Genomic DNA, 63,144 nt, shown 5'->3' with positions numbered 1-63,144 from the left:
GAAGAAGAAGAAGAAGAAGAAGAAGAAGAAGAAGAAGAAGAAGAAGAGGAAGAAGAAGAGGAAGAAGAAGAGGAAGAAGAAGAAGAAGAAGAAGAAGAAGAAGAAGAAGAAGAAGAAGCCATTGGATCCAGAGTCTGAATCAGCTGCTTAAAAAAAAGTTTGTAAATAAATTCAGTATTTATGTGCAAGGCTTTATGTCAGGTATTAGGCAAACAAAAATTAAATGGATCCTGTTTTCCAGGAGGTTATAGTCAACTGAAGAGATACCACAGGTACACAAGTGTAAGGTTGTAGGACAAAGTCCCTTTCAGACTCTGGGAGGACCTTTTTCAGTTTTTAGGGTTTTTAGACTTTGAGTGGCCATTCTCACAAAAGAAAGGGTCAGAAAACCTGGATGATGTTGGTAGAGATAATGAACTTGATACTTCTTGATCAAGGATGCCCGAGTGCATTTTTTTCCAACCATTCATTTATGTGGGCAATCAAGAGAGAGAGCTTAAATAAAAATCAGGTAATTGACCCTGGTAGGTCAATATAAATATCGACCTGGTAGAGAGACTGAAAAAGAGACATCTTAGTTCTCAGACTTGGCTTCCTGCCACTTAGGAGAGGGCAGGACCCAGAGCTGGGACTTAACATGAACAGAACTGGGGACACATTTCAGTTGCCATAGGGCAAAGGTTCTGTTTTTATTTTCTGGAAGAGCTTAGCAGTGCCCTTGCCAAGGATTCCAGCTTAGCCAAAGGTGGTGTCAGCAGAGACTACTAGAGCAGTCCAAACAAACTCCATAGAGTAACCAGCCTAGTGAAGACTCTCACCTGGTGAGAAGCAAGACAAGGAGTGGGGTCATCATGAGAGGGCACCAGAGACCTGGTAGCATTGAAGGTATGAGTTATTTATCCTCATATATTCCCTATATGTGGACTTCTCATGCAGGACCTCTATACTCGTTCACTATACATGCTGATGGCATGTAAGTTTGCAAGAGAATGAACCCTAAGATTATGGGAGGATTGTTCTATTGTAAACCTTCTTCTTATCTTACTATTCCAGTTAAGTGCTTTTGTGTTGGGGACATGTGTTCCTTGGCTGACTATTAAAAATTAAACACATAGTTTGAGAGATTGCAGAACCACAGAGTACCCAAAACCTGGAGAAGCCTCCTCTGGAGTACGTTACGAGTGAATTCAAGTTGGGGAGATGTCCCTGGGAAATTATATAAGCAAATAAAAAATATCTGCCAAGTAATTTCAAGAAGAAAGGATCAGGAAAGGCCTAGTGTGAGAGCTGGTAACTGGAGGATCTACAATGGGAGGAGATAATGGGAGAGGAGAGGGAAAGGAGAAGGAAAACAAAGGAGAGACAGAAAAGAGGAAAAAGCACAGGATGTTGAGCTGAGATAGTTAACAGCAGGAAGAAATACAGCCAAGCTCTAAGTCACGACACCTCCAAACAGACATGGAAAATGCAGCACACTGAGTACTGAAAAGGATATATCCAAGGAAAAACACAGTTTTTCAGCCCAGATCAACATAGGTAAACAGGCAGAGAGGTCAGCAGACACTGGAGATGCATGGAGCATTCTAGCTGTGGGGTCAGTGACTTTATCCTTGATCAGACCATTTTAAGAATAGGTCAAAAAGCTACAAGCTTGCAGTTCCCCAGCCTGAGCTGTTCCAGAGAGCTTGGAAAAAAACATAAACTGGGAAAAAAGAACAAAGTAAAAAGCGTATAGCAGAAAACAAAAGAAAACCTATAAGGAAGTAAAGAAAAGATGGACAACTCTCAACACAATGCATAGTATTTAATATATAGGCTTTCTTGAAATGGAAATTTATTGCTATATATTTTGAATCCTTTCTTATGTTCTGCTGTGCACATGACATGTTTTTTTTCTTTTCTTATTTTATATTTGTTTTGATGTATAAATTTATAATAAAAAAAGGAAAAACACAAACCTCAGTAACCCTAAGAAAGCAATAGTAGGAACCTAGAGATCACAAGGTGAGATATCCCCTCAAGAAATTTGCAAAGCTTGGCCCTACCATCAAGTCAGAAATCAGGAAGTAGGCTGGAATAACGAGAAAAAAAAAATCCCACCATAAAAAGTTATTATAGTTACAGGGACACTCAGGACAAAAACCCAGAAGGGAATAACTCCACATCTATAAGGAAAGCCTAGAAGAAAAACACAGCTTAGGGACTAGATCAACTAGAGTTTCTAGAAGAGAAGAAACTAGAGAGTTTTTTAAGAGTTTTAATATTTCTATAAGTGAAATGAGAGCTCCAAAAGAAAAATTAGGCAAGAAATGAGAATTACGGAAGAAAGAACTGAAAAGGGAATTAACAGCTTACCATAAGAGGTACAAACCTTATCCAACCTACAATTCCCTGAAAATTAGAATTAAAAAGCTAAATAGAAGTTAATGATTCCATGAAACAACAGGAAATATTAAATCAAAAAAAATCAAAAGACTGAAAAAAAAATGTGAGGTATCTTATAGAACTGACTTGGACAATAAATCGAAGAGAGATAATTTAAGAATCTTTGAACTACCTAATAGCTATATGACCAAAAAGAGAGTAGACTTCATATTTCAAGAATATGTAAAAAAAAAAACTACTCAGATCTCTTCAAATCATAGGGCAAAGTAGAAATGGAAGGAATTCACCAGTCACCTCCTGAAAGAAATCTCAAAAGAAAAACCTCCAGGAACATCATAGCCAAAATCCAGGGCTTCCAGGTCAATAGTAAAATACTGCAAGTAGCCAAAAGGAATTCAAGTACTAAGGAACAATAATCAGGATCACATGAGACTTGGAAGCCATCACATTAAAATAGAAAACTTGGAATATCATCTTCCAAAAACCAAAGAATATAGACTTTCAACGAAAATTAATTTAGCCAGCAAAACTAAAAATGATTCTATAGGAGAGGAAATGGACCTTTAATAAAATAGAGGACTTTTAAGCATTCCTGATTAAAAAAAAGAGTCAGAGCTGTGTAGAGACCCTGAAGTGCAAACACAAGAGTCAAGAGAAACATAAAAAGGTAAACAATCATTAGTGAGTAAACAAGGATAAACTGTTTACATTCTAATATTGGCAGATGTTTCCCCTCAAAACCTTATCATTGGGGATCATAGAGAGAGTCTAATGAGGGCCAGGGAGTGATTCTGTTATATATTGATGATCATAAAAGAATGAAAAGGGAGGAAAAGAAAAATACAATGGAGGGAAAAGGAAGAATGGAGAAAATTCTCTCACACAATTGGGGTACACAAGTAGATGCTTATACAAACAAGGTGGAAGGAGTAGAAAAAGGAGCGTTCCTCAAGACTGAAATAAAAGGGATCAGGCAGTGTTTAACCCTCATGTTCATCTGAACTGGTCAAAGGAGGGAAGAATATACATACACAGAGTTGGGTACAGAAATGCATTTTATTCAACAGGAAAGGAGAAAAAAGGAAAGAAGAGATTAATAAGGAAGGAGAGAATAGTAATAAGCAAAACTCTCTTTTTGTTGAAGCAAAGAATGGGAAACTGAAGGAGTATCCATCCTTTGGGGAATAGCTGAACAACTTGTGATATATAACTGTGATGGAGTACTATCTTGCTGTAAGAAATGAAGAGGACACTAGGGTCAGAGGAAGTAGGGGGCTCTCACTGGCCTCACTCTCAGGTAGTCAAAGATGTTGCAGATGAAGGTGACATAGCAAACCAAGCTCTGCAGTGATCTGGCTCAGAGATGCTCCCAGGTCTAGTACTCTTTCTATAGCAGATTGAGGAGGCCTTGATGAATGATGTTGTGGCTGGCTTGTTTGCTCTCTGCCTGTGATTCAGAGAAGATAAGGTAAGCACAGAGGTGGATGTACACAGGGGCTTCTTCCATGATGTCTACAGGAAAAATTCTACCTTTCCTGTTCCCTCCTCTGCTGAACCCACCTGCCCCTACCCTGACAGTTGAGTTGGAAGCCACATGGTTTCAGGGCAAAAAGGTTTCCCTAAGGGGTTTTTTTGAGGTTTCTTTCCTTTCCTCCTTTAGCTAGACTAGAAGCATCTACCTATTCCCAAAGCCTTTGAGGGGTATTTCCCCTCGAAGCAAAAAACTGTCCCAGATCCCCTCCTATACCCCAAGACCAGAATGATGGTGTAGCATATAAGTCCGGTTTCCTTGCTGAAGATATAGTCTTTCAGCAATTTGGTCCACAATCATACTGGCCATTTTCTCCAAATCTACATCATCAGGTTCCAGGGATGATGAAGGTAAAAGAGAGGTAGTTCATACATATATATACTCTTCATACCCATGTGGTGCCCCTTCCCACCTCTGCCTAAGAACCTTGGCATGAAACAGATGCTAGATGGTGCAATGCAGAGAGTACTGGATTTGGAGTTCAAATTCTGCCTCAGAAACTTACTAGCTGTGCAACCTTGGACAAGTCGTTTAACCTCTCTGTGCCTTAGTTTCCTCATCTGTAACATAAGGATAATAAATAGCACCTACCTCACAGGGTTATTGTAAGGATCAAATAAGGTAACATGTTAAGCACTTTGCAAACCTTAAAGTGTTATGAATGCTAGTTATTGTACACGTTAGCAATATACCACCTCTTTGATATATGAGGCACTAGACATTTTCTCATATTGAAAATCTGTTTTAGGGAACAAATATGGAGAGTGTATCTGGGGAGAATTGAGTTCATTACAGCAAAAGCCAAAAGTAAAATTGTAAATGCTTTAAGAGCAGGGACTCTCCTCTGTTTTACCTACCAGGGTTCTGAGTCATTTAATAAGTCAGTAAAAACATTAACTTTGGGGGGAAAAAAAGAAATGAAGGTTTCTAATGGTTTCAAGAAAAACCTTGAAAGATGAATTTGAACTGATTCAGAGTAAGAACCAGGAGAACAATTTATATAACAATACTGTAAAGACAAACAAATTGGAAAGACTTGGCAACTCAGATCAATGCAATGACTAACCAGAATTCCAGAGGACTCACAATGAAATATGTACCTCCAGATAGAGAGGTATTGGACTCAAAATGCAGATCAAGATATATTTTTCTGAACAAGGTCAATATGGGAATCTGGTTTGCTCAACTATATACGTTTGTAACAAGGGTTATGTTTCTCTTCCTTTCTCAATTGGAGTGGAGGCTGGGAAAGAATAAAGACAGATTTTTATTCATTGAAAAAAATTAATTTAAAAAACAAAAACAAAGAGAGGAGAGGAGAGGAAATGTCCTAAAAGTGACAGGAAGAGATAAGATCAAGATCACGAGTAGAGAGGTTGATCTTGGTAAAGACAACAACACCTACCTCTTCCTCAAAGACTGAAACAAAAGAGACTGAAAAACAATGCAGAAAGGGCTTTGTAGTCTGGAGTGGGAAGAAGAAGCTGATGGCAGGTCTCTGTTTTTTTGTAAATTAGGAGGTGAAGTGTTCTGCTGAAAAGGGAAGAGATACATGAGAGAAGGTAGCAAAGAGTAGGGGGAAAATTATGGCCAAGGATATATAAGGAGGGAGGGAACTCTCTGAGTCTACCAAAAGAGAGAAGGAGCACTAGAGAAAGAGGTCTACAATGAAGAGGTTTGTTAGTTATGTAATTTTGTTAATTTTCCATAGGGAAGAGTGGAAGGGATGGATGAAGTTGGAATAAGAGATTAGGAGGATAGGATTGGAGAGGAAGATGGTTTATCCTTAAGCCATGGGAGATAAAGTGGGAGACCAAGCTGGTTGAGGCGACATTGTGATGCATACTGAATGTGTATTTTGATCCTTAAGTGTGTCAACTTTTTTTATCTGCTGAACATTTTAATAAAGCATTATTTTAATATAAAAACATGTACTGTATGTAGTTTAAAGGTAAAATCACAGATTTAGAGCTGAAAGGAATCTTTGAGATCATAAAGTCTACTCCTCTCATTTTGTAGATGGAGGAGATGAGGCAGGCAGGGTTTAAGGGAATCACCTTAGGTCACACAGGTAGCAAGTAGAAGACGCAAACTTCAAAGCCAGGTTCCCTAAATCCAGTGCCAGAACCCTTTCTACTGCACCATAGAATGTCCTCTTCATATCTTAAAATAATCTATAGGCCTAGTCTATACCTTCATTACTTCAATGAGTCGAGTATATCAAAAGATCTATGGTTTTATCAGAGTAGGTCTTCTTTCCATCATAGTCTTATCCTACCTCAGTATGGGATAGTATGAGTTGTTGTGGCCAAAACATATAAAAGATGCCCTAATGGTTAAATTTCTGGTGATTAGCCTTTTTAAACTGAGCTTAGCTGGTCCTTGGGTGAGTCAGTTGTTGGGCTGGTATTTGGAGCCTTTCCATCTTGGTAAGACCTGGTAGAGATTTTATTTTTCTGGAATAGCCCTCAAGAACTCAGGGCCACTTCCAAGTCATGATGACTTGAATGTGTCAAAGAACAATTTTAAGGAAGATTCATCACTTCCTAACTGTATTACAGCAATAACCTTGGAATTAGTTTTCCTGATTCTAGTCTCTTTCTGTTTTTTTTTCTACTCCCACTCAATAAATTCTAGTGGCTCCCTATTTCTAATTCATTCTATACTTCACCTTGTCACCAGATAAATAATCATAAATCACTTCTTTCTTCATGTTATTTCCTTATTCAAAAACCTCCAGTATTTCCTTCATTGCCCATTGAATCAAGTAAAACCTCTAGCGTTTTCCATTCAAAGCCCTCTATAATTTGTGCACTGCCTATCCGAATATCTTCTAATCCCAACAGGAACCCTGCATTCCTGTTCTCTGGAAGAATCATGCTAATTTCTATCTCCTTAAATTTTGCTTTTCCCCTCACCTGAAATTCTATCTCCTTCCTGTATACATCCAAATCCTACTCATCCTTTCAGTCAGTCAATCAACAGGCATTTATTAAGCGCTTACTATGTGTCAGGTGCTGTGCTAATAGGTAGTGATACAAAGAAAAACAGAAAAAAAAAAGAAAAACAAAATAGTCACTACCCTCTCCCTCAATCTAATGAAGAAGATAATGTACAAAAAAAAAATTGTGCTACAAGATATGTGATGACACCAACCTGCATTGGTAGAGGGAGTTTCCTTTCCTGGCTTTTGTCCTATACTACTGAAATAATAGGTCCAGTTGCTATACCTATATCTATATTCAGGTTATATAGAACATAGCCTGGTGAGGTGGATGGAATACTTCACTTTTAGGAAAGACAACAGACTACATTATGAATATAGATAGCAGTTGGCCATGGTAAAAAAAAAAAATACAAACATTGCATAGTAAATGTATGTCACTGCAAAATTCTGCCTGTTTTCCTTATTTGTTAAAAGTAATCTTTAGAAATAAACTTTATCTACTTGTACTCACCAGGCAACTTTCCACAAACCACTGCATTATTTCGATTCTTTGGAGATTTTGGTATTCCAAGAATTGTTGTAATACAACTTTACTGGGAGAATATGTGCTTTGAAGAGATAGATTTTTGTGCTGAGGAATAGGTTAGGATCATTAAAAAACCTTGTGGTTTCCCAAACTCATTGTATAACTAAATGCCAAAATGAACATCATAAGGCAGAGAATGGAGAGATTAGTTTGCGCCAGATAAATCAAGAAATGCTCATTGGAGGAAATGATAGTTGAGTTACCTCCAGGCTCAAATATAAAATCCTCTGTTTAGCTTTTAAAACCTTTCACAACCTGGCCTCTTCTTACCTTTCTGGTCTTTCTGCAATTAATTCCTTCCACATACTCTACCATCCATGCTGGCTGTCTAGCTATTCCTCACAGAGGACACTCTCTCCCTTGTCACCAGCTGTTCCATGGCCGGAATGCTCTCCCTTCTCACCTCCACTTCCTAGTTCCCTGGTTTCTTTCAAGACTCAGCTCAAATCCCATCTTTTCTAAGGGGCCTTTCCTAGTCTTCATCACGCGCGCGCGCGCACACACACACACACACACACACACACACACAGAGTTAATGTCTTCATTATCAACAAGTATTAAGCACTTACTATGTGTTAGGAACTGAACTAAGCACTAAGGACACAAAGAAAGGCAAAAACATAGTCCCTGCCCTCAAGGAGTATATATTCTAACGGGAGAGACAACATGCAAATAGTTATGTGCATACATGAGGTATACAATCAAAATTAAAGTTAATCTCAGAGGAAAGGGGCTGGGAAGGAGGGGGACAGAGAAAGCCCTATAGAAGGTAAGATTTCAGCTCTTTTGAAGGAATCAGAGAAGCTAAGAAGTAGATGTGAGAAGGGAAAGCATTTAAAGGCTTGGGGGAGAGTCATTGCAAAGGTGTGCTGTTGGGAGAAGCAGCAGAAGTAGAGCAGGGTAGCTGGATCATAGAGTAGGTGGGAAGGGAGTAAAGTTTGAGAAGCCTGGAAAGGCAGGAAGAGGCTAGGTTTTGAAGGACTTTAAATGAAAGAATATTTTATGTTAGATCTTAAAGGTAATAGGGAGCCACTAGAATTTATTGAGTGGGAATGGGGGTAGGCTGCTAGATTTGCCCTTTAGGAAAATCACTTCGGTTGTTGAGTAGAGAATAGATTGGAGTAGGGAGAGACTTGAAGCAGGTGATTAGGGCTTGTACTAGGGTCATGGCTCTGTGAGAGAAAGGGACATATACAAGAGATGTTAAGAAGGTAGAAATAACAAGGGACAATAGATTGTGTATGTGAAGTGTGAGATGGGATATGAGAGTAATGATTAAAGGGTGAGAGCAAAGCTGTGGGCCTGGGTGACTAGGAGGATGGTGGTTCCCATATAGTAAAGTTGGGAATTAGAAAGAGGTCAAGGAAGAGGATGGAAGAGAAGGAAATAGCAAACCACTCCAGTATCTTTGCCAAGAAAACTCCAAATGTGGTCAGAAAAAGTCAGACACCACTGAAACCACTGAACAAATAAACACTGAACAAGAGAAAATGGGACAATGAATTCTGTTGGGACTTGTTGAGTTTGAAATGCCTTAGGAACATCCAATTTGAGATATCCAAAAGGCAGTTGTTGATGAGGGGAGTGGACATCAGGAGAATGAGTCAATCTTTTGTTGTTGTTGAGTCCTTTTTGTGACTCTCAGTGACCCCATTTGGGGTTTTCTTGGCAAAGATACTGGAATGGTTGGCCATTCCTTCTCATTTTATAGATGAGGAAACTGAGACAGAGTTAAGTGACTTGTGCAGGGTCACAAAGCTATGAGTGTCTGAGGCCAGATTTGAACTCAGAAGGATGAGTCTTCCTGACTTACGGCTGACACTCTATCCACTGCATCACCTAACTGTCTGAGTCAGCCTTCAAGAACTTAATAAGCCACTGTGCTAGGTTCTGGGGATACAAAAAAAAAAAACCAAAAACCATAAAAACAAGGCCAGACTCAGGGAGCTTACGTTCTAAAAGGAGAAACAAACACACAAGTAATCATGTACATAAAAGATATCTAAATATCAAGTAATCTCAGAGGGAAGGCATCAGGCATGGAAGGAGGGCCTTTGGGGCATAGAGGACAGCCAGAGAAAAAGGCACAGTCAAGAGACATTGTGTCCTATGCAAGGAATAACAAATACCAAGTTTAATCACCCTAACTGGGTCGTAGAGTAAACTTTTAAGTCTGAAAAGGTAGGAGAGGACCAGGTTGCCAAGGGGAGTTAGGGTTGGATGCAGATCTGAAAATCGCCTGCAGAGTTAAGAATCGAACCCTTGAGACCTAATGAGATGGCCAAGCAGCGCATTACTGACGGAAAAGAGAAGAGGACTCGAGGTGCTTTGACCTCCAACGTCCCTTCCAGCTCTACATTTTTGAGTAAATGAATGAAAAGCAAAGCAAGGAAACTGATTCGGTGGGAAGAACTGGAGTCAGAGGACCTGGGTGGGAACGACCTATGTGACCTTAGGCAAGTCAACACTCCCCTTAGCCTCAGTTTCCTCATTTGTATACGGAGGAAGTGGGGGTAAACTAGGGTTCCGAGGTCGGCTTCCTTTTATATCCATCCTACGACTCCTGGAAAAGAAGCAGAGGGAGTGGGCGGGACACAGAGAAGCCACGACTCTCAGGACCTCGCAGACGGGAAGGGACCACGAGCTGAGCGCCTGCGCAACTCAGCCTTGGCTTTGTGGCGTTCCCTTCCACGCTCCGCCTCCCACGGCGCCTGACGCCGAGTCCGTGGGGGCGGGGCCCGGAGCGGGAGCCAGAACCAGACCTGGGCTGGTGAGCTGCGACTCCGCGCTCTGCGCCCGGAGTCGGGGCCTCGGAGCTGCACGAGTTGGGGGAGGAGCGAGCTGCCCTCGCCGTTGGATGGAGGTATTCCCAGCAGCGCGGCCGGCGGGCGGAGGGTGAGTGAGGGCAGGAGGGAAGGAAGGCTGGGCGGGGGCAGCTGCGGCTTCCAGTAGCTCAGTATAACCTGTGCTGCGCGGCCCCGGGTAGTCCTGGGAAACGTTTGTGGCGCCCCTCTTGGGAGCACCGGCCGCAGGAGGCGCACCCTCCAGTGCCTACGTCCCCGGGTTTTCCACCTGGAGCTGTCTGGAGGTGGGACCCAATGAGGGCATCCCATGCCTTTAAAGCCAGCCTAACCTCTCAAAGCCCGGCAATAGTAATAGTAGCTTATATGTATTTACTGTTTTAATGTTTGCAAAACGCTTTAGTAATTTGACTTGGTCCTCATAATCCTGGGAGGAAGATGCTCTTATTAACTCCATTTTAGAGATGGGGAAACCGAGGCTGGGAGGGAGAATACGTCTGGTAAGTGTCTTAGGCAGGCTATGAATTCAGGTTTTCCTGCCTCCCAAGTCCAGCATTCCATCCACTTGTGCCATCTAGTTGATGCTCAGGCCTCTGTTGCCACGGAGCATGTTGTATTGCACCCCCCCCTCCACACCTCATAATTCAAGCTCTTTTACCAGGACTGTTTTTTCCTTTTTTTCTGTGTATCTCCCAAGAACCTGTAGCTTGTAGTAGGTGCTCTTTAAAATGTTTGTTGGATTGAATTGGAGCGGGTTTGAAATTCAATTTGTTTCAATTTCAGCAACCATTTATTAAAATCCAGCCATGTGCAAAGTAGTAGGCTAAGTCCAGGGGATACAAAAGCAAATGAAAAACAGCCCCTGCCCTCCAGAGAGTTGCGATCTACTTGGTTGTGTCTGTCCTCTTATCTCCGGCATTTCAGGAAAACGAATGTATGCTTACCCCACCCCTAGTGTACACCGCCACCTCAGAGCCCTACCCTGATGAGGCTGCTTGGGACAAGAGGTTGTTCCACATAGGTGGAAAGCCCAGGGTTTTATGGGTTGTTTGTACTGAGCATTGTCACTGTGCCAGCTATTTTAAAGCCACCTGTGCTTGGGAATGCCATGCTGGTAGCAGAATTCACTACTGGAGATTTCTACTACGCAAATGAAACTTTTTGAGTGAATTTTTCAGATTGTGGATTTGTCCTTCTCTTTGGGCTCCCCATTGCATGTAGGATATAAATTCCTCGACGTTATGTTTGAGGCCCTCTATGTTCCGGCTGCAGCCTACCTTTCTGCTTTAAATCTTCCTTTGCACAACCTGTTCCTGCCAGACCGGACTTCTCAGTTCCCAGATTGCAACCTGCCCCTTACCTCCTCTGTGCGTTCATGGAATCCATCCCCCATGCCTGGGACACCTACTTCCATGTCACTTGCCTATCAAAATTCTCTTCAGAGCCCATCTCAAATGCCACCTTCATAAAGCCTTTACTCCCTCCCTGAAGCTGAAAGATTTCTTTGTCTGGTCCCTTCCTTTTTACCTAGCACATTTCACCCTGCATGATACTTGTGTCCCCCTTCCCATCTCCCCCATTCCATTGTAAACTTTTTGAGGCCAAAGAATGTGCTGGTTTTTACCATTTTTTCCCCAGGTCCTTGCATATAAAAGGCATTTAATAAATATTTCATTAATTGAGTTTGTTCAGAGAGAGACTCCCTTGTTAATAATAGATAATATTATATGTTCCCTGTATAGCAAAATATGAAAAAGAAAAAAACTATGGCCTGATCCCTTAAGTTAACAGTTCAGATAATGACAAATCAAGAAATATTTCCCTTTCCCCATTCCCCAAAAGGAATAATTTGAGAAGGACTTAACTGTCCTTTTTTTTCCCTCCACATTATGCTTTCATGGAAGACTGGGAGGAAGAGAACAGTACTGTAGGTGGAGAAATCCTAAGAGTATTCCACATTGAGCCTACCAGGAATTTGAAACAGCAGGTAGGGCTAAAGGATCCTATTTTGGTTAAGTAAGATTTTGCTGTAATTGCTTCTCTTCTATAACACCAGAATGGACATTTTGTGGAAAGGGGAGGAAAAGACACAATGAAGGGTGTTAGAGAATTACTAGTGGTTTTTGGAGTATGTCTCTAATGTACTTCAAACATGTTCACTAAGTTTTCAATGTACATTGTGGTCATTTTTCTTCACAACCTTTTCCTTTTCTTTAACAGAAATCCTTATTATATACTTAATTAACAGATAGGCTTCTTCTTATTTCTACTTACAGAGTAGGTTGGGTAGTGGAAGGTTTATTCTCAAGTCAAATACTGTTTAATGTTTCAGGAAATTTATTAGGAACCTAATTCCTGGAAAGTTGGCTGGAGAACAATATCCATCACTCTTTTAAGACCGGATTCAAAATGCACTTCCTCTAGTGAATTCTGATTAATCTCATTTCACCTTTTATGAAAGGCACAAACAAAAAAAGTTCTTGGTTGCCTTTTTCTCCTTTAGAGCATCATTTATCCCTCTCACAGAACCTTTCCTTAGGTACCCAATGCCCTTTTGCAGCTGCTCCCAGCTGACTTTTTCCTCCTATCCTAGACCTAGTACTGTATTCTACCCCTCTTATCAAAGTCCATAAAATGTTTGGTAGAAGTTTTAAGAAATTAATTCATACTACAGTGTTAATGACTGATAATGGCTACATGTATTACTCTTCCCAGAAATATCTGTGTTTTAAAAGGGTCTAAATCTTAACCCAAATGAGTAAAACATTAATGGTAGAATTTTACAATTAATGATAAGTAGGTAAATCAGCATTTTCAGGCGATTCCTCTTTCTTACCTCCCTCCAAAACTCATTTAAAAGTATAATTATCTTAAAAAGTTTACTGGGCCACTGTAATAGTTTACATCTAACTGGCAGAGCCTTAAAGACTTCTTATTAGATATATTTTAATGGTGATTCTTTTTGGGGTGGTATGAGTTGAACTAGATGGCCAATGGGGTCCCTTCCAACTCTAAAATTCTGTGATTCCTTTTTATTCTCTTAATAACCCCCAAGGCACCAAGCTCAGTACTTCTGAAATAGATACTCCATAAGATGTTTCTTAACTAAATGTATTCAATATACACAAAAATCTAACCTCCATCTAAGCATTTTTTTTTTGGAAGTTGAACTGTTTTCTAGTATTTTCAACACTTTCCACCTGGAAAGGGGGCACTAGATATAACTGCTAAATCCGTTTTTATCTCCAGTGACCTATTAAAAAATCTGATATGTAAATTGTATGGTCCATTAAAGCCACATATATAGAGAAAATATTAATATAAGATAATATTGGCTGCAGCTTACACATTGATATGAAAATAACAAACCAGAAGCAACACTGTCACACAGGACACTGTTTAAAGGGAGCTAGGTTTTTTCTTCTTTTGTTATTGATATGCCTGTCAAGTCTAACCTTGCCTGACCTTGCCCAAAGACATAGGTAAAAAACCAGTATGTGAGTACCGGGCCTCTGAGGCATTCTTCTGTCTTTCCAAGTCTCTCTGGGCTCAGGGCTCTCTGGAAATGTGTTTTCTAGTCCCCATGGTTTTTAGTCTTCTGGGATTTCAGAAGCCACCGCACAGAGGGAGTATTTGAGTGAAAGCCTCAACTCTTCTCTTGTTTTTAAAATCACTAAGCAGCCTTTCCCAAACCAAAGTCATGGAACCAGAAGACATCTTTGCTACATTTGTAAGTGTTTATAAAACCCAGCTGAAGGCCTACTTCATGTCTTTCCTGTATAAATTCAGTTAAGTCCAGCTGTTTATGCTTCCCAAGTGAGTTATTGTCTTCTGATGTGTATAGTTACTTAGATGCAGTTAGATGGCACAGTAAGTAAGTAAGATACAACGCTACACTCCCAGTCAGGAAGAACAGAATTCAAATCCAACCTCATATACTTGCTAGGTGTGTGATGCTAGATAAGTCACTTAATCTCTCTTTGCCTCAGTTCCCTCACCTGTAAAATGGGTATAATAATACCCATTTCAAGGATAAAATGAGATAGTATTCATCAATCTCTTTGTAAACCTTAAAGTGCTATATAAATGCTAGCTATCATTGTTATCACTACAAAGCAATACTGCTCATTATTTTCCAACATCCTCTTTAAGATTTTACAAATGTATTTCTGTTCTAAACCAATATTGTTCTTTTTCTGCTGGCAGAAATCAGGTGTTTGATAAGGTCATTTTTAGGCTCTTCTTCATGTCTTTAAAACATGTCTTCAAAACCATGGTAATCTGTATTGATGTCCTTTTCCTTTATCCATTTTGCATTTCTGATATCAGTAACTTCTCTCAGCAGGTCAGGTTAGAGTTGTTTTAACTGCTTGCATAGTGACCATCTAATCCAACTCATACCTGAAAAGGAATCACCACTATACCATACCTGCAAGTGGTCATTCAGCCTCTTCTTGAAAACTTCTGATGAGGGGGAGCCCATAGCAGTCCTTTCTACTTTTAGATAGTTCTGATTTTTAGGAAGTCTTTCCTTATATCAAGCCTAAATCTACCCCTTTGTAACTCCCATCCTTTGCTTCTGGTTCTGGGGCAAAACAGAAAATCTAATCATTCCACATGGTTGCCCTTCCAATACTGGAACACATCTCCCATATTCCCCACCAAACTTTCTCTTGTTCATTCCTGTCTCCTTCATCCAATCCTCATATGCACATATCCCACTGCAGATTCACCACCCTAGATGCCCTCTACTGAACAGCTTATCAATGCCCTTCTTAAACTGCTATCCTTAACCATAGCCTAGGTGGGGTTTGACTAGGGCAGACAAGTACTGCCTTATTCCCGGAAGTTTTGCTTCTCATGCAACCCAGGAGCTTTTTTGGTTACCAAGTCACACGAGTATACAATCCATGAAAACCACCAGATCTTTTTACAGACAAATTGCTATCTAACTGTGCCATCCCAGCTTGTTATTTGTAAGGTCAGTTTTTTGAACCTGAGGGTAAGACTTTACATTTATGCCTGTTATATTTCATCCTCTTAAGTTTAATCCAATGTTCTATCTAGTTTATTAAGATATTTTTGAACCCCGTCATCCAACTTGCCTCCTCATTTCTACTCAACTGCAAATTTGATGAGCATTTCATCTATGCTTTTATCTAAGTCACTATCCATGATGCATAGTTGTGAAGCTCTTGTGTGGTCCATCTTTCATCACTAGAGTAAGCTTTATGAAACACCTTTTTCATCATGTTACTTCTCCATTCAAAAATTATCAGACATACCTTATTGCCCACGGGATAAAGTCCAAACTTACTAGGTTGGGTTCAAAGTACTCTACAGTCTGACTTACCTTGCCTGCCTATTATTATTTCTCTACAGGAACCCTTAATTTCTGCCAAAATAGTTTCCTTTCCTACCCTTGAATATGCTTGGAAATTTCTTGCCTCTCTGAATTTTGTACTTGGAATTCCCTTACCACTCCTTTCTACCTGCCTATCTGTTCTCACCAAACTTACATTTTACCTCTGGATCCATCTTCTCTACTTACCATCCCTTCAGGGATGAAAACCTCCCTTCAATTGAAAGTAATTACTCCTTTTTCTAAGTCTTATACCACTGACTGGCCACACCACTTATATGGCACTTAGCATATATTGCCCTGTAGTGGTAATTATCTTTAACACATATTATAGCCCCATGTAGATAATAAGTTCCTAGAGGGTCGAGGACTTTGTTGTATATTTCTTTATATTGCCAAAATATCTTGCATGTAGGCACTCAAATATTTATTGACTAAAATAGTCATTTGTTTAGAGTTAGTAATGATTTTTGATTAGGCAAATAATAAAGCATGCTAAATTAATTTTATTATGTAAAATATCTTATAGAATTATTTTATAGAATTAGTGTGGTCTGTTTTAGTGGTGTGTTGTTTCAGCTTAACAGAGAGGGGCCTGTCTTGTTTAGTCATCATTAGCATTAGATGTTCACTGAATAGAATCACTGAAAAATTGTAAGAGACCTCAGATGCCATGTAATCCAACCTGTACTTGAACTAGAAAGCACCCCTGCTGCCTAACAGTGGGTCACCTAGCCTTTGCTTAAAGGCCTAAAGTTAAAGAGCCTCTACCTCCTGAGACATCTCTCTCCACTTGGGCTAGTTTTAATTTTTGGGAAACTTTACTTTCCATAAAGCCTTAATTTGCCCTTTTGCAGTTTCCACTCATTGTTCTTTGTGATCTAGGGATAAAAGACAGGACAAGATAAAATAAAGATAAGTTTTGTATGCTGTCTTTTTCAGGCTTCTTCCATTCCGTCAAATAATAATAATCATCTCCTGGCATAAATACAAGGCCCTTTACCATCCTAGTTGTCTTCCTCTGCCCATGTTTCAGCTTATCAATGTGTTTCCTAAAATCTAGTGCCCAGAACTGAACATAATATTCTAGATTTGATCTGACCAGGGCAGGGTACAGCAAGACTGTCACTTCCTATTCCTAGTACTCTGTCTTTCCTAATGCAACCAGAAATCAAATTCATCTTCTTAGCTAACATAATACATTGATTAATAGCATGGTGTCTATTAATAACACCCCCCCCCAAGGGGCAGCTAGTTGGCGCAGTGGATAGAACACTGGCCCTGAACTCAGGAGGACCTGAGTTCAAATCCAGCCTCAGACACATAACACTAACTAGCTGTGTGACCTGGGCAAGTCACTTAACCCCATTGCCTAGCCAAAAAAAAAAAAACAAAACATTTTTTCATACAGACTGCCCTCTACCTTTCTCCATCTTGTACTTGAGAAGCTCATTTTATGAGCCCAAGTATAAAGCTTTACATTTTTCACTATCAAATTTTATCTTTGCATTCTTTTCTTTAATCCATTATGTTAGCTGTCCCCCCCAGCATTGCATCATCTGCAAATCTGATATGCATGCCATCTCTCCCCTCATTCAAGTTAACATTAAAAATGTTAAACAGTATAGGGCCAAGTACACATCTGCCAAGGGTGCGCCACTTGGCCCCTTCTTCCTCAGTGATAGCCATAAGAAACCCTAAGGATACAAAGAACTATAAGATACAATCTCTGCTCTCAATTCATTGTGTATTAGTAAGGACTAATGTGCTAGTCACTGGAGATAGAAAGGAAAAAAAATGAAACTGTGCTCTTGAGGAGTTTGTTTATATTTTATTCTATATGCATTTTTTTTTACTCTAAAATCTCAAGATTGAAGGTCGTCTAGACCAGTCCCCTACCAGATACGATAATCTCCTCTACAACATTTTTTTCAAATAGGCAGCAGAGAAAAAGCAGACCTGCCCAATTCTTATTTTTCTTTTGTTTCTGCCAAGAAGAATGATCTTTTACTGGAAAGAACAAAACAAAAACAGCTACTAGGGAGGCAAATAGTAAGAAAGTATTTGGTTGTACTTGATGGATTCAACTTATCTGACCCAAATGAACTACATTTGCCGATTCTGAAAATTGGTGGAAACAATATCTGAGTCATTGGTGTTATTGTAAAGATCATGGAGAACAGTAGAGGTGCTATAGAACTGGAGAAAGGTACTAATGTCCTGATTTAAAAAAGAAATAAAGAAGAGAATGGAACCTGCCTCCCATAGTCCAGTGAACTTGTCTTTATTTGCTGGCAGAATTTTAGTACAGAGTTTTAAAACCTTGTGATGATTTAAAGATGTGATGATTGTGGAACAAGGCAGATATTCAGGTTGTACCAGACTAATCCATGTCTTTCCCTGACAGATTTACTAAACTAGCCCAAGAGGATGCTGTAGATACAGTTTAGTGGAGCATTTAGTAAAGTATTTCATGCTATTCTTATGGAGAGGATAAGGAAATGTGGGCTATAAGATAGTTAAATTAGATAATTTGGAACTGGTTTTATGACTAGTCTCAGAGTAGTTTTGAAATGGTTCTTTTGAATCTTGGTCCAGAAGTCCCCACTGGAGTACCTCAGGGATCTGTGCTTGGCTCTGTGATATTTAATATTTATCAGTGATTTGGATAAAGGCATAGGAAACATCCTCATAAAATTTGCAAGTGACGCAAAGCTAGCAAGCATATAACATGTTGATCCTGTGAGAGTCACTTTTCATAAAGATCTTGATAAAGTAGGCCATTGAGCTGAATGTAATAGGATGACATTTGTTAAAGGAAAATATGAAGTCTTACATTTGGTTTCGAGAAATCAGCTTCACAAGTACAGCACAGGGAAGACATGATTGAATTTCTGTTTGTCTGGTAGAGATCTGGGGGTTTTGTGGAGTGTCAATTCATTAGCAATCAGCAATGTGATAAATCCAAAAAATGCAATGCAGTCTGGAGCTACATTAAGAGAAGAATCAATTCCAGGAATAAAGAAGTGATTATCCTCCTATACTCTGCCATGGTCAGACCACATCTGAAGGATTGTGTTCAGTTCTGGTGAGTCCCCAGAGGAGGGAGGGCAACCAAAATGGTGCTGGGCCTTATGCCATAACGAAAGAAAAATGAATGAAGCAACCAAAATTTAGTCTGGAAAATAGAATACTGGGGTGGGTGATGAGAAGGGAGCTTAAGATTATAGTCTTCAAGTGTTTGATAGGCTGTTGTGTGGAAATGGGATTAGACTTGTTCTGCCCCAAGAGGAATGAACCAGGAGCATTTGGTAGAATTATCTAAAAGGGACACTTGGGCTTGATATAAGAAAAAACTGCTCGACAATAAGAGCTATCTAAAAGTGGAGTGGTCTTCCTCTGGGAGGTCGTTGGTTCCCCCTCATGGGAAATCTCCAGCCAAAGGTTGTATGAACGCTTGGATGATATACTGGCAAGTCTCTGTATACTAGACTAGAGTCATCTTTTAACTCTGAAATGTTGCGATTCTGTGATCTCTCTTGTACTTGAACTGCCCCAGTGGTAGAGAGCTCTCAAACTTATGATTCATTCATTCAGCAAATATTTAGTTAAGTTCCAGCACTCTGCTAGCTAACCTATTCCAATTTTGGAAATCTTTAGTGGTTAGAAAGTGCTTCCTATGACTGCCTAGATGCCATGCTTCTGAAGCTGCAATTACTAGTTATGCTATCTCCTGTTCTTACAGACCCTTCAATCTATTTCAGGTCTAAGTGATTTGTAATTGTTTTGTAACAGCATTATGATAATAACTGAATAATTGGACATTGCTTTAATCGATCATTGAATTCCCTTAACCAAAATAAGTAAATGTATAGAAGTTATTCTGTCTTTAAAAAGATTCTTATATGAAAACAAATTAATGTTTTATAGACCTGCAGGGAAAAGAATTTTCAGCACAGTATAAAAATTGAAAGCATTCCTTTCTTTAATTTTGTAATTCTTTACTGTGGAAAAGCTCAGAATATCACCACTGTTTTAGATAACAGAATTGATAGCTGAGCAAGGAAACGTAATTTGGATTATAAAAATTCCTTAAACAGTGGGAAAAAAAAGAAGGTTCTGTAAATTTAATAAATCATTTGTTTCATCTGGAATGCTCTTAAGTAACATTTTTTTTTTAGCCCTTAACTAGAATTTAATAGGATTTTCAAGAATTAGCAGTCTCTCCCATCCTCAAAAAAAATCCCTTACTTGATCCATCCATCTTTGCTAGCTATAATCCCATATACCTCCTCCCTTTTGTGACTAAATTCCTTGAGAAGACTATCTCTAATTGGTGCCTCCACTTTGTTTCTTCTCATTCTCTTCTTAATACTCCAGTCTAGCTTCTGACCCTGTCAATTGCTCTCTTCAAACTTATTGATGGCCTTTTATTTGCCACATCTAATGTCCTCTCAATCCTCATCCTTCTTGACTTCTATTAAGATAGCCTTTGACATTGTTAGTAGTTTTCTTTTTCCCTCATACACTCTTCTATCTATGTTTTTGTGACACTACCCTATCCTGGTTCTCTTCCTACCTGTATAATCTGAGTCTTCTCAGTCTCCTTTGCTAGATCTTCATCTAGGTCACCCCTGCTAATCATGAGTATTTCCAACACTGTCCTGGGCTCTCTCCTTTTCTCGCTTTATACTGTTTTGCTTGATGATCCCATTAGTTTTCATGGATTAAAATTATTATCTCTTATGCTAATGATTTGCAGATCTACTTACATAGCTCAAATTTCTCTTGCATCTTCAACTACCTGTTGGACATGTCAAACTGGATGTCCTGCAAACTCAACATGTCCTAGATTGCAACCTTAACTTTTGCTCCAAGATCTCCTTTCTTCCTGATTTTCCTATTGCTGTGGGGGGCACCATCCTCCCAGTAACCTAGGCTCATAAACCAAGTTTCATGCTGAACTCCTCACTCTGACCCCCAATCAGTTTCCTAGTTCTTTCAGTTCTGCCTTTGCAACATATACACCCCTTTTTGTCTGACTGCAACCACCCTGGTCCAGGCCTTCATCACTTCATGTCAGACTTAGCAATAGCCTGCTAGTTGATTTATCTCCCTGTGTCAAGCTTCTCCCCATTCGAGACTATCTTCCACTGTCACATTGATTTTCTGAAAGCATACATCTGACCATGTCATTCCTCTATTCAGTAAACTCCAATGGTTTTCTGTCACCTCCAGGATCAAATACAAAATCTTCTGTTTGCGTTCATAGCTCTTCATAACCTGACTCCTTCTCCCTCTCCAGTCTTCTTGTACCTTGGTGGCTGTCTGTGTACTATGTGATCTTTAAAATACATTGGGAGGAGAGAAGATGCCACTGTACAGAGTGTACTGGCCTTGTTGCTGTTCCTTCAGCAAGATACTCCATCTTCTTACTTTGCATTTTTGCAGACTATCCCCCATACCCAAAAGTCTCTCCCTCTTCATCTCTGTCTCCTGGCTTCCTTCAAGTCCCAGGCAAAATCCCATCTTCTACAAGAAGCCTTTCCCAGTCACTCTTAATATTACTGCCTTCCCTCTGTTTATTATCTGTATATATGTTTGTCCTATATATTTGTGCGTGTGTGTGTGTGTGTATTTGTCCTGTGTATATCTTGTTTCTGCATTGTTCTTTGCAGATTGTCTCCACTCTTTTAGATTATAATATCCACAAGGGGAGGGATTGTTTTTTGCCTTTCTTTGTATCCCGAGCCCTTAGCAGAGTACCTGGCACATAATAGGCACTTAATAAATGCTTGATGACTGCCTGAAGTAAACAGCAAGAGAGCCATATAGGAATCATAAAGCAATCCATTGTTTTATATTATAATAAATAAGCTTTTTTTGCTGTAAAAGGTAACAAGGATCAAAAGGAAAGAAATAGAAAGGGAAAAAAGATATATTGAACATTTGTGGACCACTTACTGTGTAAAGTGTGTGAAAAACATAGGAGATAAAAACTTACTATCCATAACATATAAAGAATTGGCACAAATATATAAGTATCAAATTTTACTCAAGTTCTCTGGGGAAAAATACAGACAATACATTTTCAAATATATATGTATATATAATCTCTAGTAATTAAAGAAATATAAAACAAAATAGCTTTAAGGTACCACTGTAGGGACATTCAGCTAGCAAAAAATAAATAAATAATTGTGAAACCTAGCATTGGAAAGGATACAGGGAAATAGATATACAAACAAATTGCTGGTGGCACTATGGTTTGGTTTTTCTTTAGGAAAACAATCTGATGATGCTGTTAATAAAGGCTATAAAATAATTCACATCCTTTGACCTGGTCATTGTATTTTGGGAGAATATGCTTCAAGGATATAATTCAAAAAGAAAGGACCATTCAAATATTTTTATTCCAACTAATTAGAATTGCAAAAGACTGCAAACAACCCAAAGGCCCCAGAGTGGCAGCTAGCAAATAAGCAAACTATAGCATATCAACATGATGGAATATTGTGTTGCTTTGGAAAATAACAAGTATGTGAAACTAAGTCATCACTGCATAAAAAGATGTATATGAAATAAATGAAAAAGGAACACAAAATAATTTGTACACAGTGATCACAACTTTGTAAAAAGTAGTATATTAAAGATCAACAGAAACATTAGAGTGGTGTCACTTGATACTCAAAATTATATACGTGAAAGAGAGAAAAAAAGTCATGTCAATGACCAGTATCACAGATTAGTTTTTTACTAAGATTTTGCCTATTGTTAAGATTTAGCAATGAAGTTTTAAAACTTAGACCATTTCAAAGATCAGTTGGCTTCACAGTAACTTCAAAATGTTTCAAGTTTTGTTTCTGGTTCAAGGAAAAGAAAACATTTGAAATAGTTTCTGGTTGAGATTTGATTCCTTGGCTACAATGAAGCTTACACATAAAATGTATTTTAATAAAATATGATGTAGTCTAAAATATATCTCTTGCTTTTCCCTTCCTACATTTTAACACAGAATTCTGATATCCAAAGAAATGAGAAAAACATTGAGAAATAGTCATGGAAACATGAAGATATCAAAGATTGCTTATCCATTGGGACTATTTGTATGTCTGTTCATATATGTTGCATATGTAAAATGGCGATGGGCCTTTGCTACCCAAAGAATCTTCAGCATAACAGAGACTGCTGTGGGGACAAGAAAAAATCAACAGTCCCTTGAGAAATTGGTGGTAGCTAATCGTGCCGTGTTCTATGGAATTATGTTTGATGCTGGAAGCACTGGAACCCGAATACACATCTTTCAGTTCACCCAGACTGCGAAAGGTATGACCAAGATGATGAAAACACAGGCCTTCTTTTCTTTTCTGTGTATTTGATTTTTGTGTTTTTCATTATTTGTATCGCCATCCTCTATTGGCTAATAACATGTTTGTTTCATGTGGAGCTATGATTTCTTCCATCGAGGGAACTCCTAGTGAGGAAACCCTCTCTACTTATACATATCAGCAATCTTCTGCAGCTTCTGGTCTTAGTGAGATATGCCTCAGGCACTGGAGATTAAGTGATTTACCCACAGCCTTTTGTGGGACAGAGGAGTAGGACTCTACCTGGATCTCACTGGCTTGGAGGCTGGCCCTCTCTCCCTTCCGCTGTGGTCCCTCTCTGTGGGCATATTGTTGGAGTGACAGATTTCCCAAAATAGACTATGAGGACCCTCCTGGCTTACAGTTAGTTTCTATTTCCCAGAGCGTAACGCTACACCGGAAGACAGGTTGAGGATCCTTTTGGGATCAGAGAGAAGTGAAGAAAATCATTTAACATTTCTGGGTTTATATGCTAACTTATAAAATGAGGCAGTCAGTTCAGATGGTCTCTGAACTCCCAGGCTACAAATTATTGTTTGGTGTTGTGTAACATTTTTATGAAACATAGAAGAATTAGATGGAGATTTGGGGATAGTTTTCATTTTGTTTTTTCCTAGAGGATACTCCTACTCTTGGCTTTCCCAGAGCTCCTTTTGAGAAGAGTGGGAGCACCACATGTTTGTTGTGTTATGTGTTAGTGGTTTCATTTTATCTCAAACCACTTGTATAACTCTTTTATTAAATTCTTCTGGTGGGATGCTCTAAGCACAATACAGAAGACACTGATTAGTTTGTCGTTAAGTATTTTTGTTAAGGAGCCAGCTGTGTGCTAGACTTTCCATCTACAGTGAGTCATATGACACTGTCTTTTACCTTGGGAATTTATATTCTAGCTGTAGCTTTTTCAGTAAAATGAAGTGAAATCTTTTGTTATTTAGTCAAGAGCTCTTGATTCATGTATAACTTGAAAATTTTGAAGGAAATGGAAAGAAATGGAATAACAAGGAAGATATGATTAGGATAATGAGTTGCAGTATTAATAGTCTTTTAAACATTCTTGTTGAGGCTCATGAAGTATATTTGAATGGATGATTTCATTGTCTCCATTTGCCCAACTGTGTTTTCTTAAATGGAAAAAAATTCTCTATCTTAAGCAAGGTGATGGATTGCAGTTGGCTCATATGTAGCTTGAGTTTGACCTGGACGACCTCTAAAATTCTGTGAATATCTGTTTGAAATTGCATCTGTAGATTTCTTGACTCAAATACTCAAAAGAGTATTGCCACTTTGACAACCAAAAAGTTCCAGAGAGAAAGTAAAGCCAAACTATGAATAAACCTGGGAATCTTAAAATTAAAGCATTTAGTGGTGGGCAAAGCAACCTCACCCCCAGGGTGTTATGCATGATTCTAAACACTGATTCTAAACCCTGTTTCATTGGATCCAAAGCCTTTTTGCCTGCTTAGCTTTGCCTTGAGTCTTAGACTCTGAACTTGGCTACCAGTTATGACACCCACCTGCCACATCTCCTAATTTATGTAGTTCCTGAATTTGTCTGTTGATTATACCAAAACATAGCCAATAGCAGGTCAGGGAAGGCCTGAAAAAGAGAAGAGGCTAGGATGGGGAGGTTGCATAATGAAGAAGATAATGCCAAAAATCAAGTAGACCAGAGATCTTGTTCAGAGATTTCAGCCAAGGCAGAGGGGAAAAATCAGGCACTAAAGGTTCAGGCAGGTGAGATGTCTGTGGTCTTAGGGAAATCACATACAGTAAATGTACAGTACATGGTCAGAAGCTCTCTCCAGAGTTTGGACAGTAAGATGTCAAAGATGATCTAGTGCATTTGCAGCCTGAGTAACAGGGGTAAGTCTTAGTAGCAAGACTAAAGCTTGGTACCGAATCAGTAGCCTTCTAAGGTAGGAGTTCCTTACATGCTTCCTACCCATCCAAGGCCAAAACTGGTTTCAGCATATTAAAAGAGTCCACAAGAGGAGACAGGGAGGCAGATAGTTCCCAATAGGGAGCCAGTTAGTTCCTGATATATTTGTTAATGAAGCAGCTTTTCATTATCAGAATGCCCACTGCTTCTGTTTTGTTATTGTTGTTGTTTTAAGGCAATTGGGGTTAAGTGACTTGCCCAGGGTCACACAGCTAGTAAGTATCTGAGGCCAGATTTGAACTCAGGTCCTCCTGACTCCAGGGCTGGTGTTCTATCCACTGCACCACCTAGCTGCCCCTGCCCACTATTTCTTAACACTGCCACCACTACCTCTTCCAGTCTCAACTGCTGTATTTACTATTTGCCATTCTCATTTATTCCTTTTTTTGTTGTTTTCTGCCTCCTTTTGCTGTAGTTTTCTCTCTTAGTTAATTACATAATTATTAGCATAATATTTAAGTGCCTTTAAAATTTTTTCTTGGCATATGAACTCATTTATAAGTTCATTTCATGTAATATTTATTAAACTTTTCTTGTAATTTGGCATTTTTTGTATAAATCTTTGAACTGGCTTGTGAATTATTAAGGACAGGTTTTTTGTTTGTTTGTTTTAGTTTCAGGTTTAGATAGCAACGGATATAAAATTCATTTGAGTTGGAAGGTGGGAAATTATGTGTAGTAGCTTAGAAGAAGAAGTTTAATCCAGCGATCCCACTATGGGATATATACTACAATGAGGTCAAAGACAGAAACAAAGGTTCATTGTAAAGCTCTATATTAATAGCAGCACTATTTGTGGTAGCAGACAACTGGGAAAAAAGTACTTGTCCATCATTTGGTCAATGACTGAAAGAATTATGAAGTATAGATATAATGTAATATTATTACAAAGAAAAGATGAATGAGAAATTCAGAGAAGCATTGGGAAGACTTACATGAAAGAGTGAAATTAACAAAACCAAAAAATAATACATACAGTGACAACAATGTAAATTAAAAGATAACTAAAAGTAAGCCAAACATTGAATAAATTTTAAAAAATAGTCCCAGAGAACGTTATGTACATTTTCAAACACATTTCCTGTTTCAGGTGTTTTTGCTTAATTGTTTTTATTTGTTACAAAGAGGGGGCTAGTATTTCCTGAACTGATTGATGTAAAATTTAAAAAAGCATCAGTAAAAAAAAATTTAAGCACTCAGATAAGTAGTTACTTACATAAGTGTGTTAAAAAAAAACTTGGTTTCCACATAAAATTATCACATTTGCTATATTTAGAATTAGCTGTAAAAACCAGGATTAGAGGGGAATAAGAAAATTTTAAGGCAAGATTTCGGACATGGGATGGGAGAAGGCAGTCAGATCTTTGAAAAAATACATTTTTCCTCCAGACTTTTTCTGGTTACATCAATCTACCCAAGCATTTGTACTCTAGTTGTGATCTTTTTAATACCTATTTTCAGTCATTTTCATCTGTTCTTCAAGTGGAACATACTCAGGAAATAGAAGCTAACCTTCAAAATAAAAAGGAAATATGAAAGTTAAATATAATGCAACAGAATCCAAAAATGCATCTGTCAAAGAAAGATTATGTTTGGTTACTCCATTCAGTTTTAGATTATCTGTAGCATGGTTCCTCTCCATTAGGTGGATCATCAAATGTAACTTTGTTGAAAGTAAAAGTACTTTGGGGCAAAAATATTCTAAGATCCCAAAGAAGGAATAAATACCACTATATCACATTTCAAATCTATCTGATTGAGTGTGATTGGAAAGGTAAAATGTAAAGACAATGAAACAAATAATATTTTCCCCACATATAAAGTTTTGTAAGTTACAAAACAGTTTGGGGTTGGTTCTTTGTTTTTGTTTTTTTTTTTAACATCTGCTATTAAAAATTGTATCATCATTACTAACAAATACCTTGACAAAATTTCATAGTGGTACCAGTCACAAAAAAAGACCTAATTTAAGTAAACTTCATATAAGTGATTTGTCCTTTTAACTTCTTTTTCTTCCTAGAAACTCCCACTTTGACCCATGAAACATTCAAAGCCCTAAAGCCAGGACTTTCTGCTTATGCTGATGATGTTGATAAGGTAACTTTACTTTCATTAATGTACTGTATCTAAATGAAATTTTTCTTTACACTAATTTTCAAACCAACCCTCTTTCTAGTTATAGAAATGTAGTAACTTCTTTTTCTTGAGGGAGCAGAAGAGAAGAGGGTTTGTACTCTAAGCTAATAATAACTGTTTTAAAGAGTGAGACTCCCTTTTTAGAAATTACAGCCTTGGGCTTTATAAATTAGCAGTATTTTGTAAGTAAATAACCCCCCCCCAACCGAGAGTTTATATTTGAAGGATGAGTACAAAATTACAGAAAGCTACTGCTATATTTTACTTCAGAATTAAAGCCTATTTCTAGCCTACATTGAGATTAATATTCCATTGGGGTTATAATAACTGAAGTAATGGTATTATCAAATTAGGTGGTACAGTGGAAAGAGCACTGGGCCTAGAGTCAGGAAGACTTGGGTTTAAATCCAGTCTCAGATACATACCAGCTGTTTGATTCTGGATAAGTCCTTTACTCTGTTTGCCTCAGTTTCTTCATCTGTAAAATGGGGATAATAATAGCACCTACCTCTCAGGGTTGTTGTAAGGATTAAATGAGATAATAACGATAAAGCACTTAGCATAATGCCTGGCACATAATACATATATATATAAACATTAGCCATTGTTATTTATGTAATTATTATATATTATAATATTATATGTTTTATAATTATATATTATGATGTTTTATGATTATAATTATATATTATGATATTATATAATTATAATAAAATTCACCAGTAGTACCTTTTAAGCTATTTAATAAAAGAATCCAGAGCTGAAAGAGGTCACATTGACCAACTCTCTCATTTTCTGTATGAGGAAACTGAGTCCCCCAAAGATATTAAGTGATTTGCCCAAGGTTACATACATGTAAATTAGTAGCAGAGCTAGAATTAGGACCCCAGTTTCATAACACTCAGTCCAGTGCTATTTCTGTTATATGACAAGGTCTTTGTTAAGTCATCTCAAACCATAAAATAATGGATTGCTCCTGGGGTACTTGCATTGTAGGCCCAAATGTAGTAGCATGGCTTTGTTTAGAGTTGCAAACATAGACTTAGACCTGGCAGGGAGTTAAAGATCATCTTGTCCACCACCTCACCTCTCACTTTACAGCTGAAAAGCAGATCCAGAACTACTGGATTACTGGCCAGGGTGACTCAGGCATGGGCCATAAATAAGATGATTTCACTAGTACATATAACAATTAACTGTCTAAGTTGTATAGCTTTATTAATATTGCTGGTTGGTTGATAGAGAATAGAATTCAATTCAATTTTGTTGGGAAACAGTTTAGGGAAATGGTGATAGTGTGTGACTAACAGAGCTATATGGTGGGTAGGCACTGGTAAAACATTGAAAAGACGAATGTCCCATGGATTTATCAATCAGTAATGATATTCATGTGATGGTGCTCAGTCACATTCTACTACCATTTTCCTTTAACCTTTCCCAGTGTAAGTAAGTTGAATTCTATTCTATCATTCAGCAAACATTTATTAAGCTCCTACTATATGCTGAGCAATGTACTAGGCATTGAAGATATAAAAGCAAAATAATTCCTGCCCTCAGGGAGCTTACATTCCAATGGTGGGGTTAATATACATTTATATAGGTTTATACAAACCTATACAAGTAAATATTGTGGGAGTCAGCACTGGCAACTGGAGGGACCAGGAAAGGCTTTATACAGAAAGTGGCATTTGAGCTGAGTCTTAAAGAAAACTACACTTTTCTAGCTTGAAAATGTCAATATCATATTTTGCTTTTAAAATCTCAGAGCACTCAGGGAATACAAGAACTACTGGATGTTGCTAAAGAAGAAATTCCTTTTGATCTGTGGAAGGTCACACCTTTGGTTCTTAAGGCAACAGCTGGTTTGCGTCTGTTACCAGGTGAAAAGGCTCAAAAGTTGCTACAGAAGGTAATGATGTCCAGTTTCCCATTTGAGATATAATAGAATTTTTGTTGGTAACTAGGCGTTTTTAAATTAAATGTTTTATTAGAAACTTAATATTGAACATCACTACAACCAAATTAACTTGCTTGATAACTTTTTTACACTTTAATTTCAGTTCATAAATTAAAGAACTTTTTTCTCATCATTACCACCCCCTCTGAATCCACATCAAAATTCTTTGTCCATTAGCATTCACTTTTCTTCTTACATGGTTGTGGTTCATGTGTATTCAATTCTTCTGGTTTTGCTTTTTTTCACTTTGTATAATAATACAATATGGAATACCATAAGGCCAGAGTTCTTTGTATTCCTCTTACTTGTCAGTATTAATGGCATTATAACATTCCATAATACTAATGTACCACAATTTATTTAAGTATTCTCCAATTTTTGGATTCCCAATTTCTTTCAATTACATAGAACCATAGACTTAGAAATTATAATGCTACTGTGAAAATCTTTGAACAAATCAGAAGAAAAAAGACAGTAATAACTTGTACGACTATAGTTAAAAGAAACTTTGTAACTGAACAAGTGATAGAGGTAATCATAAAAGACTAAACAGACAATTTTGATTACTTAAATTAAAAAGCTTTTGCACAAATAATGCAGATAGGATTAAAAGAAATTATTGGAAGGGAGGATGTTAGAGAATATTTGCATCATATACCACTGTTTGATCTAAAAAAAAATAGCAAATTGACAAAAATATCCATTCTTCCATAGATAAATGATCAAAGGATATGAACAGTTTTCAAAAGGAGAAATGCAGTGTCTGAAAACATACTCCAAATGATTCATATTAAATGCAAATGAAAGAAAGTCTGAGGCTTCACCTTATACTCTGAAAATTGACCAAGATGGCCAGAGACAGAAACAATGTTGGAGGGATTGTGGAAAGAGAGGCAATACTGATTGATACTCTGTTATGGAAACTGTGCATTGGTTCAACTGTTTTAGGAAAGAATTACAAATTGGCAAGAAAAGTTGTTAAATTGTTCACATCTCTTGATCCATTAATCTGCCACTGGGTGTATACTCCAAGGAGGTCAAAAGCAAAAATTTCAGTCAGTGAACAACAAGCATTTATTAAATGCCTTCTATGTGTCAAGCACAGTGTTAAGTACTGGGAATAGAAAGACAAAAATGAAAGTAATCCTTGCTTTCAAGGCATATACGTTGTATAAAGAAAGTAATTGCAGAGGATGAATCGTGAAGGGGAGAAAAAGTAAGTGTCCACCAGTTGGGGAATGGCTGAAAAAAAAACATGGTATATGAATGTTTAGATCATTTTTGTTGAGGGTTCAGGGGGCAGCTAGGTGGTGCAGTGGATAGAGCACTGGCCCTGGATTCAGGAGGACCTGAGTTCAAATCCAGCCTCAGACACATAACACTTACTAGCAGTGTGACCCTGGGCAAGTCATTTAATCCCATTGCCTAGCCAAAAAAAAAGGAGCGTTCGGTGCTGTCTGTGAGTAGGGAGGAAGAGAGGGGTAGTATATGGTATATCTAGAAATTACTGTGATATAAATACAAGAGGCATCAAGAAAACTTTTTTAATTTGAAAAAAGCCTTCAGACAGATAGCTTGAGGAACTGGGAGGGAAGGGGAAAAGAAGGAAATAGTGGGGAAAATGACACTTCTTAAGGAGTAATAGAAACACTAAATCAAATGGTTTGCTGATTGTTTTCAATGATAAACTAGCTGCTCTCAGATACTTATTTAGTCAGCCTTGTTTTCAGGTAAGAGTATATACATAGCTTCTTTAAAATAGATCTGATTTTTAAGTGCTTCCACATAGATTTTATATCACTCCTCATAATCTCTTTCAAGACTTAATAGTCTCAGTTCTTAAACTAACTTACATCTTTTATGTTTCAGTTTAAGCAAGGTCACCATGAATATGGGATGAACAGTTTTTGTCATCATAATGTAGCAATACGATGTCTTCATTAATCAGTTAAGGAGCCATTCAGCCATTCAAGCTAAATAATCCTCCGCATTCCTTGTACTATTTATCTGTTTGCTCAATGATAGATTTCAATTCTCACTTTTAATGGGTGCTCCCTTGTTCCCATCTGCAAAAAAGTAATGTAACTTAAATCTTAAAAATCTTACACTGATCCAGGAAACACAACAAGATAGCACTGGATTTAGCCTAGTAGAATTAGGTGATTATAGTGAGGCATGTGTGCCCTCTAATAGGTTTCCTAAATAGTTATCTACCTGATAGTTATTTGTTGATCATCTAGCTATGTAAGGATATTACTGCTATATATGAGTTTTAGAGTTATTTCAGATACATTTTCCTATATAGCAAATGGTTGGAGTTCAGAAAACATGACTCAGTTTTGGAATACACATTTAGGGAGTTAAAATCCAGTTAAGTGAAATAGTGCTAGCAAAGTATGTGTCAGCATGTGAAACTAACACCAATGCCTTACTAAAAGGTGAATTTTTTTTAAATAACTCAAATTTTACATGAAACACCTGTCCTCCAACAATTAACCAAACCTGTGGTAAATTTCCCACTATATTCAAGCAAACAAAAAAAAAGTTTACTTTGTCTCTCCTTCTGAAATTCCACTTCCTTTGGCTTTGTTTGCTTTATATGTGTAATATACACAATATGCAGATATACATACATGTGTGTATATATGTATACATACATGTGTGTATATATGTATACACACAGAGATTGAGAGAAAGTCCTTCTGTTTCTCTCATTTTTATGTCTTATCTCACCTGGTTCTTCCACATATCTGATCTGCTCCTTCTCAGTCTTCTTTGCTGGAACTTCACCCAGATCACACCCACTCAAGTTGAGTGTTGCCCAAGGCTCCATCTTGTACTCTCTATGCTAATTCACATGATGATCTCATCAGCTCATATAGTTTCAATTATCTCTATGCTGATGATTCTCAAATCACCTATAATCTCTTTACTGACCTCCAGTTTCGCTTCTCCCACTGTCTATTGGATGTCTCAACGGATGTTCCAGAAACATCTTAAACTCAAATGTCCAAAATTAATTCATTCCCCTTTTCCTAGCTTTCCTGTTAATATGAAGAATACCACCATCCTCCCAGTCACCCAGGCTCAAAACCTAACTCTTTCTAACCACCCCCCAGCCCGTATTTAGTCTGTTGCCAAGTTTTGTTAAGTCTACCTTCATAACATGTCTCATAGTTTCTCTTTTTTCCTCCTTTGACACTGTTACCCCTAGTCCAGGCCCTCCTCACCTCATAACTGTAGCCTTCTGATTGATCTTCCTGCCTCATCTCTCCACATTCTCAGTTGTCAAATCGATCTTCCTGAAGTGTAGATATGACCATGTCACACATGCACCCCCCATTCAGCAAACTCCAGTGCTTCTACTACCCCAAGATCAAAGGTAAAGTTCTTTGACATTCAAAGCCCTCCATAACTTGGCCCCTTCCTGCCTTCTCAATCTTCTTATATTTTGTTCACTTCCCTCCCCCCACATACTATTCAATCCAATGACGTTGGACTCCTTTTTGTTCTGTATACAAAACACTGACCCTCCCAACTCTGCATTTTCACGTACTGTCCCTTATGCCTGGAATTTTTCCTTTCCTCTTCTCTGCCTCCTCACTGTCCTGACTTCTTTCAAATCCTAGCTGAAATCTGACCTTCCACAAGAAGTCTTTCCCAATTCCCCCAAATGCTGGTACCTTCCTGTGTTGATCATCCCCAGTTTATCCTCTATATATCTTGTTTGTACATAGTTGTTTACCTGTTGTCTTTCCAGTTACACTGGGAGCTCCATGAAAGCAGGGGATGTTTTGTTTTAGTTTGTCTTTCTTTGTGCCTGGCACACAGTAAGTGCTTACTTAATAAATGCTTATTGACTAAGTGACTTTCTACATGTCCTTGTATCTACATTTTTATGTTGTTTTATAATGCCATAATATTCCATAACGTGTCCATTTCTCCAATGTTACACATATAGATTATTTCTAATTTTTTGCTGTTATAAATGAACCAGGTATAAGTATTTTTGTATAGTATGTCGATTCTTCCTTTTCATAATATTTTAGGCTAATGTCCTTACAATGGAATTCCTGGGTCAAAGGGTATGATCAGTTTTTTAATACCTTTTATAGATACTGTTATTAAGCCAGTCTTGAAAACAAGTCCCCATGACACAGGGACCTTGCTTTCAAGGCAGACTTTATAACTATTATCAATTGCTTTGGAATGCTCAGCAGAACATTCCTACCACTCCTAACCCACCACTAAGAAGCTGCAGTTGAGAGGCCCTGCCCTCAGTCACACAAGGAATTCCTGTTAAATTTTCATGATCCATGGTGTTAGAGATCTAGAACTAGAGGCTTCTCCCCAGGGTTTCCATCTCCTGCAGCTTTAGGAAAAAAGTATGCACAACACTTAGCTCCTCTTGGAGGTATGACTTCTATCTAGAGCTGGCCCAAAGAGAACATGGTCAAATTTTATAATGTTTTTAAAATTTATAACTCTAAAGTGCTAAATAAATATCAGTTGTTATTAATAATGACACTTCCTGCCCTACCCCTCCTGTTCTTTATTTTTTTTTTAATTTTTCAAGTAACAAGTATTTTTAATTAATTGGTCCTTCCCACTACCCCCTAATTGAGCAATTTTTTAAATCCCAAAATACAAATCCCTCGGTACATCTTTTTACAGTGAAACAAATTCCTTTATTAACCATGTCTGAAAATTATGCCTCTGTGCATTTTAAGTTCATCACCTCTGTCAGGAGATGAATGGTGTGCTTCATCATCATTCTTTTAAACTTGTGATTCATCATTGTGCAATCTAAAGTCTTTCTTTATAATGTTATCATTGTATAAATTGTATATCATTGGATAAATAAATCTCCTCTTTCTCATTTCACTTTCCATCTGTTCATAAAAGTCTTTCTAGTTTCCTCTGAAATTATTCCTTTCATAATTTCTTATGGAACAGTAATATTCCAGTGTATTCCTGTACCACAATTTGTTTAGCCATTCTCCAAAAAGAAAACACCCCCCCTTAGTTTTGGATTTTTGGTTACCATGAAAAGAACTGCTATAAATATTTTTGTACACATAGGTCCTTTCCTGTTTTATTTCTTTGTGGGTGTAGGTCTAATAGTGGTAGAAATATGTCAAAATGTATGAAATTTGGCAAACTTCTGAGCATAGTTCCAAATTCCTTTCCAGAGTGACTGAACTTATTCATAGCTTCATCAATAGACTAGTACAGTTTTCTTACAGCCTTTCCAACATTTGTTATTTCTTCTTTTGTTACCTTTGACAGTCTTATGGGTATGATGTAGAACCTCAAAGTTGCTTTAATTCACATTTCTCTAATTACTAGTGACTTTTTCATGTGATTGTTGATAGCTTAGATTTCTTCCTTTGAAAACTGTTTGGTTTTTTTTCACATCTTTTAACTATCTATTGGGGAATGGCTCTTACTCTAATCAGTTTGAATCAGTTCTTTCCATGTCCTAGAAATAAGACCCTCATAAGAGAAACTTGTTGCAAAGATTTTTTGCCCCAATTACTTTTGTCCTTTCTAATTTTTACTAGATTAGATTAACTGGTGCAAAAACTTTAATTTTTTATAATCAAAATTCACCACTTTATCTCATATAATACTCTTATCACTTGTTTAGTCATGAACTGTTCCCCTCTCCATAGATCTGAAAGGTAATTTTTTCCTTGCACTTTTAATTTGTTCATGACTTGACCTTTTATATCTAGGGCATATATCCATTTGGAACTTTTCTTGGTGTGTGATGTGAGGTATTGGTCTAAACTTAATTTCTGCCAGGCTATTTTTCCAGTTTTCTCAGCAGATTTTGTCAAATAGTGAGTCCTTCCCTAAGTAACTGTGGTCTTTGGGTTTGTCAAACACCATGCTACTGTGTTTCTGTTACGTTGTGTGCCTAATCTGTTCTGCTGATCAAACTCTCTTTTCAACCAGTTTTTATGATTACTGCTTTGTGGTATAGTTTGGGATCTGGTACTGATAAACCTTCTAAACCAACCCAACCTTCTAGAGTTCCTCTGAGTAAGGACTAGATTATAGCAAGTTCTCCCAGGATGATTTTGGAATAAACCTTTTACCTGTGGCTCTACAACCCAACTTAGATTCTTGAAATAATAGATTAGGATATCTCACAGCTAACAATTTTGAAACTATAAGAGAGAACTTTTGTCTTATTCTCTGAATTCCACTATATAAAACAAATCCAGAAATCATCATGGTGCTCATCTGTTCTTTTGTTTAATAGAATTGTGACATAAAATAATTATAAACAACGAGATTTATTGTCTTTCTGAAAATTTAGGTAAGAGAGGTTTTCCAGGCATCTCCCTTCCTTGTAGGAGATGACTGTGTTTCCATAATGAACGGAACTGATGAAGGTAAGATCAGAAATGACACCTCAATGTTTACTTGTTTGATGTTTAAAAACTTAATACTAAATGCCTATTATACTTTTTTATTTTGTAAAATGTAAAATGGAGTAAAGAATTTTGTTAAGTAAAAGTTAATATCTCATGTTTCAGTCCTCACAATATTTTTGTATTGCATCAATATCCATAAAGCCCTTTGAATGGCAACACTACTTTTGATGTCACTATCTGTCCTTGAATGGTGATTCTTAAGCTGGATACCTTTTCACTTTTGCATTCTCATATTTGGACTTTCCACGTGGAAAGGAAAATCCACACTGCAGTGTAACGGATGTAGGTTATCTTCCTTTTATTATACTAAATAATAAGAATTCCAACAGAGTAGATAAGTTGCTTCTCACAAGAAATGAACAGTATTAGTTTTCAAATTTTCCTTTCTTCTCTCCGCTCTAAAAAGGATTTTAATTGTTTAAGAAATGGAGGAAGAAAGGGTACATTTCTCTGACTTCCCTCTCTTGAGTAGGAACAAGGATACTGGAGTAGGGAAGGGAAATGTATGGAAAATCAGGAGGAAAAGATCTGACATCCTGTGAAAACTTTCTAAATGTTTGAAAAGATCAATAATAGACATTTATTTTTTTTTATGTTTTCTTCAAGTACATATTACTAGAGGAAGAGAGAATGTCTGAAATGTATGTATTTGCTAACTTTTGAGCATTGGTGTGTGTAATCACTATTATAGCAAAATGTATTTTCCACTTAAATTATAATTTATTACAGTTATGCTTGAGATTACATATATGTGTATGTACTATGTATATATACACACATATATATGTGTGTACAGTGCAATTATATATCATATGTATATGTGTGTGTTTGTTCTTATAAAAAGATAAACACATTTATATCCGTTTACTAATTACCACAAAGAGCTGTAAGTAAACTGGGTGAAATGTCTTTATTAAATTCATGGCTTCCAGACCAAAAAAGGAATTAGGTGGTCCAGTTAGCATAATTCTTAGTACTTAATAAATATTTTTTTCCATTTACTCATCCAGAGTTGTATATTAAGAATGTCTATGTCTTATGAATGACTGTTTTATCCAAACTTAAATATTTGTGAAATTCTTTCTCATAGGAGTTTCAGCATGGATCACAGTGAACTTTTTAACAGGTATGCTTTAATTTAATAGGCCAGTAAAGCTGTGACCTAAAGAGTGGTATTTCAAAGATGCCTCTGGTTCACTTCTAAGTTGGATATTCAACTAGCCTTCTAGAAAGCAAGAACTTGTTTTGGGGGACTTTAGTTTTTTTATTTCTTTTGTAATTTCCCATAGTTCCAATACAACATTTGCATAGGCTATGTTAATGAATAGAATTTAAAAGTCTACATGCCTCAACAAGGTCAAAATTGCCCTGGACTTAAGCATTGTTCATTTTTATTCTACTTCTAACCACTTAACCTGCTTTAATGCTGAAGAGAATTAATGTTTTGACTTTTTAAGCCCATACCATGGCAGAACTATTTACCTGACCTTTTATCTTGTACCATCATCTTCTTCCAGAAGCATCAAGTACCTATGGAGACATTGTTTATCCACCCCACTTTCATATTAGGGATTAAAAAAAATAAAATGCTAGATCTGAGATAATGTGAAACCCTTCCTTTAGGCCATGTTTCTGAGGAGTAGTTCATAAAGCTAATTATGAAGTGCTTTCCCAATATTAAGCGTACTATACATGCTTACTAATTACTTTCTCACCTTACATTTAATTAGTGCTCTGAAAAGCATTTACACATTTACTATCTGCTTGGAAATCTGTGTGGTGTAATGGAAAGAGCATTGGATTGGAGGATAGAAAACTAATCTGCTCAGTGTGGCAAGTCATAACCTCTTGGACGCTGAACAAAATGACCTCTTACGAGTCTCTCCATATCTAAGTAATGACCCTATGGTCTCATTTTATTCTCATTAACAAACATATGAGGTAGACAGGGCAGATGAAGAAGCAGAAAGATTAAAGGCATGATGCAGTAAGGTTTTCCTCTGTTAGAGAAGTAAAAGACAATTTTATTTATATTACTCAAAATATACAAGAAGATATAATTTGATTTTTGACCCAGTACTAAGGCATTTAAACTATATTACCTGAAAGAACCATCTTATAATGTAGAATAATCATGGAGCTTTATCTTGCCAGTGACAAAGAATAGAGCTCCTTTCTAGGATCTAATAATTGTATGGAAGAGAATTTGTTTTAGTAGGTAGATTTTTTTTAAAAAAGGCATGATTCTTCAGGGAGTGAGCCAGTTATTAATCACCTTCCCATTAGGTAGGTCAATCCCAATATCTTTGGTGCTAATTTTTGTAGCTATAATTATTTTAACTAAGGTTATAGATGACCAAGCCACTGTTTCCTTAAAAACATGTAAGATCTTTATATCAAAACTCTTTGCAGCATTTTCGTCTGTCCACTTAAGAGTTTGGGATCTCTTTTGTTTGCATTGTTTTGTGATACAATTTAATAGCTATCATGAGGCAGCACTGTTTTGATCCTATTTTGTGTACTTTAGGCAATTTAAACACTCCAGGAAAGAACAGTGTAGGCATGCTGGATTTAGGAGGTGGATCAACCCAAATCACATTTCTTCCAAAAATTGAGGTAATCTGATCCTACTGTCTGTTTTCTGCAATGAAGCATTGACCCAAGATAAGCTTTATTAGCTTTTCAGCTTTGGTATATATAAGCACTATTGTAGCAAACTGTATTTCCTAGTCTGAGTTGCCTTGTTTGGTACTGGGTTGATGTGGGATTTACCACAGTACCCTGAGAATCAGATTAAAGTCTCCTTCTGCATTCCTTAAAGCCACCATGGAGTTGGACGCTATTGGTGATAATGGATTCAAGAAAACCCCTGGCTAGAATATGTCCAGGAAAAAATGTACACTTAGCAAAGTTATGTGAAGGCATCCATATAGTTCTATTAATATCTGAATACTGAATACTAAAATCTGAATACTGAAGCTAATGGCTTTGTTTTCTGCTCCCTAAGTAGAAACCAGAGATTGTGGTAAGGAAATTTGTTCTTTCACTCCATTTGGCAGGCAGTTTAATGGGATGATAAATAAGATAATAACTTAGTATCTTTAGACCAGAGCTAAAAACACTTTACAGACATTGCCATCTGCCTCTCTGTAATTTTTCTGTGGCATGAAGAAGAGCCAGGTAATGTTGTATTACAAATAGAAAGCTTTAGGCCTTTTCAAAATAAACTTCCTATGAAAATTTCACATGTTTTAAATTAAGACATAAGCTGCTTTTAAAATGCTGTGCCTCTCCTGCTCACTTTAAATCAAAGGAATCATTTGAATTTATCAAAATTATCATTGGGTTCTATGAATTTCTCATTGTCTTGATTAGGTTTCATATTGGGGAGCAGACTGAATTATTATCCTTGAAGGAAAAATTACTGGGTTTTAACCTTAAACATTTTATTTTGATCTTTGCAAAAATGAAGTTCTTTGTGGTTTAATTTGGCAAGATGGTTAATATTAAGTAGTTCTGTAAATGCTTGTGATCCTTCCGATACCCACTTTTGTAGGAGGAGGAAGGTTTCTTCTGGAAGTGAAAGTATTGGTCTATCACAGTAACCCTTCTGTTGCTCTTCAGGTCACCCTCCAGACATCCCCAGCTGGCTACATAACCTCATTCCAGATGTTCAATAGTACCTATAAGCTGTACTCATACAGGTTTGTTATAAGACATGGAGCTGTTGACAGTTTAGTCACAAAGAAATAATGCCCCCTTTGATTCCCAAGCTCTTATTCAGTGAAATAACTGCACTGTTTACAAATTCCAGTATTAAAAAGGATTATAGAGCTCCCTTACCTCTTAACCAAATCAAGTGCATTTTTTAATCTTTTTTCATTGCCATCAAAGAAGATACTAGATCCATTTTTTATTTAATTTATAATAAAACTGAAGCATCTTAGCTGGGTTTTTTTTCCCCCATTAATGTATATCCTTACTGAAAGAAATCTGGACTGTATCTGAGGAAAATGTGGAGAGAAGCTCTAAATTATGCAATAAAATTTCCAGACTTTTTCTTGCTACACATCAGCTTTGATAGATTATTATAATAGAGTTTGAACTCTGTAGAGAAAAGTTTCTAAAACAAGATTAAAAGCAGCCTTTGTAGCTCCTTCCCAAACAGCTTGCTTCTGACCAAGGCCAAGCAGATGCACTGCAAAATGATTGTGTATATTCCCGGAGGTACAGGCCCTTCTTTCACCAAGGATTTTATTTTCAACAGCTACTTGGGACTTGGTTTGATGTCAGCAAGGCTTGCAATCTTAGGAGGAGTAGAAGGAAAACCTGGTAAGTAGGAAGAAATTTTAGGATCTATTTCTGAAACTTGTACTTTTCATATCTATCAGACATAAGTAGTCCTTGAGAAATCTCTGGGAAAAAAAGGGGGGGAGGAGGCAGCTAGGTGGTGTAGTGGATAGAGCACCGGCCCTGGAGTTAGGAGGACCTGAGTTCAAAGCGGTCCACAGATACATAACACTTACTAGCTATATGATTCTGAGCAAGCCACTTAATCCCAACTGCCTCACCCAAAAGAAAAAAAAGAAGAAGAAAGAAAAATCTCTGCAACCCACTCACCAAAGAGGAATTTTCACCTGTTGGCCTTTCTTCCCCTCCTTTGGGGATGCTTGCAGTGGGGATATGGCTTTTGATATCTCTCTCTGTCTCTCTCTCTCTCTCTCTGTCTCTCTGTCTCTCTGTCTCTCTCTCTCTCTCTCTCTCTGTCTCTCTCTCTCTCCTTGTCAGAGACAGGTTTTTGTTACAGAGTCACAAATGGATCCCAGAAATACAATTTCTTATTGGCTTCAGAAATATAGCTGCATATCATTTATGGCAAGATAGACTTTGGATGCCTTGAGCTTGAGTGTCATGAGACTATCTCTAATTTCAGATATTTGAAATATTGCATTACTCAGTATATCATTTTACAGTAGTGAGTACCACAAATGAAATGGCTATATAACCTTTGCAATTTGCTATGCTACAGATAGGAATTTTTTTCTTTTCTTATGCATGCTTTGATTTCTAGCATTGAGGGAACTCTTCTTTTGAGGTCTTTTGTTCTATGAAAACTCATAAAATAAACCAAAGTCAGACTTTCCTTTTAAGGGGAGGTTTTGACATTGTATAACATGGGATGTGCTACATGGAAATCCATCTGAGATCCTGTACTTACTTTATTGCATTTAGCTATAAAATTGAATACTATGTAACAAGCTTGTTAGATTTTATAGTTTTATCCAGTGACTCAAGTTTTCAAAAGACTCATTTTTAGTTTGCTGTCTTAGGAGATTACTTTATTCCCATAAACCCTTTTTTATGATAATTCAGAGGATGGGGCTCAATTTCAACTCTAATGTTTCTAGCTTCCCTTTCCTTAGTTGCTGAAAATCTATCATGCTTCCATTGTTATAGGAAACTGAAAACTTATATAAATGATTGTTCTCCTATACAGTTGTCATTTTATAAAATAGACTTTTAGATGTATACTAACCAAAATTAATGCAAGTTTTGAGCATTAATAGGTTATCATCTCCCCTGTGTCACACACTAGCGTCGAAAGCTTAGAAAATTTGTCTGCTAATCATAATTTCAATTCCCCCTTGCATATCCTGCTTGTATCCCTTTCTAAAGTTATCCTGAAGCAATCTCTAGTTATAGTGGTGCTCATAATCACAAAGGTGCCACCAATCACAAGGTGCTCTATGAGGCACAAACTATGCGGACATATTTTTCATTGGTCAGCCATCTGTCCTCTAACCATAAAGGATTTACCAGTAGGTTCATTAGAGCTCAGCCTCTCATTGGTTGTGGAGGCATATCATTATTGTGATTCCTAGCTCTCTTGTCCTTGAAATTGAGAGATGCTCTAATTCATCTTCTTTTTCCAAGGATATTAATTCCCAATCTTTATGTTGCCCTTCACAATCATAGGTCAGGAAGCCAGCATGAAAAGGTGTTCAGTGTTAAGGATTTGGATTCTAGGTAGAAACTTCTGTTTCTTTAAAAAAGGCCAGAGTAATGTTTTATTTAAACAAAAACTAATTGTTGAGGGTTTTGGGGGGTTTTTTGTTTTTGTTTTTCAAATCTGAATGTCGTCCCACATGTCTAGTCACTAGTTCATCACTAGTTTCTATTCTGAAATATTCTGGAACATTTTTCTAATGTTTTGCCCAAAATTTTGTAGACAAAAGTTAAGTTCTTCCTTTGATCAAATTAGAACTCCCTACTCAGTCTTTGAAAAGAGGCCTTGCAAGGGGAAGCTTAGTGTCTCAGTCTTAGGTATGGCTTCCTCTTTATTTGCCAACTCAGAAGAGTCTTGAAATTCCAGACCAACAGCATAGTGGAATACCTCTGTGGTGGGATCCAAACACCTATGCTGGTTCTATGTCTTGTCATTGTAACATGATATTTTACAATTTTGATTTCAGACAAGGAGTTGGTTAGCCCCTGCTTTCCTTCCAGTTTTAATGGAGAATGGGAGCATGCTGAAATAACATACAAAATTTCGGGGCACAAAACAGGTATGGCTATTCCTTTTGCTTATTCTTTTCACTTTGAGGATATTGACAGATTAAAGAACAGCCTTCTGAAAAGTTTAGTACTTTGTATTTTTTTTAAATTTTCTTCAACTACCTTTTAGAAAAAAGAAGTGTCACCAAGCCTGTATCATACAGTATTCTTATTGTCTTGAGAACAGCCTGAAGAGTTCCAGTGATTTTTCTTCCCAGGGTTTTGTGATAAACTAGCAGCGGAAACAGGGGTCATTTTCCTGTGCTTATTCCCCTACTCATTGGTTCGGTGTTTTATCAGTGCAGGGTCCATCATGGAGCCTAGAATTACTTCAAGCCCTAGATTCTGCATGAAGGTCATGAAGTCTGGCTCTTAAAAGTCATCATAATCACTGAGAGCATTTATTAAGTGCCTAGGTACACATTAGGCTGTGGTGAGAACTGTACTATAAACATCAAATTAAACAGCGACACTGTCCTCACAGCCTAAGAATGCACCTAACGTACAGGGTCCTGGATAGAACACAAAAAGAAGGAAGTTGGATAGGAAATAGAAGCCAAGCTGTGAAATTTAATTAGATGAACAAGCTGTATGTAAGAGTCACAGTTTCCCATGTCTTTCTTTTTCTGTCCTTTATATATGGAAATGTCCGTGTTGGTCATTTTCTCATTCATAATAAAACTTTTTAAAGCATACAAAAAAGAAAGAAAAAAAAAACTTAATTAGATATTGAGTTCTAAGCCAAAAATAAGTTGGAAACCATTGCACCAGGCAACAATACTAAGTCTAAGCATACAATTTGGTATTCCATAAGTCTCTCTACATTCCCTGCCAGCCTCTGTGTGTCTTTTTTCCAGAAAGGGTATCTTTTCCTAATAAGCTCTTACAATTCCAAGGACCTGGCAAAATAACTGTTCTTCCATTCGCTCAATCACCCACCCATCCCTGGGATTTGGAGCTGAACAAATGTATCTGTGTTATTGGCAAAGAAACATAACCTTTTTGCCAAGTTTGTGAATAGGAAGGGGGGTGGAATCTTGGCATTTTCACTTTGGCAACTGTTGCCACAGAAATAATTTCCCACTCATCTCTCTCCATGCTGCTTAGCAAGGAAAAAAAATGAAACTACTACAGAGAGCCCTGTCAGTGGGTTCCTTCAAGTTATAGTGAATCTGTTACTCAACCTTGGGCAGTCCCGTATTTTAGACTATTGCAAAAAATCATTTGTAAGTCAATAGTTTAGAAATTAGAGCACATTTTCCTGTAGAAACAATGTTAGGAACCCTTACATTCCCAAGCCACTCTGCAACAAAACCATTTGATTTATAAATTACCTGCACCTGAAGTATGTTAAATCTAGTGTTAGAGAATCTAACTGTTTATACACACGTTGCACCCTTATACAAAGCTTATCTGTTAAGCACCTGTGATTTGCAAAGCACTGGAGAAAATTATTACAATAATTAAGAAGAGATACTTAAGGCATGGTCTTTCCCCTCATAGAGTTTATAGTCTAGAGCAGGGGTGGGGAACCTGTAGCCTCAAGACCACAGGTTTCCCATCCTTGGTGTAGAGAGAAGATACAATATATACACAAATATGCAATACTACACAAATATACATCTAGCAGAGAATAAGCTATAAATACATAAGGCAGATAAAATGTGCTTTTGCAAGGTTAGAGGAAAGACATCTTTTCTGATGAAGGAAATCAGAGAAGGTTTCCTAGAGGATCTTGAGCTGGATCTTAAAATGTAGATTTTAACCCCCCCAAAAAAGGTAATTAGCCATGTCTTATAATGAAATTGTATTTGGAGTCCCATCATCATCTCCATTACCTTGCTTTATGACTCATTCGTGCACATATGTGTATGTGTGTGTGTACATATATATATATTAGTAGGTATATATGTGTATATATATATATATACACACATACATATATGTATGTATGTGTATGTGTGTTATATTAATATATGTTGATGCTTTACTCCTCTATGATACCATCTCCTTGAAGGCAGAGACTGGGTCTTCTATAAACTTCATATTTCCTGGCACCTAAAACTGTACTGTCCACTCATTAGACATTTAAACAATGGGAACAGCTCTCCATCCACAGCAGCCTTGGGAGGATCAGGAACTCAGTCCTTCTTAACTTCCTCCCTGCTCCACCCCCCCCCCCCAAGTGGGCATTGAAAACAGGGACTTTCCTAGTTCCAAGCCACTGGTAATAACTTCTGGGGCATAGGATAGGGGCTCCATGGCCAGTCAGGTGAAGGACTTCAGAGTTGGGGGTGATAGGTCTGGAGACAAAAAACTTGGGCAGAAACCTTTTGAAGATTAGGACAATGATAGAGATTTGGAGAGATGATCTAGCCTGGATTAGTTTGAAGGGATTAGTTTGAAGAGTTTGGATGTGAGGTAGAAAGAAAAGGTGCAGTTGGTGGAGTCTGGAGTTTCAGGGTGAATAACCACGGAGGGCCTAATACTTCCTGTCAGTATGAAACCCCATGGACGCTTCTCTATCCCATTACTCTTTTTATCTCCTGTCTACTACTCAGTCCACTGAAGCAAAGCATCTTAGAGTGTTAGACTTGGAGTCATGAAGTCCTGGGTTCAAATCTTGTCTCTGATATTTACTAGCTATGTGGCCTTTGACAAGTCAATCTTTCTTAGCCTTAGTTTCTTCGTTTATAAAATGAGAATAAGGATAATACCTGCAGTACCTACATCAGAGGATTGTTATAAGGTTCAAATTAAATATGCACACTTTAAAGGGTAAATGTCAGTTATCTGTCTTTTAATCATGGTTTCTCTCCTCCTCTGGCCCTGTTGGCAAAAGAACCCAGGCTCATATGTTTTTCCCTATCAGAGAGCCCTTTTAAGGTTTTGTTTTTCTTTTAAGGGCTTTGCCTACTAATAACAATGGAGAACAGATAAAGATAATATGTTTTCCCTCCTATTTTCCTATACTTCTACTTTCTCCTTTTCCTCATTTAAACCCTGTAGGGAAAAATAAAGGTAATGATGGTAGATATTTGGGTACACCAAGGGCTAAAGTATAAGATTCATCTTCATTTCACCATAGGTTTGGGTTTAAGAGACAGGCCTCTGAGGGGACAGTGATGAGAAGATAGGACAGAGCCTGGGAAAGCTGCCAAGCAAACATCACAGAAGGGAAGATTGGAGGGAGGGAGGATTAACCTCCACTAATTCTGCCACCCCAGACCTTATTCTGGACTGACTGGCCCTGGGAAATGTAAATATGGAGCAGAGAGTAAGAAAGAATGTCCTATTCTAGATAATCCTAAAGCAGCCAGAAGGAAAGGGAGAGAAAGCCAATCATTGACCATAGGAAAGGAAGGGAAGTTTCTGTGACCAGCAGGCCACTTGGGCTATTCATATGTAAGAGATGTATATGAATAGAACGTATATAATTTGAGAATTACCCGTAGTCTCCCAGGTTTTTTTTAGAGGTATCCTTTGGGCTTTTAATGTCAGTTAATTTTATATATCTTCCTTAACCGTACCCAACCAACCAAGAGACCTTGTAAACTTAATTCCATGTCTTAATGTGTTAACTTTGTACAAATCGCCTACCTTGACTATGCATTTGATTTCTCTGTAAAATGAGGACACCACCACTTGCCCCTCCCTATCTCCTATGACTGTTGTGAAAATAAATTAGCTAATGTACGAACTCAGAATTCTTCAGAAGAACTGTGCAAAATCAGTCCAAATAATTATATCATTCTGGTGGTTATTGCTGGGCCTCTATTGCTCAAGAAACTTCATTTTTGTTTTCCCAATCCCCTAAGCCCGTTTTAGAACCATAAAATATTATTGTTTAAATCAATTCAGAAGAATCTCTTCAGTTCCCACCCTGTAACAGACATCATGCCAAGGACACAAAAGACAAAAGTGAAATGGTCCCCACCTTCAACAAGCTTACTTATATTTCTTCCTTATCTTTGCCACAAAAAGCTATTGGAGCTTCTTGATCAGATGAGTGACATGGTCAGAAAGAATCTTTGGGAAAATCATTTGGGCAGTTCTGTGGAGTATAGACCTGAAGCAGGAAACCAATTGGAAAGCTGTTTCATTAGTCCAAGTGACAGACGAAGAGATGGTGTTTGTGGAGGGGCTGGATATGAGAGATTTGGGGGAGACAAAAATGATAAAATTTGGTATCTAATTGACTGAATATGTAGGCTGTGACAGTGAGTAAGCAAAAATGATACCAAGGTTACAAAGTCATGCCCTTGACAGTAGTAAGGAATTTTTTTAAGAGATTAGGGGGAATATTAGAAGAGATTGGAGTTTGGGAGAAAAGATGAGTTCTCTTTGGGCCCTTTTGATTTTGTGGTGCCTGTGAGACATCCAGTTCAAAATGTCTAATGGACAGTGAGTAATGTGGATCTAGAGCTCAGGAGAGAGACTAAGCCTAGCTGTATCTGGGAGTCACCTGTACAGGGGTGATGTAAACTCATGGGAACTGATAAAGTCACCAAGTGAGGTAGTGTAGAGAGACAGCCCTGTGGCACACCCAAAGTTAGTGGGCATGATATGGATGCTAAACCAACAAAGAAGACTGGGAGAGAACCAAGAGAAAGCACATCCATGAGAACTAAGAATGTAGAAAGTATCCTGGAAGAAATAGTGGTCGGCTTTGTCAAGAGAGGTCACAAAGGATGAAAACCGAGAAAGGGCTATGAAATTTTGCAATTATGTGATGATTGTTAATTTTGGAGAAAGCAATTTGATATGAATAATGTAGTTGGAAGCTATCTTTCAAAGTGGTTAGAAGAAAATGAGAGGAGAGGAAGCAGAGGCAATGACTATAGGTGGCTTTTTCTAGGAAATTGGCTGATAAAGTCAGATTATGGGAGACCCAACAATATGATGGCTGGGTCTAGTGATGTTTTTTTTAAAGTTGGGAAGACTCGAGCGTGTTTTTAGGCGTCAGGCAAGGAAGCAGTGATTGGGAGAAATTGACGATGGGGGATGGCTGCAGGAGCAGTCTACTGAGGAAGATGGAAAGGGATGGAATTAAGTGCACATATGGAGGGGGTGCATTTAGGGTTAGGCCTTGGTGAGGAGAAAGGCCACCTCATTATCAGAGGCACGAGTAAAGGAATATAATGGCAAGTGATAGTGCGATATGGAGAAGGGGAAAGTACAGAGCTCACACTAACGGCTTTCCTCAGAACAAGAGGTAGTAGTCATTCATGTACTTCCACCCATGTATGGATGGTATTGTAAGAGATAATATAATGTTGTGAAGAGTGAAATAGAGAGAGACCTGGATTCAGATCCATGATACTTACAATGGCTGTGTAACCACTGGCAAATCACTTAATATTTCTGAGTTTCAATTTCCTTATATGTCCTGTGTCTTTGTTAATACCTATAGTATTTACTTCACAGGATTGTTATGAAGATCTGAGTATGTAAAGCTCTTTGCAAACCTTAAAGCTCCAAAAAGATGTCAGCAGTTATTATCATCATCTCATTAGTCATGCAGTCTAGAATTTTTTTTTCTATTTGGGGCTAGAGTAATGAAAATTCACTCAGCGTCATAAACTATTAACTTATTCTCCCCATCATCTTTTAATAGTTTAGTAATTTCCAGATCCGATTAAGAAAACAGGAAGCTTATGAGTTTTCTTTGGCATATTTGGCATCTTGTTTCACGTTTAATTGAACTACTTCACAAATTAAATATGCAGAAGACCATTAGGTCCTCATATATATGTGTGCTTAGTAATTTTCAAAAACCATAACCAATTGTATGTTTCTTTTGCTTTTAGGGGTTCACCTGTATGAATTGTGCTCTAAAAGAGTATCAGAAATCATCCGTAACAAGGTGCATAAAACTGAAGAAGTCAAGAACTTGGATTTTTATGCTTTTTCTTACTATTATGATCTTGCAGCAAATGTTGGTCTCATAGGTAAGGAAATGTTACTTGTCCTTTTCATGCCCAATTTAGTGGTGCTAGAGTTAAGATGGTCTTCAAATACCAGATCTCTTTTATGACCTCTGGAAGAATTTGTTTCCCCCTTCACTCTTAATCATGTTAAAGGAACCATGGAGATAAGATTATGGAAATATGCTTGAAACTGTTTTAGGAATCACTGACAGTCCTGTTGAGAATATATTTTATGGGTGAGGAGGGCTGGGAGGAAGACAATAGACCAGACCTTTCATTTCTGTAGAGAATTTTCATTTCATTTCTGTAGAGAATTCCCAGTGAGCAAACTACTACCAGTGTGGGTCAGTGCATTCTCCACAACTTATAGCCCTAGAGGGTTTCCAGGTGCACTGAGCCATTAAGTAATTTGCCCAGAATCAAACAGCTGCTATGTGTCAGAGGAAGGATTAGAATCCAGGTCTGAGGCTGATTGTCTCTCCACTACGCCAGGACTGTCTATGGTATCATAATTCTGAATTAAGGAGGTACTAACTTAGTTTTTAGAAATTAATGAGTTTATTGATACCACCAAAACCATCATTTCTTTTTTATATTAAAAGATACCTTACACTTATATGACACTTTTCTTTAAGACAGGGGTGTGACCTTTATACCAATAAATTGAACCCAAATCTAGCAAGTTTCCATGAAATGTAGCTAAAGCAGCATCTTAACCCTGCCTTAGGGACAGACACCATGGACAGAACATCAGTGTCCCCACTTTGATTAGAATTTGGAGGTAGCACGCATCATTTTTCTGAGGAAAGAATTTGCATGCCTTAAAGCACTATGCAAATGTTAGTTATTTTTGTATCACCTCTGCCACCTACCTGATTATATCTCAAGCCTCTCCTTGTCTAAGAAAGACTTGCAGTGGAAGGGACCAACTTCCTCAATCCTACCAGTTTCTTCTGAATAGTTCAGAATGGTCTAGAGACATAACTTAATTCATCTTTATATATCCTAATGAGATAAGCCAGGGTTAAGAGTTTTGCTCTCCTTGTGAGGAAGATCTGAGTCTACTTCATTAGAGGGGACCATGGTCCCTTTAATAAAGTGCCATTGGCTCAGAAAAAAAAAGTTTTGATTTCCACTTAAACTATTAGGCAGAGAGGTAATAAAAGTCAGATGAGTTGAAAAAATAAGGGGTAAACCTGGTCATTTCCTTTTAAACTAAAACCCAAATTGAAGTATATTGCCTGGAGTTGGGGGCAAATAAAGATTTGAATCATTACATGAAATTACCATCTTTCTCAGAATCTTCAAATAGCTCTGGATAAACAGTACTCAAATGGAACTGTGATCTTAATGTGAGTATTCCTTCAACAGTATAGAGCAACCCACCCATGCCTGACCTTCCTGTGTGATTCTGGTCTATGTCTTCCTATAAGTTTTCCACAGGGGGTCCACCCAATGTTCTGGGAGCTTTCCTCTCTATCTTTTTGACATTACCATAGAACCAAAGGAACATAGGCTAACTACTGGCTATCCCATGCTCTTACCACCTGACCAATCTGATTTCTTTGATCACATCCTTTTCATCACTTTTTTAACATAATTCTTTGTTTATAATGTGTTGCAGCTTGCTCATACGTTTTTTGTACCTCTACATTACCCTTTGAGCATTTCTTAACTTCAGTTCTTTTAGAGTCTAAAGTGTTCTACTTGTAACCACACACACACACACACACATACACAATATACATGTGCGCACGCACATGCACACAAATATTGATATTAAAGTAGCGGGCCTTCGTTCTGAGAAGCAGCTTAGGTTAATTAAAGAACCTTTGTAGCATCCCATGGGCATCACAACCTACTCTCTTTCTATTCAAATCTCTGCCCAGCTCACTGTCCATTTATACTGTCCATGATGTATCTACTGATAAATGAACTCTGTAGGTTGTCTATTCAACTGCATATTCATAGTCTGGACAATATTCTTCATACACTTTGTATATTTTCTGTGAGATAGGACATATTCCTTTGGATGACTGGATCTCATTTAGGTTCTGCAGTATTCCAGAGCTTGATGCAATTAACAGACTTTGATCTAATAACAGAAGAAGCTGGAGGACCTTGTCATCTATAAGGAACCCTTCCTTAATGTGGAATTGGTGTTGGATTTCCATGACTATTATATATGCCTTTGGCAAGTCTACATCTGGCTATCTTATACTTCACTTATTATTAATGATCATCAAAGTTATCTCTGTTACATCTTTCAGTGAATCTTGTATAATTTTGATGTGTTCTTGTGCATTACCTTGTTGGACATTTTAAGACAGTGTAAGATTTAGACAAAAATCTTAATTTAAGACAATTCTACTGAATCAAATGCTCTTTTATAATCAGCAGACAAAAAGCACAGTGGAATTTTACATCCTTTACATCCTTTAGTCAAATGTTTTATGGTAAAGGTGTGGTCTTCTAAGAAATGTCACTTGTCAAAACCTGCCTTTTTAATACGTTCCATCAAGGATATTCTCCTTTATTATTCAAAGGGATTCAGATTGTTAATCCTGGATTATTCTTTCATTTTTGTATAGGTGAGAAAGTATACTTATTGGTCAGCAGTAGTTATTAATGTTCTCTTGGCCATTTTTTTTTTTTTTTTATAACAAGGTCTGAGTTTTTGGTTGGAGATTTGTCCCCCCATGCTTTTGGTACCTTTCCTTCCTTCAAATACCTTGAGAATCAATGTCTGGTCCCTCAAAATTGTGTCACCTCCAGCACAGATATTCTTTGTGTATTCCCAGTCTAGACCATCCTTTCTTGTCTTTTTTCAGGGCCATTTCCGCTTTCTTTGTAAGCATATCCAGTGCTATTATCTTAGTGTTTGAATGTGGTTGGTTCCATTGTCCATAATGATGAAGAGTTTGTTGTAAAAATATTGTGTTCCTTCCAGTTTTTTCTTAAAAGGCCCTCAGGATTACATTTACCAAACTTTCTTTGAACTAATTTTCTTCTCTGCTCCTCCTCACTCTTATATGAGGAAATAATGCCAACCAATCTCCTAAACAACTTTTTAAAACAAGTTTATATTCTAAATCAGTGTTGCCCATGGCTGCCATACTTTTCTACTTCCCAAGTGAGTTGTATGTTTGTAGACTGAGGCTTTTAAGCACTTTTGGCCTCGTTAAACAGTTGATTAAATTATCTGTATGAAAAAGCTATAATCAGTGTTAGTATCATTTTTCCCATCCATTTCCTATTTCCCGGTATCAGTAGTTTGTTTAAATACAACAGGTCAGAGATTTAATTACATGTTATATCTTTTTCACTTATTCTTCTGCTTCATATTATATCAATTTGGATTTTTGCTTTAACACGCTAGTGATCCAACTGTATACAAACTGCTGATTCAGGAATAATTCCCACATCAGTAATGCATAGTCCTTTTTTAAAATACAGTCAGTTTCATTTTTTGTGATGTTATTTAGTGCTTTACATACCCAGTGCCTTAGGAATTTTTTTCCTCAAAAAAAAAAAGGTTAATGTTATATAGACATGAGGCTTCTGTATTCTATGCAGGTCCTTGGCCTCTCTAATTCCTTATTCCTGAGCTCTATTTGTCAACATATTTTCACTCTTATTTGTCCCTACTTTTGGATTGAAGTCATCAGAATCAAAATATATGTTGATTTAACTTGGAGGGTCTTAAGGAAAATTCTTTGTAGAATGTCTCTGCCTCTTTATAATCTGCAACAGATATTATGATGTAAAATGCAATTATTTCCTTGGTGGTCTTTTTGCAAATAATTCTCAGGAGCATTGAAACACAAGTTGACAAAATGTCCCATGATATGATACCATGATATGATATTTCAACCAATTTCTTTATTCACCTCACCAAGAATAACCTATGAGCTATTCTTCTATTTAGCTTCATCTTCTTCCTGAAGATTCTTTTGATGGTAGGATGATCTGGGTTTCTTGGGGTGTAGTTGATAGGATGCTAGACTTGGAGTCAGGAAGATCTGGGTTCAAATCCTGCATCCAGCTGTGTAATCAAGTTATTCAACCTCTTAGAGCTTTCAATTCTTCATTTGTTAAATGGGGATAAAGATGTTTTTGTACCCACCTCACAAGGTTGTTGTAAGAGTTTCCAATGGAGTAATATATGTAAAATATTTTACAAACTTTAAACCAATTATGTATGTATGTATGTATCAATCAATTAGTATTCAGTGCCCTTTGCCAATTTTTGACCATGTTAGTTAAAGTACCGGATGGTAAGTAACGGTAGAAGAAGAAAGACAGCTAGTCCATATTTCTGTGGTTATGCAATGTTTTTGTCAGTGTGGGTAGACAGATGGCTTGGGAGTTGAAGAAGAGAGAGTATGTTCCCTTGTTCATATCCCAACAAATTCACAGGTGTCATAAACTAAAAAAGTTGAACTCCAGGCTAGACTATAGTTGGTATAGTATAACCATAAAGGCAACACATATTGTTTTCCTCTTAATCTGTTCATTTTTCACATTCTGGGAAACATATACTAAAAAACAACAGCAAAACATTCGAAATCTATTTGAGTTTATTCCTTCAGGGTACCAGAACATAATGAAACTCCCCCTCCCCCTGGAAAAGCATAGGGGAATTTACCTATCCAAATTAGTGTTGTCACCTTGGCAGGCTATACAATTAATTCCAATGATGCAACCACTGTTCAAAACATTTTTAGAATTGAAAAGAGCCCCGGATTTGGAGTCTCAATATCTGGGGTCAGATCCTGGCTGTGCAATGAACCCCCTGTGTAGCCTTGAGCCTATAAAATAAGAGAATTGGATTAGAATTAGGAGTTCTTAACCTTTTTAATCGTGGACCCCTGTGGCAGTCTGGTAAGGCCTCTGAACCTGTTCTCAGAATAATGGTTTTAAATGTATAAAGTAAAATGCATAGAATTGCAAAGGAAACCAATTATATTGAAATGAAGATATAATTTTTTTTTCCCATCCAAGTTCATGTACCCCCTGAAATCAATCTACAAACCTGTTGGGGTGTCTGTTAAGAGACTATGGACTAAACAATCTCTAAAGTCTCTTTCAGCTCTGTGTCCTTTGATCTTGTTTTAAAATTTATTTCACCCTGGGCAAGAAATTACTTAAGTTCTTAGTGCCCCAAGCAACTTTGTACCATGGTAATTTGCAAAGAAGGTGCTGATCTGCAGGAAATTCTTCACCAGTAAATCCCTACCAAAAAAAAACATAGGTGTGGTAAAATATATATGTGCATGTACACACATACATGTGTATATTGTACATATGCATATTTGCATGTATACACAAATACATGTGTGTTACGTGTGTGTGTACGTACAGATACAAAGAGAGTCACACCTTAATTTATTTTTAACCAAAAATGGTATTGCTTTGATTACCAGACTTAGCTTTGAATAACCTCTGGATTATTTCCAAAAGTCATCGATTTACCACCACGAAGGATATTCAAAAAACTCTGCCAAAGGCTCCAAAGCCATTTCCCAAGGAGGAACTTCCGAAATATTTTAAACAGTGTCACCTTTGGATTGTGTGTGTAGAGCCTCTCACGGTGACTCCTTTGAAGTTGACGAGTCATTTAAAGGTATAAACCCAAAATGATTGTTTAAAAAATCAGACAAATGCCCTCAGAATAAGACCTCGTGGTCTTCCTGGGAAGCTCCCAAAGGGAGATGAATCAAGCTTTTAATGCCTGCTCTCATTCTGCAGAATACCATGAAAGAGATCTTAATGTTCCCAGGAGGATTTTTAAGAGAACAGCCAACTGCGTTTACTGGGTTTGTTTTGTAGACTCAGAAAAATTATTCCAGAAGGCTACTACCAAATCTGTCCCACAGCTAAGGAACAGCTTCTTGAACTTCAGGATTTTTTATGAACCTAGATTTAGAATTGTATTGATCCTTAGAACAAGGAAGTATCTGCTTGGTGATTTTCCTCTCTTGGCTGACACCTTTGAAATCAAGGAGCCCTCCAAGGCCCTTTGACTATGTTTCCCCTTCATTCCCCTTTATGATCCTGTAGAGGATGCATACCTTTCCTGAAGCTCTGTCCTATTAAGAAAAGATAATACATACGGCAGCAGTTTCTGCAGATTCAGTTTTCACCACCACTCTATCCTAAAAAACTTGATTAGGCAAGGAAAATTACAATAATGATTTTATGGAACTTTAAAAACATAGTGGCAAGTCAAATTATTGCACTGCAGGCCATAGTTTTTCCCTTTTTCATCTTTAGCATTGTTGTATAATCCGCAGCATGGTATTAATGATTAGAGTGCTGGGTTTGGAGTCAGGAAGATCTGATTTCAAAACTTGCCTCAGACACTAACTGTGTGAGCCTTGGCAAGTTGCATAGTGTCTCAGATGACTGACTCCAAAGGGGACTTACTTGCTAAATTATAGATCACATAGAAGGAATTTCCATATAGAGCATTCCCTAGCTCAGGGATGGGAAACTTGCAGCCTCAAAGTCACATGTGGCCCTCTAGGTCCTCAGGTACAGCCCTTTGACTGAATCCGTACTTCACAGAATAAATCCCCTTAATAAAAGGATTGTTCGGTTAAACTTGGACTGAGTCAAAAGGCTGCACCCAAGGACCTAGAAGGCCACATGTGGCCTCAAGGCCACAGGTTCTCCACCCTTGCTAGCTGATGAAATCACAGATTCCTGTGTGTGATGACCTGGAATCCAGAATCTTTGTAAAAAATTAACATTTTTCTTTTCTTACAGATAAGGAAAAAGGAGGCAGTCTCACAGTTGAAGACTTTGAAGTTGCAGCAAAATATGGCAAGTAAAGTTAGACCTTTTGCATGTTGGAAGTAGGCCCCAAAGGACAATTTCCATGTCAACATGGAAGGCAGCCACATAGCTAGGATTAATATTCTGGATTCTCGGGGGCAACTAGGTGGTGCAGTGGATAGAGCACCAGCCCCAGAGTCAGGAGGACCTGAGTTCAAATGTGTCCTCAGACACATAACACTTACTAGCTGTGTGACCCTGGGCAAGTCACTTAACCCCATTGCCTAGCCAAAAAAAAAAAAATATTCTGGATTCTCCTTTCTTGATTCTGTCCACTAGACCATACCATCTTTCTAATAATTACTTACTCTTTACAGTGTCAGATATGCAGTGGTTGGTTATGAATTTTGTGTATCACAATTTGCTCCAATGATATTTTCTAATTATTGTTTTGTGTGGGCTGCATTAAATTCAGTATTAAAGCTGTTGTTTGTTCTTACCAGAACATAGATGGTAGCCAGTTGATAAGAGATTGCCATCTCATACATCCTAATGCCACAGAATTTAGTTGTACTTGGGTCAGAAATGTTACTTTACCTGGTTGGTAGGTTCCAAATGCTCACTTCTGCAACTGCAGTTTTGAAATTATTTGTGTATATGCTCCAAAATTAATTCCATTTTAATTCAACAAATATTAACTGCCTACTTTATGTCTGACATGTCCACTAGCTTCCGGTGATACTAAGGCAAAAAGGAAACAGCCCTTCTCTCCAGAAGCTTACATTCTCTATTATACCGAAGAATGTTAAATGTTATTTTTCTTAAGATTTTATTCATTTAAAGGAATGTACCTTTTACATAGTAGGCCTTCAATAATGTGTGTTGAATTGAATGTTCTGTGGCTTTCAAGAAAAGCCAGAACAATCGTCTTCAATTGTATAAAATAGCTAATTTGTAATTGTCCATGATTTGATGCCAATTTAATGTCAGTAGAGCAGGGGTGGAAAACCCCAGTCCTTGGCTGGATTTCATCTGACCTTCAGGACACAAACATAGAATCTTGGAGTTTGTAGGAATCTTATCTGTATTCAAATTCAACTCACTCCATGAAGAAATTGCCCTATAGGATTCTGCTAGGTAACATACCTGACATACAATTTATACTTGAATCTTTTCAGTGACCTCACAAAGCACCATTTTCTAGATACCTGTTAGAATGTGTCTTATATTGTTCTTATATTGAATGTTCTTATGTAAGAATGTTCTTATATTGAACCAAAAACTGCTTCCCAGTAATTTGCATCTATAAGTCCTGGTAGTTCTAACATTCTAGAAGTATAAAGAATAAGGCACCAGCCCCTCAGATATGTGACTATAGCTATAAAGCTGCTCCCCTCTTCCCCTAACTAGGTCTTTTCTTTAGACTGAATATCCCCAGTTCTTTCTACCATTTATCACATAAAATGGTTTCTAGATCCCTCGCTGTCCAGATTGCTTCTTCTGTATGACCTTAACAAGAACTCTCTAAAGTATAGCAACTGGACCTGAGCACAGTACTCAAAATATGTGATCAGTTGAAAGGACTTTTATCCTCTCATATCCCAAACACAGTACTTCTGATAAAACCTAAGATTTATTAGCATTTTTAATAACCAGCTTTACTCTTGACCATTTCATTGAGCTTGATGTCAGTTTAAACCCCTAAGCCTTTTTTTTTTTCCATCATGGGCATTCCAACCATGTCTTCCCAGTACTATAATTTTTCATTTGATTTCTCAAACCTATTTGGCCCATCATACTAGCCTTTTGAGATTTTCCTGGATTCTGATTTTGTCCTCAAGAATATTTATTATTTTTCCCAGCTTTGTCATCTGTAGATTGATGTCTTTCTGTGTTTGCAAATTATTGATAAGTATGTTAAAAAGAAAAGGGCAAAGGCATGCTTTGTCCATTTTAACAATGTGCTGGTCATTGTCAATGCAGCCCAGAGAATAATTTCTTCCCAGCAAATTTATAACAATATTATGTATATCACAGCTTAAGAATTCCTTCAGCATGAAACTTTTGCAGACTAAAGAGCTAGGAACAGAATTATAGTCATAATTAGCAAAAGGAAGTGACAAAAATATTCTTTCTCAGAAGCTAGAAGCCTCAATATAATTGGATTTCATAATAAAGTAGTGATTTACCTATTACTTAAGCTGCTGGAGGCTTTTCTCCCCTCCTGGGTTTTTTTTTTTCCCTATTTCTTCTGCCCCTCTCTATCCCTTCTTCACTGTTTTTCCCTCAAGCTATCCCTCTCTGTGACTGTCCTTTCATTTTCCTCAGTTCCCTTTCCCTTCAGTCATTCCCTTTCCTCCCTTTCTTCTCTTTCCTTTATCTCTCCTGGCCTAAGTTAATTGCAACACAGAATTGAAACTGCAATTTAAATATTCTTTTAATTGGCTAACATTTTATGTTACCATTCTTAATTTTAAAATCACCCTTTAACCCAGCAATAGCACTTCTAGGGCTATATCCCAAAGAGATCACACAAACGGGAAGAGGGCCTACATGTACAAAAATATTCATAGCAGCTCTTTTCATGGTGGCAAAGAATTGGAAATTGAGAGGATGCCCATCAATTGGGGAATGGCTGAGCAAGTTGTGGTGTATGAATGTGATGGAATATTATTGTGCTATAAGAAATGATGAACAGGCTGACTTCAGAAAAACCTGGAAAGACTTATATGGTCTGATGCTGAGTGAAGTGAGCAGAACCAAGGGAACGTTGTACACAATAACAGCCACATTGTGTGATGACTAATATTGAAAAACTTAACCCTTTCTGGCAATACAAGGATCTAAGACATCTCCAGAGGCTTTGTGATGGAAAATGCTATCCACACCCAAAGAAAGAACTATGGAAGCTGAATTGCTATTTTTTTTCCTCTTCTGTTGAGTTTTGTTTCCTCTTTCTGATGGTTCCTTCTATTGGTTTTAATTTCTACTTATAACATCACTAATGTGAAAATATGTTTAATATGAATGTAAATGTATAGCCTATATCAGATTATGTGCCGTTTTGGGGAGGGTGGTGGGGAGAAAGAGGGAGAAAAATTTTAAACTCAAAAGCATATGGAAGTGATTATTGATAAATCAAAATTAATTAAAAAAAGGTTTAAAAAAATTTTTAAATCAGATGTTTAGTTACTGTCTTCTCCCCCCAAAAAAACTTCTAATCATTTAAATTAAGTTGATTTTTACTTCTGTGTCATACGCTGTTGATTATTTTTTTTCCCTGTTTATCAATAACCCTTCATAGAAGGAAATCGCCAAGAGATTATTTTTTTGTAGCTGATCTCATAAATGTCACAGAGAATTATTCTGAGTTAGGAATGTGTTGCTTTTGCAATGTAAGTAGATGGTATTCACAGTGACTTTTTAAAAACGTGTATAGAGTCACAGTAAAGAGAGAAGATAAGAGAAAGATGTGGCTTTCTTCTCCATATTTATCATATCAAAAAAAAAAGCTAATTCCTGTTCTTAAGTTAATCATTTCAAAATTAGCTGTGAAATGGAAGGTGATTTTCCTTTTTTATTCCCCCTAGTTTGTAAAACCATGGAAATTAACCCACAGGAGAATCCTTTTATTTGTATGGACCTTACCTACATTAGTTTGCTACTTCAAGAATTTGGGTTTCCAAAAACCAAAGTGCTTAAGGTAAGAGTCTGCTACTTTTATACTCCTGACAATCTCAAAAATAGAATGCCAATCCTTTACGGCAGAATTGTAAGAACTGTAATCCTAACACAGAAATCTCCAATATAATTTCCTTTTACAAATTATTATGATAGTTTGAAAAGGATACTAACATAAATTTCATTCAAAAAAACCAATAGCTACAAGAACTCAAAAGGACTTTTAAGTGTTATAGTAATATTAAATTCTGACCATGCCAAGAATTAAAAACTCCAAGGAATTTCTACTAAAAAGAGTACTTTCAAGATGACCTGGTCATATCATATGCATAGTTATGTATATTTTACATAGTTTCTTTTGTAAAAGAGGAAATAAAATTTAGTAAAGTTATAACTTTTTGACGTATAAACTTTTTATTAATTAAATCTTACTTGATGGATAAACTTTTCAAATGGACTAGTGGTAGTTTGTTAAAAGAAAACAAGTCAGAGTAAGTTACATAGTGAAGTGATCAAATCATACTTTAGAGTTATTCCATTTCCAGTATCTGACTTTTTAGTATCCCTTATCAGTTAGGATGTGTTGATTGGTAGAAATCAGATGTGACTGTCCTGTATATATCCTATTTGAGCATAGATTCCAGTGAACAATTTAGATCTGGAAGAGATTTCAAAAGCCCAACACCCACCCCCCACCCCACCCCCAGTTTACAAATGAGGAAACTAAGGCTAATAAAAATTAAATTATTTGCGCAGGATCATGCCAGCCAGCAAGTGTCAGAAGTGGGATTTGAACCTCGGTCTTCATGACACCAAATCCAGCATTCTGTCCACTATACCACATTTTTTTAACATGACCTTTAACCATGGCAGCTAGGTGGCACAATGGATAGAGCACTGGCCCTGGAGTCAGTAGGACCTGAGTTCAAATCCATCCTCAGACACATAACACTTACTAGCTGTGTGACCCTGGGCAAGTGACTTAACCCCATTGACCTAGTCAAAAAACAAACAAACAAACAAACATGACCTTTAACTATTTTCTTTTAAACATGATCTTTATCCACACTCTTTAACATAATCTTTTTCTCTTTTTTTTTCTTTTTAAGCTGGCTCGGAAAATTGATGATATCGAAACCAGTTGGGCTCTGGGAGCCACTTTTCACTACATTGATTCACTCAACAGACAACAGAACAAAGTTTCATAGTGCCTGAGACCTTCATATAAGCCTTATTTCGAAGAATATTGCCAAGCCTTTTTTGAGCAGAGCCCTTGAGCACCTTAATGAGGGGTCAGTGATATTACTCTGGAAGTTTTTCCACAAGAGTTGCTACAGTCTCCATGAGAACCTGACACCTTTGTGGAATTTATGTGACTCCATCTTCTATTGAACGGCATTTGGGAACAGTTTGGTGAACAGCCAAGTAAACATTTCCCAATTGTGTTAATTAAATCTTAATTTATTATGATCTGATTTTTAACAAAGACTTCACTATTTATGTTTTGGAGAGTTTCTATTGGTGCATTGTGTTGCCTTTGCAATGCTAACCGTTGGGACACCTACATTGACGTTAGTGTGTGGACAATAGACTGCTTTGTTTTATTCAATCCAGAATGCATTTTTGGTCCAATTTTGAAGGTGCATAATTTGTTCAGTGTCCATACAACCCATACCTGATGGCAAGGCAGACTTCTATAGTTATTCTAGAGGAGCTTGAGTGACCTAGGCACTTTTCATTTACTTAAGGGATTATTTCATCTCTCACTAGTTTTATGTGGACAGAAGAGTGATGTGAGTAAGTGTAGGCCAGTTTTCTTCAGTCAATAGATGACAGCCCCCTTCACAACTGGCCAGAAAGTTGTGAAAAGGAGATATTTTTCAGCATTTCTAGTACTGTGAAGCTCCTCTCTCATGGCACGTGGGTTATTTCCATCCCATCCTTCTATTCCTATCTGCTTGCTTCTATAGTGACCTTAACTTCTCCATCTACTCCTTGGAGAAGAAGTTGGTGAAGAGATAACATACAACTTGGTGGGTTTTGTCTTCCCTTTGAGTTGACAAAGTAAAAATTAAGCCCCAGTAGGATAGACTAATCCTAAGGGTAGTCTATAGAGAACCTTAGAGTTGAAAATGTTTATCTCTTTATGTATATTCAAATTCAGTTTTTCCAGAGACCAGCCCTGCTAAATGCTTACAAGGTTTGGTTTTGGATTTAATTCTTTCTTCACTAGAAGAGTTGTCACTGTGATTGCACTGTGATTATCCTATCTCCAGGGAAGACACCATAGAAAATGGTAGAATTGCATCCTCATCTTATGTGCCACTGGCTACAAGACTAAATGATGAGCATAATTATGAGTATTAATGGATATAAATACATTTACTTTTGTTTTTTGTTTTTTTTCCCCCAAATTTCTTCACTTGAAGACTCATTAAGTTTTCAGGCTTTCTGAGTGTCCTTTCCCCCTTCTCTGGGCATTGTCTTCCCTGTCCGAATGAATGTATTGCTGCATTGAGCCAGGTTTGCAGCCAAGCAGGGTTGGTAACTAGAACAGTGTCAGTGCTATAGGGAGATCAAGGGAAATGTTTTGAAGCATCGAACACTGACTTTGTGAAAATTTTTCTATTCCATCTGAAACTGGACTCAAGTTCCCAGAATTTCCCCACCACTCTTCCTGAAATTACAGACAGACTGTAGGATATTTATGAACATGCAGTGGCATTTTAGGTACTAATACTAGTACTAATATTACTAGTATTATGTCCTAGTATTACTCGTATTAGGTACTAACTCACCTCAATGATCTCCAAACGTCTGACTGTAAACTACCTCCATGGTGCTGTCTCCATATATATTGGTTACCTAGAGTTTATGGTGGAGGAGATGCTGTTCTTGTTCTGCCAAAACACCGTTTAGGTACTCATCAGTCATTTCTTAAAAACCATCTGTGCCCGTAAATACTTGAAACAGCTAAATGTTATATGTGTTCCCCAAAATAAAAAAAAAGTTTACAACTGTCATCTTTAACTCTCTGTGTGCTTGATGAGTGAGTATGCAAAAAAGATCTGTGAACAGACTTTAAAAGGTACCATCATTAAGTCTAATTAATTTTATCATCAGTAAAAACAACTCTTAGGAGTTAGAAGCAGCTGGATGGCACAGTGGAGAGAGTACTGGACTTAGAGTCAGGAAGATTGGGGTTCATATGTGGCCTCAGACACTTAATAGCTGTGGGACCCTGGGCAAGTCACTTAACCTCTATCAACCTCCATTTTCTTAGCTGTAAAATGAGGATAATAACAGTATTTACCTCCCACGGTGGTTGGAAGGACCAAATGAAATAATATATTTAAAGTGCTTGGCACAGTGCCTGGCTCATAGTAGGCACTCTACAAATGCATATTTCCTTCTTTCCTCATGAATGAGCTATGCCCATGGCACAGGAGACATAAGGAGGGGAGTTCCAGTGAGTGGCAATAGTCCAAAGAAGGGAAGGAGTCTATGTTGACAGCTAATAGAGCCTGGACGCTCCGGTCCAGACTCTGCTGCTAACTAGCTGTTTGACGTCCGCAAGTCCGTTCACTTGTTATCCCCCCATTTACACATGAGAACACTGAGTCAGTCTACTCTAACTCTTAGATTTCCTATAAAGATAAAAGGATATGCTAGATGCTTATTAATAAGCATTTGTCAAATAAAATTATACCTGTAAAAAGCACTTGGAAGAAGTAAAAACTGCTGTGTAAACTCTACAAATCTAAAAGCATAAGAACAAGCGCCTAGGTAAAGATAAAAGGAAAGAAAATGGGAATTATATTGTTAGTAGAGTATGCTATAAATCACCTAGCCAAATTTTTGTATGATTGCTGCTTTTCTGATGCGTATCTCAAAATTGGCAGAAAACCAGAATATATTGGTATGAGACCTTAAGTATTAGGCCTCTGTTAGAACTTTCATTCGGCTAAAAGGTGGGCATTTGATAAATCTGTCCTTAATTTGCCTAGCTGACTATTATAAGAATGAAGAGAAATGCAACTTTAGACATCATTCTCTCTGCTAGAGAAACGATTGGTGAAATGAAACGAACGCTGACCCTCAGTATAGCCTTGAAGTGTAGGTTTTCCTGAAGTGTAAGTTTTGAAAGTATTGTTATCCCCATTTTGGCAGCTAGGTGGCACAATGGATAGACCACTGGGCTTGGAACCCGGAAGACTCATCTTTCTGAGTTCAAATCTGGCTTCAGACACTTGTTAGCTGTGTGACCCGGGGTAAACCACTTTACTCTGTTTGCCTCAGTTTCCTCTATAAAATGACCCGGGGAAGGGAATGGCAAACCACTACAGTATCTTTGCCAAGAAAATCTCCAAATGGGGTCATGAAGAGTTGGACACAACTGAAAAACAACTAAACAATGCAAAAATCATTCCCCTTTAGCATCCTCCTTTAACTGCTTACAGAGGTTTAGTAATATTCGAGGTCAGTCATCTAGAAAGGGGCAAAGGAGGAACCTCACACAAGCACTGCTCAAGTCCAGCCTTCTTTGCACTATATCATGTTATCGTTAAAAAATTGTCATCATCTTAAAGTTCTTAATAGCTGGGGAAATCAATTTATACTCAACTATGTGACCTAGATATTAGAAAAACAAATCTGAAAGTTCAGAGAAAAGTTAGGCTCCTCGGATGTGTATTAAAAATTAAATTTTGACAACACAACTAGAACAAATGATCCAATG

The 63,144-nt window shown here is 37.4% G+C and overlaps 1 protein-coding gene across 3 annotated transcripts; it reads left to right on the top strand.

The window, feature by feature from the left end:
• The first annotated feature begins 10,219 nt into the window (after nt 1–10,219).
• On the top strand, nt 10,220–61,422 carry ENTPD6 (ectonucleoside triphosphate diphosphohydrolase 6 (putative)). Of its 3 annotated transcripts, XM_027853971.1 has the most exons (15): nt 10,311–10,344; nt 12,155–12,237; nt 22,628–22,938; nt 26,942–27,018; nt 28,823–28,966; nt 35,343–35,418; nt 36,551–36,586; nt 37,988–38,076; nt 39,085–39,164; nt 39,728–39,792; nt 41,934–42,026; nt 47,826–47,966; nt 54,717–54,773; nt 58,316–58,428; nt 59,516–61,422. In XM_027853971.1, exons 3-15 carry the CDS (start codon nt 22,647–22,649, stop codon nt 59,612–59,614), a joined length of 1,362 nt encoding a protein of 453 aa, XP_027709772.1. In that variant the 5' UTR covers nt 10,311–10,344; nt 12,155–12,237; nt 22,628–22,646; the 3' UTR covers nt 59,615–61,422. The 3 variants fall into 3 exon arrangements, with proteins under 3 accessions (XP_027709771.1, XP_027709773.1, XP_027709772.1); XM_027853970.1 differs by lacking the exon at nt 12,155–12,237 and having other exon boundaries at nt 10,220–10,344; XM_027853972.1 differs by lacking the exon at nt 12,155–12,237 and having other exon boundaries at nt 10,221–10,312.
• Nucleotides 61,423–63,144: the final 1,722 nt, after the last annotated feature.

The sequence above is a fragment of the Vombatus ursinus genome, unplaced genomic scaffold (genome assembly GCF_900497805.2).
Source record: "Vombatus ursinus unplaced genomic scaffold, bare-nosed wombat genome assembly UNPS02010219.1, whole genome shotgun sequence".
Classification (NCBI taxonomy): Eukaryota; Metazoa; Chordata; class Mammalia; order Diprotodontia; family Vombatidae; genus Vombatus; species Vombatus ursinus.
This window is presented reverse-complemented; position numbering and strand designations above follow the sequence as displayed.

Bases quoted from the DNA above. Each gene is read 5' to 3' on its own strand.
- ENTPD6 (XM_027853970.1), top strand. From the start codon at position 10,307: ATGGAGGTATTCCCAGCAGCGCGGCCGGCGGGCGGAGG. The intron at 42,027-47,825 runs GTATGGCTATTC...TTTTGCTTTTAG, and splicing joins AATTTCGGGGCACAAAACAG to GGGTTCACCTGTATGAATTG. The intron at 47,967-54,716 runs GTAAGGAAATGT...CTTTTCTTACAG, and splicing joins AGCAAATGTTGGTCTCATAG to ATAAGGAAAAAGGAGGCAGT.